This window comes from Antechinus flavipes, chromosome 5 (assembly GCF_016432865.1).
Source record: "Antechinus flavipes isolate AdamAnt ecotype Samford, QLD, Australia chromosome 5, AdamAnt_v2, whole genome shotgun sequence".
NCBI classification, from domain to species: domain Eukaryota; kingdom Metazoa; phylum Chordata; class Mammalia; order Dasyuromorphia; family Dasyuridae; genus Antechinus; species Antechinus flavipes.
This window is the reverse complement of record NC_067402.1, coordinates 192,816,710-192,888,798: the sequence shown is the minus strand read 5'-3', so window position 1 is coordinate 192,888,798 and position 72,089 is coordinate 192,816,710. Positions and strand designations below refer to the sequence as shown.

Genomic DNA, 72,089 nt, shown 5'->3' with positions numbered 1-72,089 from the left:
TATGTGTGTTTATGTGTGTGTTTAATAGAAATAATATAGTATCATGAAAAAAAGCTAACCTTGGAAAAAGGAACACCTAAAATCCTGTCTCAGACACTGGACTAGTCATGTGATGGTGTGCAAATCACTTAACCTTTCTAAGCCTTAATTTCCTCATCTGTAAAATGGAGGAAACAAAAGAACTAATTTACAGGGTATTGTGAGAATCAAATCAGATTATATAAATATATGTGTACATGCGCACACACACAATATACATATATGTACATACACATGTACACATAATATACATGTGTGTACATACATACACACATGCATAAAGTGCTTTGCGAAATTTAAGGCATTGTAAAATTGTGAGCTATTTTACCCTTAGTCGAATAATGTGCCAGAGTTCAGAAGTTATATAGTGCTCAAACACTTATTTAGAAGAGAGATAGTTAAAAATATAAGGAAAGACAATGAGATCCATTAAAAGAGATGGTCGTAGGATCATAGCATTAGAACTGGAAGATATCTTTGAGATCATGTGATCATGTGTATATTATTTGATTGAGAACCATATTATTTAGTTAAGAAAAAAGTGGTAACTCCTACAAGAATGCAAAATACTTAAGGACATTTTACAGTTGAAATTTAAATGCAGAGGTCACAATGGTAGTAAACTACAGAGCCAAAATCTGAACCCATGTTTGATTGTAAAATCAATTCATGTTCCACTATACAACACTGGTGGCTGTCTTCTCTATTTATGCATCCAAAAAATATCTATGATTCCTCTGTGATTGCCTAATCACTCTACCCAACCTAAAATCAGCTTTGAAGATATCTTATTATTAAGGGGAAATGAAGTCTACTTACCAGGGAGAGAAATATTGGGAACCATCAGAGATTCATACTAGGGAGCAACTTGCTTCACACTCAGCTTGGCTTTAGTGGGGTCCCTATTGATGAGACCCAGAATAGATGAAAATGGAAGAAATCACTAGGTAACTAAAGATGTAAAAAATAGTTCTTCCTTTCTTCTGTTAATCCAGTTTCAGCCCATGTCATAGATGCAAGGTTAAGGGGAAAGGTAGAAAGGTATACACTATAAGAGAGCATTCTCAAGGTCTCTCTTAAGAACTTTAGAAAAGGGGCAGCTCGGTGGCGCAGTGGATAGAGCACCAGCTCGGAAGTCAGGAGGACCTGAGTTCAAATCTGGTCTCAGACACTTAACATTTCCTAGCTGTGTGACTCTGGGCAAGTCACTTAACCCCAATTGCCTCAGCAAAAAGAAAAAAGAAAAAAAAAACCTTCAGAATTGATTGCATGACAATGACACTGGCATAGGATGACCCAGCATGGTGTTCCCTCATCAGAGAAGGTGCTGTGCTCTATGAGCAAACCAGAATTGAATTAGCCCCCCCCAAAAAAAAATGCAAAATGCACAAAATTAGAGAAACCGCCCCAAATGTTCATAGGGACAATTTGTGTCCAACTCTATATTGGTCTGATTGGCCACAGTCAGACACACTGTAACTCGACTCTCACATAGTACTGTCATTTTGGTCCTTTTTGAAAACAAAGGACAACAACCAACCAACACACAGACACACCCACCACGTATATACCTTATTGTAACTCTAGAGATGGAACCTGTTATTTCATTAGTGAAGGGAACTCCCAGGTGAGAAAACTCCTATGAAAGCAAGTGGGCACTTTCTCCACAATTTATGAAAGTTTTCTGGAATACGAAGAGCTTAACTCTCTGATTCTCATACCACTTTTGTATGTAAGAAGTGAGATTTAGCTCAGTTCTTCCTGGCTAGGAGGCCATATATCCATTCACTACACTATGCTGCCTATATGGATAATATAAGTATATAAAGATACAGGAATAGCCATAAAAGATAGCTGTAGACTAGCTCTTCCTTCCTTCTGTTAATCTAGTAATCAGCAGTTTAGCCCACATCATAGATGCAAAATTAAGAGGAAAGGTATAGGCAGATAATAGGGAAGCAGTCTATCCTGGAGATGGGTGTGGAAATGCTGAGATACAAGAGGCAAGAGACAAGCTTGGGCTCTGGAGCTGCATTCACTTCTGGTCAGCTCTTGGGAAGGTGAGGAGGAGCCCCCAGCCTGGGTCTGCAGGGGATGAATGCTGTTCTCTGACTCTCCTCTCCTGCTGCTTGCCCACAGTTGAATCTGCTGCTTCTCCTGTGTGGCGTCCAATGGCTTTAACACTGCTGTTCCTGTGCCTAGGGATGGCAGCTGGTCTGGTGACACTAGGAATAATGTGTAAGTGTCAATTGGTCCCCATGATTGGGATGAAAAAAAAAGCCCCAATTTATATCTTGTCCTAGGGACCTTAATCTCTATAGAACATCTCATCGTACTTAAGCCCTTTTAGGGAAGCAAGATCTCAAATACCAAAAAAGTGAAAATGTAAGGTTTTTCAGCCCTAATTTACATGTAATAGTGATTTCAGAGATTTTGTGGGGAAAATGCCATTCTTTCTTACTCCCATTTAGCTCTTTGCTATCGTTGTTCAGTCATATCCAACTTTCTGTAACCTCATTTTAGGGTTTTGTTAGGCAAAAACATTGAAGTGTTTTTTCCAATTCATTTTATAAATGAAAAACTGTGGCAAACAGGGTCAGATGACTTATCAAAGCTTACACAGCAAATTAAGTATCTGAGCCCAGATTTGAACTCATGAAGATGAAACTCCCTGATTCCAAGCTCAGTCCTTGACTACATCATCTAGCTGTCCTTTTTGTTTGTTTCTTAGGCTTTTCTTTATTTATTCAATTTTATTTTTTATCAAATTTATTTATTTTATTAAATTATTAAATTTATTCAATTTTCTAGTATCAAAATGAATTAGTTAAATAGCTAGTGAATTACTTATCACTGGAGGCCTTAAAGTGGAAGTTAGATGACTATTAACCAATAGATTTAGATAGAGAAAATTTCTGGAAAAATGAATTGGACTAGATAACCTTTAAGTTGCTTTTTAACTCTGAGATTTCATTGTTTTACTTCCATAAGTCATGTTGCCAAATTTCATGCCTATTGAGTATACACTCATGAGATAGTTGATTGACTTTCTGGAATTATACATGGCATAGAGAAGCAACATTAAGCACCCACTTACGCTGCCTAGTTATTTCATGGAAATAAAATAGCATTTCCTTTAATATGCCATAAACTCTTCTTTGACAGCAACCACAGTTTTACTTTTGAATTTATCCTCGGCAGCTCACACATGCTAGATGGCATATAAAGGTTTGTTGATTGATTTTGTAGAGGTCTTTTGATTCTTCATCTTTTATTTTGGGTTTTTTTTTTTTCATAGAGTCTTAAAAGTGGAAAGAACTTCAAAACATATGTAAATCAGCCATGGGGTTCAGTGGATAGAACACGGGGCCTTGGAAGACCACAGTTCAAATTGATCAAATCATTTAACTTTTGTTTAATTTAGTCTCCTGATTTGCAAACATAAGGATAATAAAAGCACTTACCTCCCAGGTTGTTGTGAGGATCAACTATGATATTTGTAAAGCTCTTTGCAAACTTAGCTATAGTTATTATGGTTGATAATTTCTCTACAAAGTCATCCACCTTTGCTTGACAGTTAGATGGAACCTAATAGCTTGAAAGATGGGCCATTCTACTTTTATGCAAGTCTAACTAATAAGAGATGTATCTGTATAGTGCAATGGATAGAACAATGAATCTAGAGTTAGAAAGACCAATCTTTCTGGGTTCAAATGTGGCCTCAGACACTAACTGTGTTGACCTGGGCAAATCACTTGACCTTCTTAGCTTCAGTTCCCTTCCCTATGAAATGAGCTGGAGAAGGGAATGGCAAACTAACCCCCAAATGACATCATGAAGAGATGGACCTGATTAAAATGACTGAACAACAACAATTAACAAGAAATTTTTCCTTATATTGTGACTAAATTTTCCTCCTTGCAATCTTTATTCATTGTTCTTAGCTGGAGTAAGCACAGCAAGCTAATCCCTTTCACTTACTTGAAAGGCAGTGTCACAAGCCCCTTCTTCATCATGACTTTCTCAATTGGACATCAAAACTTATCAAGGTTCTTTTTAATATGTGGTATCCAGAACTGAACAAAATATTCCAAATGTGTTCTGGTCAGGGCAGGGAAAAGTGGAATTATCAGATATTATGTTATTACTTGTTAGCTTGATTATCTGATCATTTAAGGAACCACTATATGTTCCAGATTTACTCTATCCCTTGATTCCCCTACAGAACTCCCTACCCTATATGTCATAAATTATTTGAGAGATCAACAACCATTGAATTCATAGAAAGTCCTTTGGGTACCTGGTATCACTTGTTATAAACTAACATTATTGAATTTCTTCCACACACACCCTTCAGCCCCTGGAGTCTTCATACAACAAGATAACTTTCACATGAAAATTGGAAACCTCTCAGAGATTCTCCAGAAAGTAGCAAGAAACTTCTGTAAAGAGTTGATTCAAAAGTCTGTGGGTAAGTGTGTACAGGGACTCATTGCCCTCTCCTTAGTCCATTCCCTCCCTCTCTACTAGGAGCTTTTTTGAAGTCTTGAGATCTGAGAAGAGAGACTCCAATACTGAGAGAATTGGAAACCATAGTTAGACTGAATACCAGGTACCTTTGCTCTGGCTTTTATTATAGGTCACAAATGTAATCCCTGTGACATCAACTGGAGATATCATGGAGACAAGTGTTATGGTTTCTTCAGGCACAATCTGACGTGGACAGAGAGTAAACAATACTGTGCTAAAAGGAATGCCACTCTTCCCAACATACTCAGCAAGGATGTTTTGGTAAGGATATTGAATTCTCATCCCACTTCAGAGAGATATTGAGTACAGAAAGTACATGTGAATCTAACATGCTGATTCCTCTCGATTCCTCAAAATATGACCTGCCTGAAAAGTACAGTGATTTTGAACCTGGTAAACAATATTCTCTGACTTTGCCTGGAACTGCTGAAGCCTTTATGGGAAGGTCTTCCTTGTCTTCTAGGGCTTGCTCTTTCCAGTCAGGCAACACAGAAAATGCTTTGAAATTCCCCAATCTTACAGGGAAACAGAGTGGGCAATTATCACCTGTATTTCTATAAACTCTGAGTTTCTTTTAAAAACCTTCAAAGCCAAAGTTAGGGAAGAGATATCTACCTGAAAAAAACATATACATATGGATTCAAAGAATTATTCCCAATAACTGACAGCTATAGGGAAGAACATTTCAACCAAATATGAGTAGGGAAGATCCTATGACAAAGCAATTTGAAAATGAAATGAGGCCATTTTGGTAAAGAAATCGGTATACAAAGAGAGGGGGAAAAATGAGCACTTAATGCAGCTGACTCAGATGGATTTACACTTCAGTTAAGGGTTGTCAATAATGAATGTCTGATGTTTCTTCTACTTCTAGGATGGATTCTATGACAATAAAGACATTAAAAGTAGATTAAGGGAGGGGCAGCTAGGTGGTGCAGTGGATAGAGCATCATCCCTGAAGTGAGGAGGACCTGAATTCAAATCTGATCTCAGACACTTAACAATTCCTAGCTGTGTGACCTTGGGCAAGTCAATTAGCCCCAATTGCCTCAGGAATGAAAAAAGGATAGATTAAGGGAAGCCAGATGGCAAAGTGGATGAAACACTAATCCTGGAGTTAGGAAAGCTGGATTTCAAAATTGGCCTCAGGTATTTGTGATTCTGGGCAAGTCACTTAAACCTACCTAATTGCCTCCAAAAAAAAAAAAAAAAAAGTGGATTAAGTAGTTGTATAATGAATATGAGCTAGAGTTATATTTTGTGTGTGGGGGGGGGGTTGTTTTGTTTTGTTTTGGAAAGAGAAAGACTTTTGTGTCAGGAAAAAATGATGCCCAACACATTGTGGAAGGCAGCCCACTGTCATTTACATCTTGATTCTACTAAGTGACTATGAATGGTAGAATAGTAACCTCAGATATCAGTTACATGACAAAAAAAAACCTATTTCATTACAATGAGATTTTTTTTTGCTCTTCTGTCCCTTTCTATCCCCCCAGTCACCTCCCTAGTTTAGCTGCTCATCACTTCCTGATTGGATTATTGCAATTATAGGCAATAATCTCCCTAATTCAAATATCTCTCCATTCCCATCCATTCTGTACTTAGTGGACAAAGTAATTTTCCTACAGTCAGGTAAAACTATTGTATCCTACCACCTAATTCAAAAAGTATTCAAGTCTCAACCATAAACCATGCCTTTACTTTCACTCTATGTTGCATCTATTGTACTAATTTAATTTCATTCTATTCTTGAACTTTACTTTTGATTCATAAATTGTGAGATTTTCTTACCAGCAGACTCTGAAATAGTAATAATATAAGCATTTATTGGGGATGACAGATATAATTTATGCTTTATTTTAGTGTTGTTCCCAAAGTTATAATAATAAAACTGTTATTGGGAGTTCTCAGGTCATGGAATCTTTCTCATTCTAAAACCACAAATGTTGGAGTCTTTATAGCTTTTCATAGTCAATCAATTAGCCAGCATATTTTCTTATCTTTGATATAACGGAATCTTGTCTAATTGTCACCACCATGAGTAACTCTGACAAGTAGGGCTCCATATGTTCCCTTCAGGATTTCATCACATCAAGAATTTCTTCTTCTCGATGGATTGGACTGTCCCGAAACTCTAATGGGATCTGGGTTTGGGAAGATGGTTCACCTCTCTCTAAAGATGTGTAAGTCACTAGACACCTATAATTAAGATGAAAACTAGGATGTTTTACTCCTTTGGCATTCTTCAAGAATTACACTCCTATTCTCTCATTTTTTGCTGTTTTTCCTCTGCTTCCAGTTACCTTATTCCATCTCTGAAGTAGAAAAAAACTGGCAATGTAGTTACAGCACTAGAAAGCTATTTCTGATAGAAATATCTCATAATTAGATCTTGTGGTCTAAAACATTGATTAATATTCAAGATCCTTAACAAGCTAGCCTCAATCTATATTATATTCCCTTGCTCCCCAATATAAACTTTTTGTTTTGACTTGTCAAACCATTCTTTCTCATTTACTTTTAGTAGACTATCATCTATGCCAAGAAATCAGTCAATAAGCCTTATTTAATGCTTACTATGTGCCAGACACTGTACTAAGCATTGGGGATACAAAAAGAGGCAAAATACACCCCCTGTTCTCAAAGAGCTCATAATCTAAAGGGAGACACAACAAGCAAATATATACAAACTATATACAGAATAAATAGGAAATAATTGAGAGAGAAGGCACTAGAATTAAGAAGGACTGAGAAAAGGCTTCTTTGTAGAACAACATGGGATTTTTGTTGAGACTTAAAGGGACTTAAAGAGACTTGTCAGGGAAAGCAGTGTGTGGGGTTGAGGAGAGAGAGTATTCCAAGCATGGGGGACAGTCAGAGAAAATGCCTGGAGATGAGAGAAGGAATGTCTGATTCATGAAATAAGAAGGAGAGCAGTGTCATTTGATCAAGAGTATGTATGGAGAGTAAAGTGTAAGAAGACTGGAAAGATAGAGAATTATGTTATGCAAGGTTCTGAATGCTAAATAGAAGATTTTATATTTGATCCTGGAGACAATAGGGAGCCACAGGAATTTATTGGATAGAAGAAGTCCCATGTAACCATGTCTGACAACATGCATTTTGAGAAAATCATTTAAGTGATTGATTGAAGAATGGATTGGAATGAAAGAAAATTGAAGCACACAGATCCATTAGGAAGGTTATTTTGAAAGTCCAAATATAAGGTTCTATACTAGATTAGTAGCAGTGGCAGAGAAGATAAAGGAGTATTTTAAAGAAATGCTTCAAAGGTGAAATACCCATACCTTGACAATAGATTGGATATAGAGAGTAGGAGATATAGTCCAGGATGACTGTTAGGTTGTAAGCCTAATGGATTGGAAGGATGGTATTGCCATCTAGGTGATAAGGAAAATAAGAGGGAGGGAGAGGTTGGGGAAAATATGATGAGCTTTATTTTGGACATGTTGACTTTAAAATGTCTACTAGATATCTAATTTGAGATGTCTAATAGGCAGTTGAGCCTATGAGACAGGAAATCAGCAGACAGTTTGGATAGGAGAAGTAAATTTGAAAATCATCCACATAGGGATGATTATTGAATTCATGGGAGTTGATGTAGAAGAATCAGTGTAGATGGAGAAAAGAAGTGGACCTAGGCCAGAATATATGATATCCTAAGGATCCCTCGTCAGCCCTCTTTTTTTCCTCTCAATATTTACCATCTTACTGATTTCATCAGCTACGATGGGGTAAATTATCATCTTTATTCAGATGATTCCTAATCTCCTTTGAGTTTTAGCCCTCTGTCACCAATTTTGGACAACTGAACTGGATTTCTTGTAGGCATCTCAATTCAATGTGTTTCAAAGAGAATTGATGATCTTTTCCCCCAAGCCTACTCTTTTATCACTTCACTATTACTATCAAAGACAACACTATTCTTTTAGTGCCTCAGGCTTGCAACTTTCTTATTATCCTTGGCTTCTCATTCTCACATTCCCCCTATAACCAATTGTTTACAGATCTGTCATTTCTGTTTCTACATCATCCATTACATCTATCTCCTCTCTACTCACATAGTAGTTTAGCATTTCTTTACTTCTCAATAGGCTTACTAAAATACTCTGTTAATGTTTCCCTGTCTATAATCTTATTTGCCAAAGTGGTTTTCCTAAAGTATAAATCTGACCATGTCATGCCCTAAATGTACACACACCCACACCCACACACACACATACTTTATAGAATCTTCCTTAATTACCCAATTCAGTCCACAGTGCTTGCTCTTTTCCTTGAACTCTTATAACTTATTTGACATTTCCTGATATAGTGCCTTGTATTATTCCTTAAATTTTCATATGTCAGCTTTTTCCTAAATGAGACTAAGCTCTTTGAGGGTAAGATCTGTGTTTTAAATCTAATACATGGTTGATTATCCAGATAATTGGTGATCAATAAATATTTACTCTGCTTTTTAATTGTTACAATTTTTATTAACTTTTTACCTACTTTCCTTCCACAGGTTTGAACTTTTAGGAAATGGAGAAAATCAGAATTGTGCCTATTTTCATAGGGGAAAAATTTATACTTCAGTTTGTGAAGACATACACTATTTAATGTGTGAGCAGAACAAGCCAGTGAGAATAGACCAACTGATTTAAAGTATTGGAAAGACAGAAAATGAATGATTTGTCAAGGGGAAGTAGCTTATAGATGTGGCAAGTAAGAAAATGAAAAAGAAAAGACTTTACTCTCTTGCTTTAACACATGTGTGCGCACACACACACACACACACACACACACACTCTTTTTTATCATCTTCCTGCACCCATACATACCCTAACTTCAGCCTGCTTTCCCAAATTGTTGGCTTTTGTTTTGTTTTGTTTTTGCACATAAGCCCTTTTTTCACTTGTTAACTTTTATTGTGTCAAAATTGAATGTTCCTCATTACTTTCTCAGCCAAAGTCATATGTAAATAAATTAGAGCAGGAATTGCTGGTGTCCTGTGGATTAAGGACTTGACCAGATTCAGAACACTTCCAGAAGAATACCAAAATTATTCCCACAAAGTCTCCTAAGGAAAACAACTTTGGAAGACAACAGAATACTAATCAACTTCAATTGAAACTTCAGAAGAAATCTAATGATGAAGCAGCATGCTGTCTATTGACAGAAAGGGGATAGACTGAAAATAAAGAATGAGATACATATTTTCCCATGTGCTCAATGTGGTGATAGATTTTGTTTCATTGAATTTATTTATTTCAAGAGAGGATGTCAAGGTGGAAAGGAAATAGCGGGACATAAAAGATATTCAAAAAATAATATTAGCTTGTGATAACTGTGTTAGTACCCTGGATACTTTGGAATCAGCCAGAGTCAGGATAAGCAAAAGTCCTTGATCTTTATTCTTTTTGGATGTGAACAGAATGGCAATAAGAAGTGAGAGGAATTGTGATAGGAATCCCCCGGGAGTGACTCTGGATTTCTCACCCCACTCCCTAAATCCTGCCTCAATTTCTCTATAAGCCAAACAGATCAAACCTGCACAGAGAGTGGGCAGGGCCATTCTTTCTCCAAGCATATGCTAATAGAATATTGTCCAATTGGTAATTAGCCTTAAGTGCTCAGGCCTCCCCTTTCTTTTGTTTTAGAACACAGGTGGTCACACCATCTCTGACCTCTCAGGGAGGTGAGAGATCCTAAGGAGAGGTGATCACACCCTCCCTGATTTCTCAGGAAGGGAGGTGAAAAGCACCAAAGGGAAGTGGGGTTGCTAGAGGGTCTCTGGGCTGAAGGGTCTTATTAGAAACAGGTATGCACAAACCCATCAGCATGGGAGGTATTACACAAGCACATAGCAATAATGCAGAGGCTATTAGTGATGACCCTCCCCACAGTCAGTGCAGGCTCGATGTGGTGTAACAAACGTGAATTGTACATGCAAGTAGTGATATAATAAACAATATGAATCAGCATGGTATTGTGAAAGATTTCCAGAAGTCCTAGAAGGAGGGTATGTAAACAACAGTCACACATATGCCTTCTTCAGCAGCCAAGACATAGTTCAAAACCAATCTATTGTCCATTGCTTCATGAGTCAGGGAATCCAAAGATTCCTGCAAGTTTTTAAAAGTCCTGCAACAGTCTTTTTATGTGTTAGAGAATCCAATGATTCCTGAGGGCTTTCAAGTCCTGCAACAATCTTATCATGTCTCAGAGAATCCAATGATTTCTGAGGGTTTTAAAGTCCAACAATTTTTGATGTCCATGATTCAAACTCCATAACTGCCACACTCTTTCAGTGGGCACAGTCAACAGTGGAACCACCCGATGTTTCTTGGGTCTTCTCCTTTGTTTCAAGGGTCTGCTCCATCTCCCTCTGATGGACAAGGTGAATATGGCTCATCGGCACCCATCTGATTCCTGCTCCACCTGTAGAGATACAAGCAAACCCTCTCCTCCAAGCAGTTAGCCTATCTGGTCCCTTCCATTCACTACTTTCTGGTCTCTCCACATCACCTGGTGATTATCTAAAGATAGTGGAGCTGCTTGTACTGGACACTGCCCTTCCGGTGGGTTATAAAACCTGTCTGCTGAAGCCAGTGCATCTTTGCCAAAAATCAAGAAGTTAATAGTATAAAGGGCTAGATTTAGAAGTTCTCTAGGGTTACCTGTGGCTCCCCCTTTCTTTTGTCTTTGGAAGAGCATCTTAATGTCTCTGTTTCTCCTCTCTACTATTGCCTGTCCTTGAGGATTAAAGGGTATGCCAGTGGTGTGTAAAATCTGATACTGTGCACAAAAATGTGCAAAATGTTTAGAAGTATATGCAGGTTCATTATCTGTTTTTATTGCTTGTGGCACACCCATAATTGCAAATGCTTGCAGCCCATTACATTAGCCTAACACCCACAATGATTTTATAGGCCTTTTTCCTTTTTTGATCTGAAATCTCTGATATGGGACATGGTTATTTGAGAGAAAAAAATGGGGGGACTAAAATTAATATTATTTCTTAAGTTTGAATACAGGTATGGATGAGGATCAGTAAGTGAGAAAACCTGCCATCCCAGAGAAATGCTACAGGATTTCAGAAGGTGGAAGTTTATTTATCTGGGTAAAAAGGAGTTTGAAGGATGACCCTTTGAGCTCTACTTGTGATCAGACCGTTGTAAATTGATTTCCCAATCAATGATTCCCATATATTCCTGAGTCTGGAAAAGCGGTGGAATTCATTTGTAGTTTTCATACCTGAAGTCAAATAGCTAAGGATGCTTTTTCCTGCCCCTGATTTTTCTCTCTTACAACAAATTTTTATATTCAGAGCAAGTAGTCAGCTTAAAAACCATGAGCAAAAAGTCAATGGGAAATAAAATGTTTGTCCTGTTTGCCCTGTGGATCAAACATTTGTATTATAAAGAACTTGTTTAATATGAAAAGCTGCTGGCCAATCCATGCTGGCCTCTCTCAGTCTATCCTACAACAGACCATGACAAAGAGATAATATATTCTACTCCCTCTGGGTGGTTTTAAACATTTATCCTCAGGCCAATTTCTTATCCCTGCCAGTGGAAACTTTTCTTTGGTCTATTCCAAGTTACAAAGAATGTCCTTTAGTTTCTTGTGGACAAGCTAGGAGAAGCTATTAGGCAGGATACTTGTTGCTTGTCTAGAAAAGATTGGCAGAAAGATTTTACACATATACCTCATAGGGATTTGGGCTTAATATTTCTATCTTAAAAATCCTGCCTTTTAACAGGGGATCATTCTCAGATCCCTGTTAAGGAGAAATTGGATATCTCAATTAGTCTAGTGGGATTCTCTTTTCTGAAAATTGTTTTTTGAAATATAACTTCTGCTTCCTAGAGCAATCTTCTTTATGAGGATCTTGTCTACAGTCTTTGCTTGGCAGACCATTTCTAATCAATATCCCAGCCTTAAATGGGTCTTTGTTCATAAGTAGGCTTTTGTTAAAGGGACACTTAATAAAGATCTCTGGAAACTGAAACCTCCAGAGAACTCCACCTTCTCCCCCTCCTTTTAATTGTTATTTCTAGGTTTTCTTTATCAGCTGATTGCAGATACTGTTGTCTGTACTAAACGACATCATGAGCTGTCCAACTTCTTATAAAGAAAATAACCTTCACATCACAAATAACCCAAACTGTAGCAAAGGAACTTAAAATGAATTATTATCTCCACTCTATCAGACATCCTCAGCCTTCAGGAAAGGTAGAAAAAATTGATCATGCTTTTTCCAGGTGAATCATTTTGCCCACACTTCTTAAGCTTTTTTTTTTTTTTTTTTTTCTCCTTTTACTATATAAACATATAGGACAACGCCTGATTTCAAGCACCATCCATGCCTCTAAAGGATATCCTCTCTAACCAATGCCTAAATCCTTTTGAACATTCTGGCACATATATCCTTGGTTACCCAAGCGATCTCTCTACTGTTTGCAATTATACTGTCCTTAACCTCTGTTTGTTAGATTTGTTTTCTTCTTCAAGGATCTAACCTAGAATTTACTAGATAATTCATTTCAATAACCTCCTAGCTCACCGCCTCCAAATCTACATCCATTACCAGCAGAAGTAGTTTCAGGAAATGAGATTAAAGGACTTTGGGCCCCATTTGTTTGGAAAAGAACTGATTGTTGGGGTGAATGGACCCAAGCAAAATATTACTTGGTGTTTAATGGGCCTCCGGTAAAATGCAAACTGACTTTGTGCCAATTTCTGCTATTGTGCCCTAGTTACCCAACTATGTACCCTCGTGATATCATCAAAGTTTGATTTCAATTCATCTCTGTATCACTTCAACCCCAGAGACCACAAAATTTTACTCCTAGTTTCTGGACACTACTTAACAAGTGTCCTAGAATTTAGCCTCTAAAAATTTCAATCTGAAAGACCCCCTTCTGTTTAGAGATCCCCAAGCCATTTTTAAAAAGATTTCTTTGAAAAATTAAAAGAGTGGGGAAAGTATGAGATCCTGAATAGTGGGTGTGTTGGCAGAGAGAAACTTAAAAATTGATTTCCTGGAGCAGGCAGGAAGAAGGTTCTGATAATTGAGATCAGTTTAGTTCCATAGTACCACCCTCTTGAGGTAATTCAGTAAGTAATCCAAGTTATGTCAAGTCCCTCTGGCTAAATTTTCTGTATAAAACAACTTATGGCCCACTGCCATACTCACTACTGCTCTCCTTTGGGTCAATACATCATGGCACTCTGCCCTGTGGTATCTTTCCTCCTTATCCTTCCACCATGCCATGTAGTATCTCTTCTAATCCCAATTCTCTTCCTTATAACTCCCTAACTCTTTTAGGATGCTAAGTCCCTTTTAGGATTTAGCCTGCCAGGTAAGGGCATTCCCCAACCTCATAGTGTGTTTCCTTTCTCCTGGTAAATGGTAAGTTCCACTAGGGAACTTAATTTTTCCATTATTAATAATTCAAATCCCTTTCTATGCTCTCCCAACACTATTTCATATTTACCATTCCTGGTGTCTGTTGTATTCCATTATTTTGCCTGTAACTGCTTCCGCTAAATAAATCCTTTTTTTCCCACCAATACAAACAAGAAAAAAAAAAAAAACCAAACATCAGAAAAATGAAAAAAATACACAGACAAAATCAAAACAAAAAGTTCAGAAAGGGAAATACGACAATTTTGTAACTACCTGATTAAATATAATATATACATAGCTATATAATGATAATACACATAGCTGGTGAGGTGGCAGCCAAGTGATACAGTGGACAGTGCAATGGGCCTGAAGTAAAAAAGATTCATTTTTGTGAGTTCAAACCTGACCTCAGACACTTACTAGCTATGTGATCCTAGACAAGTCACCTAACACTATTTGCCTTAGTTCCCCATCTATTAAAAAATGAGAAGGGCAAAATTATTTCAGTATCTTTGCCAAGAAAACCCCAAATGTAGTCACAAAGAGTCTATATGTAATAGAAGTTCATAAGATTCACGTACAATCTTCTTTATTGTTCTTCTTGTATAATGGAATATTTCTGTTTATCGTTGATTTTTAAGTGCTTAATAAATAGATGCTACTCCTGTGAAGTACCACCTTTGCTGGAAAAGTTTTTAAAGTCTTTGAAAATACCATCTAGCATTTAAATGATTTTTAAGCCTTTGCTGAAAAACACTATCCCTGAAGATGTGAGAAGTCTGAAATGTGTAGAACTAGAGGATGATGAGAAAAACAAAAACAGAAATAAAAGCATATAGCACCACTCTGATGGAGTGAAAAAATATGGAAGTGAATAGCTAATAGAAATCCCAGGCTTTGCCTTTTTCCTTTTGAAAAGATCAAGACTCATATCTTAACAATTTGGTCTATAGGAAGGTCATGCCAACTGTTTGTACTTTATGTTAGATCTCCCAATGTATAACAGTAAACATGAAAAGAAGGAGCACCAGGGAAAAAAAGTATAACCATTCTGAATGACACTTCAGACAGAGTTACTGATCTTACCATAGATATGACACATCTGTAGCAAGGTAGTTGAGAGGTCACTACATTCTTGCATTCACTTTATCTTAGTGCCAAGGTCCATCAATACTGAAACTTCCCTGTATGATGCTCTTGGTGTTCCTGAGACTGTGAGCCAACATCTTGCTTCCCCATAAGCCCATCAAACCAGATGTCAAATCTTTGCCTCCTTAGAAGCCTCTGCTGTGGAATTATTCCCTTTTTCTGAGGAGGCTAAGCAGAGAGCTTCCTTTCCACCTTTTCATTAGAAAACAGCACTGTAATAATTTTAAGCACATTTTAGTCTTTTCAGCCCTTCCTGGGAAGGAATTGTGCGTTGGCAACTAAGTTCTCTAGCAGTAATTATATAGAAAAGCCTTATCAGTTTCAGATTATAATGAGCAAAAGGCAGTGTTGGACTTGCCTGTGTGTGTTCCCATGACAATGCCCCTGTAGACTCTATGTTGCTTCACAGTATTGAAGTTTATGTTTCTGTTCATTTTGCCAGTGACCACAATACTGCTTCTCTATACTGGGGGCGAACACTCTTGCAGGGTCTAACAATGACCCTCCTCCAGCTAAAGCCTGAGCACTCATCCTCTGTGCTAGTCCCTGAGGGCCGCCAGACAGCTTTTCTGCCATGCTGAGGCAAAGCACTCAGATTCACAGGAATGTATGTCAGAATTGGTCTTTATTCACTTGGGATCAGAAGATATACAAAACAGACTCATAGCTATCATGTACAAAACGGCACCATCTTAGCTAGAGTAGCAAAGGATCATCAAGGATCCCTACCAAGACCCATCCCACAGGAATGTCTTCTCTGGTTTTTAAAATGCCAGTGAGAAAAAGAATTATTATAGTTCACTGTTCTGGAGAGAAGGTGAAAGCTGTAGCTGTCTCTCTTTTCAAATAAACTCAGCAAATAAACTGGGAAGGCATTTGGCACATTTATTATCCAAGTCTTCAATTTTCTAAAGATCTTTAGGGTTTGGTGAAGACCCAAGCACTGTCTTTTTAAGTGTCTGTCTAATGCCTGAAGTCAAAGAGCATTCATGGTTTCCTAAACACTAAATATAGTGTCCCTAACAATTTACTTAGACAATTCTTATATTTAAAATCTATATCCGGATGGCACAGTGGCAAGAGTCAGGAAGATCTGAGTTCAAAATTCTTGCCTCCCATCCCCCCCAAAAAAGCCTTTAGGGAATGTCAGGCCTCCCATAACTGGTGGGCCTGGAGGTCACTATCCCACAACAAATACAAAAATTTGAACATTCAAAAACCAAAAGTTTACATGCATCCTTTTAGGCACAAAAACTCATTCATATCTGTCTTTAGTTGTTGCGTACATGGTTTACTTTTGAATCTCCCCAAATCAGTGAAGACTGACTAGTTATTATACAATCAAACATTACCAGGCCCTTGGTGGTCAAAGGAGGCAAGATTCTTATATTATAGCAGCTGATCACTTGGAATCTAGTCTTGGATCACTAGTCTTCTTCTGCATAGTCTTTCCCCTTTAATCATTCTGATCTAATTCTGGTAACTATTTTAGGTTTGTTCTGACTCAATCTACTTTAGTAATTCAGGTTTAAAATTGAAATAAAATAAGCATGTCCAAATCATTTATCAGCTTATAAAAAGAGAATTACTAACCATAACATGAAAAGGATCTTCAATAAGAATACAGGTGCCAGGGCAGACTTTAGTCCTTGGGGTACCAAGAAAATACATTAGCAATATAGGCTATCAGTGTTTTTGTCTGAATGGGATAGATAGTGCTTACAAAACACCAGTGCTTAGCACAGTGCTTGGTACATGGTAAATAGATAATAAATGTTAGCTGATTGATTGATTTTTTACTGTAATGTTTATTAGTATGTGTAGTTTATAATTTGGGGGGGAAAGAGAAGCTAAAGTTAGATTGTGAAAGACTTTAAATAATAAGTAGAAGAGATCATATAATTGATCTTAAAGACGATGAGGAAGCTTACATGGTCAAGCTTACATGCTTTGAAAAAATTGATAGCCATGTGTATATGCAAACAGAAAACCAGAGCTAGCCTTTGACCTCAAGGAACTCAGCTTCTAAAAGGCAATAGAGATAAGTAATTTCAGCTATAAGTCAGGTGGAAAGATTCCATGATATTTATGAAAATGGGCACCAAGTAATATGAAATAGATTAAAGAGAATGATAGATTATAGGAGGATATTATATAAAGATAACATAATGGAGATTCAGTTTATAACATAAAGAAATCATGTCATAGGCATCCATCACAAGCTACAAAGTTTTGCTATTTATAATGTAAATAGCACACAGGAGTTAGAAAGGAAAGAAGTTTTTTTTTAACAATTAACAAGGAGAAAGAAAAGTTCCCTAGTGGAACCCACAATTAACCAGGAGGAAAAAGTCATTGAAGGGAAGAATATTTCCTAGCAAACTTAGTCCTGAAAAGGAATTAGCAAACATCTTCATCATGAACACATCTTTTATAGGAGAAATATAACCTCAAGGGTTTGACATCATAATTTGGAAAGTCTCAGGGAAGAGGGGGAAATAAAAGCAAGAATGTATATTGAGATGTTAAGGCTGCCTTAGAAAAAATAGTTTTAGGAAACTTTAATCCCTATGGTGGTTATTTTAAAGATCCTAATAAGGCAATCTGGCACATTATGGCTGCTTTAACTATGATAATAAGCGAGTCTGGAAAACTAAATTCCCTTAAGGTTATACTAACTAGACAATCCTTGTGAAACTGACCTAATCAGAGTTGACAAAGGAGAAAGATGAGATTCATATGATATCTCCACAAAGGTATCTCCACAAAGGTAATCCTCTACATTACTACTTGTCTTACTGAGTCACTCAGTTGGATTTAGGACAGGACTGAATTTTGTGCTTCTGTTTCTTTACATTGAAAAAAGGAATGGTCAAAGGGACCAAAGGTGAAAAGAAAAAAGGTTCAGTTTGTTTTGCATGTTTATACATATTTGAAATAGTTTTGTTTATCTTGCCTTCTCTATGAGTGGAGAGAGGAGAGGAAGAGAATTTAAAACAGAAGACAAGAAAATTTAATTTAGAACAGAAAAGATATGAAAAGAAAAGAAAAGTCAGGTTCCCAATATTCTTGAATATAGTCATTATCATCTTGTACTCATTATACTAGGTGATAAATAGCATTAATTTTGTTTACTGTCAATATTAGAAGTAGCCTTCAGTCAGGAAGATTCATCTTTCTGAATTTAAATCCAGTCTCAGACACTTAATAACTGTGTGATGTTGGGCAAGGTACTTAATCCTGTTTGCCTCAGTTCCTCTTCTACAAAATGTGCTGATATCTTTGCCAAGAAAAATCCCAAATTAGGTAAAAAAAAAAAAATCAGACATAACTGAAATGACTGAATAACAAAAGTAAGGCACTCAATATACTTGATGCTGTTCCAAATACTTTATGAAATCTATTGAAGAGATAAAATTCTTATTCTCTAGAAGCATACAATTTAAAATACACAATACTGAAATGCATCTATGACCTCATCAAACTGTCTGTACCTATTTATTTATGGACTCTTGTCTAGTTCTTCCCATTACTGAGGATCCACCCATGTTGGAGGTCTTCCTCACTTCCTCACATTACACAAGTACCAGTGGCACAATCTGGGGATCCAACTGTCATTTTTGATTCTTACTACATGATCAACTTTTCTTCATAGCAAAAATATCCTGGTGATGCTAATTGTGGTTGACTCACAGGACTCTATCCTGGACCTTCTTCTCTTCTTCCTCTATTCTATTTCATTGGCAATCTCATCATCTCCATTGGATTCAATTGTCAGTTCCATACAGATGATTCTCAATTCTGTTTATGTAGAATCTCTTCTCATAGATCCAATTGCCTGTTTGACACTTCAAACTAAATGTCCTACAGATATCTTAAACTGCACATCTCCCAAACTGATCTCAACCAACTAACTCAACTACAATCCTGTTAAACTTCTCTATCACTGATAAGGGTATTTCCATGCTCCCAATTGCCTAGGTTCCCAACTAAGGTGAAATTCTTGACTTCTTTTTCTTTCCCTCTCAGCACCCCATGTCTAATGTCACTAAGTTCCATAAATTCTACTTTAGAACATCTTTGATATGTACTCTCTTCTCTCATTTTTTCTCCTGATCTTGAGTACTTTTTATCAGGTAAACTTTCAAGTGACTAGTCTCCCACTACCTTAAGACCAACTATGATACATTTCACCCCACTCCCAAAGTTCTCTACTATTTGGGGATGGAGTTTTCTAGTCTCTCTGCCATTAGCTCAAACCATCATCAATTGTGTTCCCTTCCAATTTTAGCAGTCCCCTGTACTCTAGTTCCATATAACCATTAAACAATAGGATTAGTTTCTACTAAAGATAATTTACCTTAAAGATTTAGCTACAACAACTTTGCAAACACTTTCCCCAGCACATGGGGACATAATCCATACCCTCCCCATTCCACCCCAGTCTCTGAGGAGGGGAGAGGGATTAAGTTCACAGTTTGACTCAGTTCTTACAGAGATGGCTGAACCAACTCTCAAGTCCCAAGTTCTCCCTGAACTTTTGTTCTGGCCCCCAAAATTGTCAGAGATTACCCAGTGGTCTGGCAGTAATATCCAGCTTGGAACCTTGTCTCTAAGGTCACCATGACTCAAGGTGATCTGAGTCTAGGAATTCCTTCACACATACCTGAAAAAAGCACAAATTAAACAAGAAAACCCTAAGCCTGATGCTAAAAGCCACCTAGTCTAAAAAGGACAGGGCGATGATAGTTTTCCCCCACATCCAGGTCAATGCATGACACTTGTATATTCTTCCTCCACAATCCTCTGGACATCACCGAGAAGAGAGTAAGGCAGTCTCAGCCTGATAGTTTTAAAGATACAGTCTGATACAATTCTGTAGTCAATAGAAAGAGGTGCTACCTATTCATGTGGTAAGGAAACTCAAAGTATCTTCTCCCAAAAACAGGTCCCAAGGAATCTTCCATGAGGGTATCTCATTTTGGAATATATCCATTTCTGATTATATGTTAAAACCCCATTACATAGGAACAGAAGTTTCTGCTGGTCAGTAGGGGAAAATAGACGCCACTAGAAAAGGAAGGAAAGTAGTACATTAAAATGGATTCACATGAATTAACTAAGGCATAGTTGTGAATCCATTCTTTTTTGCTAGATAAAATAAATCCTATTTTGTATTTGACGTATTGTTATTCCTAAGGGCTTTCATAGGAACTGAAAAGTTCTTTTATTCTGAGGTTCCAGGGAAAGCCTTGGATGGGAAACAAATCAAAGAGAGTGATTTATGAGATCAGATTCAATTTATATAAACACAAGGTTCTAAAATTTAATCTTTTTTGTTCTTTGAGAGATCTGACTTGTTAATGCTGTTGGGAGTTGGGAGAATCACTCCTCAAGACTATGAATTTTACAAGCTTTATAGAGTTACTAGATATTTAGGGATCAGGGTTTATATCAGATTATGCTGTCAGTATTCTCCTAAGGAGGAACAACTTATGGGACTGAGCTCAGCAGTGAACTAAAGCCAGCATCTGAGATTCTACTTTCTATATTATTTTCATTGGACATCAATGTCTTGAACTGGTGGGTGAATGTTTTGTCTTAAACATTTTAAGTTTGAACTCACTCTCCCCAGGATTATTGGAGAAGTTTTGTTTGTAGTTCATTTATGTTAGAAAAATAAGAAAATGTCCCTTTGTGAAAGATAATTAAGTTAATTGGTTAAATGATAATGAGTAATAATCTTTGAAGAAAGGAGCAAGATGAAATTCACATCACTTAGGATGACTCAATAAGACAAGTAGTAATGTATCATGTGGGGATATGTCATTGGATTTAAGATAGGACTGACTGAACTTTGTGCTTCTGTTTCTTTACATTGAAAAAGGAGATGGTCAAAGGGACCAAAGGTGAATTTTATATTGATAATATAAAGGAGATAATAATTAATGAGGATAGTATACCAGAATGGAGACTTGAGTTAATAGCATTTTTAAAAATACCTTCAATGTCCTAGGAGTATCCCTAGATCCTAAAGAGGAGACTATAGTTAGACTTTTGGTGGCCCATTGTGAATGAATATCTATAGTTCACCCAGAGTTTATTTTTTTCAATATTTAAAATTTATTTTATTTTAAATTTATGAAATAAAACAAGCATTTCCACAACATAATAATAAAAAGATGATTGTACAGGAAACTGCAAATCTATTATGTTTAATATGTTTAGAATTCTAAATTCTCTCCTGTCCTCTTTCTCCTCTTCTCTTCCTGAGATGGTAAGCAATTTGATATGTTATACACGTGCAATCATGTAAAACATTTCCATATTAGTAACGTTGTGAAAGAAAACACAGACTCCTCCCCAAAAAAAAAAAACCTACACACATATACACTAAAGAAAATGAAAAATATTATGTTTCACTCTACATTCTGACTCCATCAGTTGAAATTCAATGAAGTTATATGATTTCCCTACTATCTTACAAGTAGCATATGTCTACCTCTAAACTTAAAGGCATAAACCATTTTTCAAATGAAGCTCATAGACCAAGTTTAAACCCAAGGAATTCTTTCTAATGATAATCTGTATGGTCTAGGCTTGTTCCCATGCAGTTACATTTAGTCCCTAGGAATGTCCAATTTAACTCATTTTTAGTCCTCCCCCTTTCTTTTTCTATTTCTCAGGAACTCAGCAAGCTTCAGATAAGCATTTGAACAGAAAGAAACATTTTTACTAGGCATGTAAAGAACAGAAAGGGAATTTGTCCTTGCTCCCTCCCCCAAGGGGTTGGACTCCTTACCTAGGGAAATAGCATTGTCAGTGGCATTGGAGATCTCATTTTAAGTCAATGCCCATCTTTTGATGTTCAGCTACTTTCTCTGGAGCTCAGCTTCTTAAATTGTGGGTTGTAACCCCATATTGAGTCTCATCACTGAATGTGGGGGTTATAAAATGTTTGGCTTATATCTCTATTTTATACACCTATATACTTGCGATCATATAAAAATTTCTCAGGTAAAAAGGGGTCATGAATGGGAAAAGTTTAAGAATCCTAAAGAACCATTGTTCTTTAAAAAAGGGATGTGGCCTTTGGGAGAGACTCATGGTATAACTCCAAGTCAATCATAGAATGATCCAAGGAATGTGGATCTTGGATAGGAAGATGGGTTCTCTCCCCCAAGAACAAGTGGAACATATCTCCAAGTACATCCCAATCCCTTAACATTCCCTCAACACACTCCCACTCTTCCCTCTAAGCATCCAACTTCTTCACTTTCCAGTCAAATGTTGACCCCTCATGACACTTAACTTAAAGCTTAACTTCCATCAAGGCTCCCATAGCAACAACTGTGTGAATGCCTTTGAGTGAATTCTATCTGCCCAGAGAATCAGTCCTTCAACAAGCTAACTCTGTAATACAAGGCAGTGATAGGTGAGTAAAAGCCTCACCTTCCACCTTTCTATTTTAACTTAGACCGAATGAACTGCTCAGTATGAGTAAGAATGGATGGATTGGAATCTGTATTACAGACTTAATTACATTCCTTCCCCTACACCAAACCCTTTTTTCCCCCTAAACTTCCCTATTACTCTTGAGGACATCACCAGTCTTATAATCATTCAGGTTCAAAATCTTAGTATTATTTCCAAATCCTCACTCACTCTAATCCCCAACATCCAATCAATTGCCAAATCTTGTCATTTCTTCTACTACATCTCTTGCATGTTTTCTCTTTTTTCCTTTTTAGCCTCATCCTCATTTAGGACTGAAATATTGGAAAAACTTTTTATTTAGAGTCTTTTTACTTTCCTTTCCCATACAACTATCAAAGTTTAGAGAAGAACTTATATCACATAATGGGGAACACAAATTGAAATCTATATAAATGAGGAAATACGGTTCTAATGGGAACTTCTTGGATGTCACTCTGAACTGATACAGAATACTGTTAGTGGGATCAGAATATTTTATGTTATAAAGACTTTCACACTAAAACTCTCTGCTCTTTTTCTCATATTGTATGACACAGAACACCATGAGAAGGAATCTGTCAAATTACAGAACCATAAAGTTACAGAATTAATCTCATGATTAAAAAGGATTTGAATTCTTATAGTTCAATACTTATCTGAATAACAATTTACAATATTTTAAACAAGTGCTCATCAATCCATGGCACACTGGAAGTAATCCATCTCATTTTCAGATATTGTTAGGAAATCTTCATTTTATGTAAGCCTAAATTTGGTTCTTTAAAATTCCCACCTATTTTTCCTAGTTCTACCCTATAAAATCAAGCAGAACAATGTAATCCCTCTTTCAATAATAATCCTTCAAAAAACTGAAAACACTATCATATTCCTCTCATTCTCTTTAGAAAACTGACCCCTTCTCTCCTCCTCAGAACTGTTTCACTTTGTCTTTTCTGAGAGCTCTCTCTCCTTCCTAACCTGACTGCCCTAGAGTACACTCATATATAGACCATGGACTATGAATGATGACTCTAATACAGGACCAATCAATTCAAGAGGTGGAAAAAGAATCAAGAAGATAGTGGTGTCATGAAACTTCAGAAAAGAGAAGATATTCCAAAGAATAAGATGGTCAACAGCATCAATAGTGTAGAAAAGTAAAGAATGACATGGATTGAAAAAAGGCCACTGAATTCAACAACCAAGATTATCAGTGAGTTTAAACAGTGGAATTTCAGTTACATAGTGGGATCTAAAGACAAACTGCAAAGCATTAAGAAGTGAAAAGGAGATTTTTTTTTCTGCACCTTTGAAATCTGTTCTCGATTCTAGGGCACATGTCTGACTATGCTGGTTTTTTCTTTCTTCCATATCAAATTCTAAGTTGAATTAGTCCCTCTTTACAAAGGTTCCTATCATTTCTGACCCAGATACCAGCTCTTTCTACCATGCTGATATGAACAAGATCTAGAAAAAAAGTTTCATTTGTTCAATTCATTTTGCATCAGCTGTTCTGTCTAGTTTCAACTCCGTGGAACAAAATGTTCCTCCCAAGATAAGCTCATCATGTCTAAAGTCAACACTATGTGACTGGCTCAAACTTTGATTAATTCAACTTCCCTAAGTTTCCTCTCACCTTTGACTATAGGGCTGGAGAGCAGAGTACCAGACTCCTCTAAATGCCTTCCTTTACAGAGATCAGAAATTGGATTCAGCTCATTCTACTTTGCATTTGCTGCCTTACCTGTGTTTCACCTCCATGGAACAATATGTTTCTGTTCTCTTCAGTTAGCTTTCCTGAGCAGAGTACCCCAATGTCTCATTTTATGTGTTCTCTCCCCTTTTTTAGGAGTTTAGCTTTTTTAGGTTGAAAGCTCTTTGAGGACAGGAATTGTCTTTCTTTTATTACTTATATCCCCAGTGCTTAGCACAATGCCTGTCACTTAGTAGATACTTAATAAATGTTTATTGTAATTTGGAACTTGTTAATTCAGCCACCATTTCAAGAATGAAATCATCATTAAATCAAGTCCAAAAATGATTAGTTTTGCTTGGGCCAACCTAGTGCTGCCTCTTATCACCTCAAGCCTGATGATTATAATCTCCTTGTCTGCACTACCTGCCTTAAGAGTCTATCTGCTTCAGTCCATCTTCTGTTCAAATGTCAAAAGGAACTTCCTTGACTATATATCTGACCATGTCATTCCCCTTCTCAATAAACTCTAGTGCTTCCTAATTATCTATAGGTTCAAATACAAAATTATATTTTGGCTTTCAAAGTCCTCATAACCCAGGCCCTTCCTACCTTTTCAATCTTCTTATATATTAGTCACCTCCTGGTCCTCTCCAATCCAGTAACACTGACCTTCTTACTATTCTTCACACATGACATCCCATTTCCCAACTCTGTACCTTTTCTCCAGCTATTCTCCATGACTGGACTGTTCTACCTTCTCATCTCTACCTCCTGGCTTGGGTGACTTCCTTCAAGATTCATCTCAATCCCCCTTTTGTAGAAGATCTTTCCCATTCTCTTCTACTGCTAATGCCTTCCCTCAGAATTTACCTCCAATTTATCCTGTATAGATCTTGTATGGACATAGATAGTGCCTTCCCTCAGAGTTTACCTCCAATTTATCCTATATAGATCTTGTATGGACATAGATAGTGCCTTCTCTCAGAGTTTACCTCCATTTTATCTTGTATAGATCTTGTAATGACATAATTGTTTGCATGCTGTCTTCCCTATTAGAATGTGAACACCTTGAGGTCAGGGGACAGATTTTTGCTTTTCTTTGTCTTCACAGGTAGCTAGAGGTAATTAATGTTATTGACTAAGGAAGAGCTCTAGTAATACAAAGGATCCCAGAAGTCTCCTATCAATAAACTGATATTTTCTGAAAAATGCTTTTGAACTCTTCATCTAGTTCCTCTTTTTGATTATATGATCTATGGTGAACTCCTGTGACAATATCATTTCAACTTGTGCTTCTATGGAGCCTTCTCTGATACCTTTTTGTTCACTCTCCTCTCAATTACCTTATATTTACTTATTCATGGAAATGTTGCATTCTCTTATTAGAAAGTAAATATCTTGAAGACAAGGACTGTCTTACTTTTGTCTTTCTGTCCTTAGGCCCTCAAACAGTGTTTGGTGTATAAATAATAACACTGAACTTATAGTTGATAGTATAAAGCACTTAAATGAATCTACAAGTCTATTGCTGAAAAATAGTCTGAGAGCAAGCTGTTTTTTTTTTTAATTTTTAAATACAGTCTTTGATCTTGAGTGAGACGGAGAGGAGTTATTTTCAAAGGTTACCTCTTTTCTTAATGCTAGGGTCTGGGAAGGGATAATACAGAATGTTATAAAGAAGGGGCTTTTTTGATGGTTCCCCTGAGCTCCATTGTCCTGGATAGAGTAGGGATAATAGCCATGCTTGGCAGATAGTAATAGAAAGAAGAGTCCAGAGGTCTTCAAAGGCTCTCACAAACTGAGGCTAAGTATAGTTCCAAAACAGGAAACTCTCATAACTCTTCTTAGCCACAGTACAATGAGCAAGGGATAATAATATCCTCTTGCAGATGTCTTCCTCCCTTCTGGTTGATACAGTGCTGGAAGAATGAGAGGTTTGTTTTCTGGTCCAGATGAACTTATCTCCTGGGAGTTTCATTATTATCAATTACTTACTGTGCAGGTGCACTCTTCCTTGAAGTTACATCTGGGTCAAGATTCCTGGACCTTATGATAAGTGATTAAGAAATGAGAAAGAACTTTGGAAGTCATGTCATCCAATCCTCTTCTTTACTCCTCTTCCCCCTCCCACTTTACAGAAGAAGAAATGAATTCCCAAGAAGAAAAGGTGGTTTGCCCATGGTCACAGAGGTAGTAAAGGGCAGAGCCAAGGTTCCAAACTAGTTGCTCTTACTTAAAATTCAGGACTCTTTCCAACTACAACATGCTATCTACTTTGTGAGGTTTTAGAAATCAAACTTTGTCATTTGCATTCAGAAAATAGTGTTCAGAAGTTCCTTCACTAACATTTAGAAACATCTTTGGTGATTTGTTTCTTTGTTTTTTGCCTCTTTACTAGCTTGATGTCCATGAAATATAAAAAGGACATATCCTGGGGCAGCTAGGTGGTGCAATGGATAAATAGAGCACCAGCCCTGAAGTCAGGAGGACCTGAGTTGAAATCTGGCCTCAGACACTTAACACTGCCTGTCTGTGGGACTCTGGGCAAGTCACTTAACCCTAATTGCCTCAGGGGGGAGGGGAGAACATATATATATATATATATGTGTGTGTGTGTGTGTGTGTGTGTGTGTGTGTGTATACACATACACACACCTTACCCTCTTTCAAAACTATAGGAAGATCTTATTTGCTAACACAAAGTACTCTCAGCTCATTTAAGATAAACGTGGCGTGCTCCTCTATGTCCTCTCTCCTAACTAGAAACTCACATTTGAAGTTTAAGATCATAGAAGAGTACCTGGCTTTTATTTCCAAGTTTCTAGGGGTATGACTAGGTATCTAGTCATTTTACTTAAAAATCTCCAACCCCTTATTTTGGGGGCAATATAGGACAGAAAAAATAGCCTAAGTTCCAGAGTCAGTGTCCTTATCTATAAGATTAGGAAGCTGGATTTAATGGCATCTAAGGTCTCTTCCAATCCTAAATCTATATTCTTATGGACAGTCAATTGACTCAATTAACTTTGAGAAAATATTTGATTTCATAGCCAGCATTCTTTTCTGATATTGGGGTCACACCTCCAAAATTACCTCTCTCTTTTAATGATTGTCTTTCCCTGGCTAGATGTCTGTTATTGGTTCTCTAATGACATGGTTAATATTGCTGTTCAGTCATTTCAATTGCATCATCCTCTTAATGATCCCATATTTCATGGACATCAACCTAGTTTGCCCATTTCCTTCTCCAGTTTATTTTACAGATGAAGAAACTGAAGCAAAGGGTTAATGACTTGCTTAGCATCACATGGCTAAGTGTCTGAGGCCAGATTTAATTCAGATCTTCCTACTCCAGCCTATGTGCGCTGTCCACTGTGCCATCTAGCTATGGTTAACATTGGGGGTGAGGTAAAAGTAGAGAGAGAGGAGAGAGAGAAAGGAGAGAAGAGGGGAGAGGAAGAAAAGTATTCTTTTCCCTCCAAGATTGATCCCTTCCCAAGGATCTTCCTCTCCTGAACTTGAAATCTTTTGCCATTTGATTGGAGTCATCATTTCAGTGGCTCACTGCTGAAATTCCTCCAGCTACTTACAATTCCCCTCTATGCTGGTTGGATTCTTTCCTGAGCCAACGACCCTTTCCCTTCTTGATCTAATTAAAAAGCTGACAGTTTACAGAGATCACAGGTCACTATTCATATTATTTATACGTTTAAAACTTCTCACAGTGATGCTACATGTAGGTAAGAGATAGGGAACTCACTCAAGGTAATCAACATAACTGTATAAAGTTTTAAATATATAAACATGTATATATATATATATATATGTATGTATGTACCCACATCCAAACAGTCATATCAGTAGTCATAATATGTGTTAAAAAGTGACTCTTAGCAATTTCTCCCAATAGGTCTTTCTCTAAGGAATCACAGTATACTGAATATTGGAAATACTATTTTATTTCTATGTACATTAAACACTTGGGTGTATGAGGTTTATGGAGGACTGGTACCTCGGCGTAAGAACTAGCTGAGCCCTTTTCAGGGCTACTCATCTACCTTTGGTGTCCACTTGCTACCCAACTCTCATCTGTGGATCCATCCAAGAAGCTGTAGCATGTGTAGGTATTGTCTCAGTAGACAGTCTAAACCAGGCTGAGAGTAACTAACAGGCCTTAAACCTGTTGGTGAATTAAGAGAATGTTTATCCGAGAAATATGAAGACTTTCCCTGGTAGAAAAGGATGAGAACAATTCTTCCCAACAGCATTAAGGCAGCTGAAACAGGCACTATGGAGCATTTGGACCTATGTAAGACATTGAAGACACTTCATCCCGGGTCACAGCCCATCATCTTGACATTTCTCTTGCTGCTGGACTTTGAGGAGTCTGGAAGAAAGAATGAGACTGACAACTTTGTGCAACTCTCATTTAAATCCAATTCATGAACAATTCAAGATATCACCCTGTGATGTCATTGGTCCTCCTCAAAAACAAAGGACAAACAGCAAAATGAAACACTAATGTTAAGAATATAAAAAATCTTTTATGAGTGCTTTTGGCCAATCTTCTTAGATGACGCTAAAATCTCCTTGGTCAATTCCTTTTTTGACTAGACTGCTGCCTAAATGCCCACCCATTTTTTTTCTGAATCAATTTGTATCTGAGGTCAAAACCCCAGAGCACATTTCCTGCTATTGCCATGTTTACCTCCTGTATCCTGCTGATAAAACCTAACTACTGGTTCTGTGTTCTGAAAAAAAGAAAGAGCTAATTACATCACTCAGTCTATCAGAAGAAAGCCTGCTCCGACAGTTCCTTCAGTTATCTTTGCTAATGATGACAAGATCTCTGAGAGGCAGAGTTTTTAAAACTAATTTCAGTCAGTTGTTTCTTATTTGTTTTTTCTACGGAGGATTATTCTTGCTTACCCTTTATAACCAGAGCCACTTTTCCCCTAGTCTTATTAGAATTTATTTGAAAAAATGATTTGATTCTTTTCTTCCTCACCTATCCTCGGGATATAGACTAATAATATTGTAAGTTCTCTTATGAAATATCCAAGGTCACAGAAAATGTCAGGAAGAAATCTCATATCTCTGTTCTGTAACTCATTATATGAACTCTCCTGGTTTTCTTAAATTGACTCTCCATATTTTCTTCAGGTAGGTTTAAGTTTATTTTTTTCACAGTTACATTTCTCTTTGGATAATCACATCTAATTCACATTTGCAGAATGCTAATATTTGCATGTATCAAACCTTTCAACACATATAGTGAGAACTTTCACTGATCTTTATATAAAAAATCTTAGGTACTTCATAAACTGTCCATGTGTCTACAGATCTTTAGGGAAAGACTTTCCCCACATATCCATAGTTCCCTACTTCTATTAATGTCCCAGGAGATCCTATGGGGACTAAAAGATATGCTATTACATTTCCCTTAGAATTTTAATTTGTGGCTCCAATATAGGCCTGGATATTTAGTAAAATAGTACTGACAATACAAATTGTTCTGTGTTTTTCATTCTAGATTCATTCCCCACCAATTCCATAATCAGCAATCACTAGGTCAGCTGGCAGACAACTTTTAGGAAACCTTTCAACACAAAGAAGTTGTTGATTGAGTTCTAAGTAATCTATGGAAGTTTTACCACCATCTAACACCTTCACTAAAAATTGACTTGAAATGTAAATGGCTTTATTGGAACCATGCTGAGGTTCCTTTGGCCAGATGCATGTAACTTTCTGTGCTGAATGGCAGTTTCTTCATGTAAGAGCTTGGCCTTCCATCTCAAGGGTTCTTTCCTGTTAGCTTGGGAAAAAGTCATTTACCCTCTTTAGGACTAAGTTAATTCACTTATAACCTGTTCTTGATACTCTGTCTTGAGATCCCTTCCCTCACACACAGTGGTCATCACATCAGGCACTGAATGCAACTGGAAATCCAACTCATGGTTAGTCTATACACACATATTTATTCTTGTACAAGTACCTGAAAAGACTGATGGTAATTATCTTGTGGGAAAATGAGCTTAAAAGTCACCAATCCTTTGTAAGGAGAGACATCTGGAGTTTTACTTTTCTCTAGACTCCCAAGTTCACTAAAGGAGGAAATGAGTCTTATTCCTTCCCATAATGATCTAAAATAGATATCCTTGGTTGCTGTGGGTCTCAGATAAACTTTCTTCCCTGGAGATTGCTGGGGTGAAAGAAAAATTCTTGAAATCCATTAAGAGTTTTGAGTATTTCAGGGGTTAAATGATTCTCAAAGGAGGAAAATCATTCAAGTATGATAAATTGCAGGAGGTATACCATAACCAAAACCAAAACCAAACAAACCAAAAAAGAATCGGGGGGGGGGGGGACTATTCTTTGGAGCCCAGAGACTTCTGTTACTTGTATAACTTTTGTCCAAGAATTTCTCATTTTCCTTTCAAAAGTAGTAGGAATGGTAGTAGAGGGATATGAACAACAATGGGGAAAATTAGGGTTTTGAGAATAATAAACAAGTCCAAGTTATAGAGGATGTGAGTCTAGAGCAAGGTGAATTATGAAAATTGGATTTTTCTGTGACTGAAAAGTTTGTACTTAAATCCAGGCATATGGGTCTGATTTTCCTTGGTAGAATCCTTGAAAAAGATCACCCTCCCCTTTTTTTTTTACTGGCCAGAGAGACCTGCTCTTCTATTCCGAATGAACCCCAGTGATTCAGAGAGCTCTTGCCACTTCTCCTGCTTGGCTTGCATCATTTCTGGTTGTGCAGAAATGGTTAGGAGGTCCATTTATCTCCATCCATTCTTTCAGAAGACTATTCCAGCAATTCTGGCATCACCATTGCTGCTGTTCTTTGACATGCACAGCGCCTTAGCTCCTTACAGTCCTTTGCAAAAGCCCTTCCATTCAATATTGTCACACAGTCCCAGCTCTTTAAGCTGCTGAAGTCGATGACAATATCAAACCTGAAAAAAAGAATCAATCTTGGATCACTCCCCATCATCAAAAAGTAGTGAAGATCATAAAGAAAAAACAGTCTCTGTTCCAAACAATCTTACTCCCATGATGGGGTCATTTTACTTACCCAAATCTCTCTTTACATCTTAGCAAAAGAGAATAGAATTAGCTATTGTACTCAAGAGACAAAGGTATTAGCCAACAGTCTCTTATATGTTGACCTATAACATTCAACTAATTTTCTGTGGTTTAGTTTTCCCATCTATAAAATGGGAGTAATTGAACTTTTACCCTTTTTATCTCCTGGAAGCATATGAATGTCATAGTTCAGTATATAATTTTCTCTGGGCTTCTTTAAAGAGAAGTATGATATCAAGATGAGACATTGCTTAAAATGGTAAGAATTTAATAGAGATGACATCTGAAATCTTTACTCACTTGAGTTAGGTGGTTATTGATGCATGCTACAGAGGCAGTTATAACTTCTGGTTGGCTGAGAGAATGCTGAACCACAATGGGTGAGTAAAGAATGGAGATTTAAAATGGTTGCTAGAGATGCAAGCTTGGTTGTTTAAAAGACAGATAGACCCCCTAGAGCCTCAGATATGTATGAAGATAGGACCCAACATGTCCCCTGGCTTCTGACTTTTGCAGCTCTGGAGATTTCTAAGAACAGATTCCACTTAGTTTAGATCATTTTTTTTCTCTTTGCTGTTAGTCAGTTGTTTCAATCATATCTGACTCTTCATTACGTCATTTGGGTTTTCTTAGTACAGTTCTGAAATGGTTTGCCATTTCTTTCTCCAACTCATTTGATAGATAAGGAAACTGAGGCATACAGGATAAACTGATTTTCTCAGTCACACAGCTAGTAAGATCAGATTTAAATCCAGGTTTTCCTGATTCCAGGCCCAGTATTCTATCCCCTGAGCCACCTAACTTCTCTTTGGCAAGTTGAGTTCTTATCTTTCTTACAGCTGCAAAGATTCCTTACTTTTGTATGTTTTTAATAAATTAACTGTCCCCAATTTCAATTTACTACTTACTGTGATAAAGAGTTTAGAAGCACTAAACTTCAGAGAAGACAACCCAAACTCAGGATCACCATGAAAATAATTCCACTTTTTTTCATGAAAAGGAAAAGAAAATTTCTCATAAAAGAAATCACCAGCAATCACTAGTGTAAAAATATTCCTGCAGACTCAACCATGTAGGAAATATATGGTTGGCTAATGTAACAGAAAGATGACTAGACTTCTGCATGGCATGGATAGCTATTAGAACTGAGATCTGACCCACACATCTCCTAGGAAGATTGTTATTTCTGCTTTTGTGAAAAGCATGAGGAGTACTGTGGCTGAGCTTTTTGTCCTTCTTTCGCTTATTTTCCAGAAAGAAATGGGGCTAGAATTATAGTTACCATTCCTTAAATAGTGGTATTCAAAAGATGCAATACTTTGAGTAGCCCAAGATCATTTTTCTTGATTGCACAAAGTGACATTTCAAATCAATGATACACTTTTTTTATCAAAGTAAATAGAAAACAGGAAAGTTATATAGATTAGAATAGATTAAATAATACTCAAGAATATAAGAGCTCTTCAGCTGGAAGTAAATTAAGATATTGGCACACAAAAGAAATAGATCATCACCAAAGACAATTTGCTTTTAACAATATCTAAAATGTAAGCCCTAGAAATCAAGGGATATATTGGATCTTACTTCCCTTACTGAACTGAAGCTCCAGAGGAATCTTTTTGCTATTTGAAAGTTTGAATTTCCCTCATGATCACTAAACAAAATCTTCAGATTCTCAGTCTCCAACCCATCATTACCCAACGATCTCTCAACCAACAAGGAGTTATGTCTGTCTTTATCATACGCAGGAAAAATTATCCATCCGAAGTGTGCAAAGATATTATAAAAGTATTTCAAAACTTCACCTTCTTTGTTTTATAACCATCTTCTCTAAAATGAGATGTCCTTGTCCCTTCCCCCTTCCCCATGTTTCTGAGGAGCTGGAGTCTTACAAGTCAGAGGAATGAAGAGATCCATCCAACCACAGCCATGGATTGCCACTGCCATTGCGGGTCAGTCCTGTCCAATAGGAGTAGAAAAACTGAGAGTAGCTCTGAGGCATCACAAATTCCTAAAAGGGAGACAAAGAAAGTGTGAATTGTTTTGTTTTTGTTTTTTTAATCTTTTCCTTCTGCTCAGGGCAGACCAATGAAGCAAGAAAGACAGCATATTAATGGGAAAATTCTCTAATAAAGTCACTTGAGCCACTGCAATTGGACTAAAAGTAATCAAAAAGTACTTTTAAAGCATGTACTACATGTCAAACACTGTGCCAGGCAATTAGCACACAAGTACAAAAAATGGGGGAAAAAATCCCAACATTCAAGGAGATCACATACTCATGTGAGTGGAGGAACACATACAACATAAATATAAAGCTGATAGACACAGATATATATATATATGAAGTGGCTAAATAGAAGGTAGGTTGTGTGTGGGGGGGGAAGAATTACTAATTCAGGAACAAGAAAAGACTTCATGTGGAAAATTATGCTTTAGCAGCATCTTTAAGGAAGAATGTGACTCTATAAAAAGGAGGCAAGAAGGACATGTATTCCAGCCCAGTGGGATGACTAGTGCAAAAGCAAAGAGTTGCCACAGTCCCCAATTTTCTATGTGAATAAGTAGGAATGTAATGAAAGAAAGCAAAGACAGGAAGAACAACTGTATTAAATCAAGTATATGTGTGTGTGTTTTTAAATATAGATAAATAGATAGATAGATAGATAGACATTTATCTATATATCTATACCATGTTATCACCAACCCTATTTTGAGACCTTTGTGAAAACTATTCTCACATTTTTCTGAGAGGATACCAACTTATTTGGGGGAGAGGGAAGCAAAATATTATTTTTAATAAACTTTTATTAATAATTCATATTTCTTAAATCACCATAATTATTTCAAATGTCCTTCCCTCTCCCCTTCCTACTTCTCATATGACAAGTATTAATATTTAGAAAGAAAAAAAAATCAATACATTAGAAAAATCAAAAAATATGTACAATGTATAACACCTGTGGACCCTCGACTTCCTCTTCTGTATCTTCAGCAAAAAAATCCCAAATGGAGTTATAAAGAGTTGAACACAATTTTATTTTTTTAAGTTTTAAATTGATTTTTGTTGAAGCTTTTTATTTTTAAAACATATGCATGCATAATTTTTCAACATTAAGCCTTGCAAAATCTTGCGTTCCAATTTCCCCCTTTCCCTCCCACCCCCTCTTCTGGATGCCAAGTAATCCAATACATGTTTAAAATGGTAAAAAATATATATTAAATCCAATATAGGCATATATCTTTATACAATTATTTTGCTGCACAAGAAAAATCAAATCAAAAAGGGGGAAAATGAGAAAGAAAATAAAATGTAAGCAAACAGTAACAAAAAGAGTGAAAATGCTATGTTGTGATCTACACTCAATTCCTACAGTCCTCTCTCTGGGTATAGGTGGCTCTCTTCATCACAAGATCATTTGAAGTGGCCTGAATCATCTCATTGTTGAAAAGAGCCACTTATCAGAACTGATCATCATATAATCTTATTGTTGCCATATATAATGAATTTCTGGTTCTGCTCATTTCACTTAGCATCAGTTGAATACAACTTTAATGACTAAACAACATTTAGAAAATGATAATAGTTATCTAGTATGAAATAAACCCAAAGATAAAAGCTTTGTAGGTAAAAACTCATTGTTTGGCAAAAATTGTTGGGAAAACTGGAACATCTCCTAACATGTAACAAAATCAGGTCAAAATGAGTAAGGAATGTAAATGTAAAGGGTAAAATCATGATCAAATTGAGGGAATCCAGAAAAATTTACTGGTCATACCTATAGATAAGGGAAGAGTTTATGACCAAATAAAAGCTATAAAGCATTAGAAGACATAAAATGGCTAATTTTTATTACATGAAATTAAAAGGGCTTTTCAGAAATTAGATCAATACATTCAAAATTAGAAGGAAAATGAAAGTGGGGGAGAATTTACAAGTTTTTCTGATAAAGACCTCATTTATATATATATATATGTATATATATATATATATGGAACTGGCCCATATTTATAAAAATAAGAGCCACTCCCCAGTTGATAAATGGTCAAAGGATAGGAACCAGAAGTTTTCAAATAAAAGAAATCAAAGTTATCAATAGTTACATGAAAAATAGGTACACTAATGATTAGAGAAATGAAAACTAAAGCAACTCTGAGGTATTACCTTATCAGATTGGCCAACATGACAGAAAACAAAAAAATAAATAAATAAATACTGGGTGGGATGTGGAAAATAAGAACATTAATGCATTAATATCAAAACAATGCTTATTAATGGATTTATGAGCTGGTCCAGTCATTCTGGAAAACAATTCCAAAGGGCTATAAAAATGTGCATACCCAGAAATATTACTACTAGGTCTGTTTCCCAAAAAGACCAAAGAAAAGGAAAAAGGACCTATTTCTACAAAAATACTTATAGCATTTCTTTTTTATGCTGGCAAAGAATTAGAAAATGAAGGGATGCCCCATGAATAGGAAAATAATTGAACAAGTTTTATATGATTGTGATAGAATTCTATTGTGCTATAAGATATTGTGAATAGAATCATTTCAGAAAAAAAACTGGGAAGGCATAAAAATAAGAAAAAAGAAATAAAGGTTTTTGTTGTTGTTGTTGTTTGTAACCAGGAAATTTATGTTTTCCACACTGGGATACTGAGTTCAACTTTTTTCTGATTCTTCTGATTCTGATTCTTGTCATATCTAGTGTACTGATTTATCTCTCAATTCTTTAACCAATATGAGGTGATTTTCATGATATGGTTTGAGATCTGCTTTCTTTTTCCCAACTTCTTTCCTTTTCATCCCAACTTCTTTACATTATTTCCCTTGATATTGTAGATAGTTTATTTTTCTAAATGAATTTTTAATTGTTTTATTAAGTTCTATAAGCTGTCTTCTTGTTAATCTGATTGGTATAACATTAAAAGTGCTATTTTGGGGAGTAATATTATAATTTATTTACATTGACATGAGATTTATCATGGATATTTTATAATTTAATCTACATAAGTCCCCGATTTTTTTGTATTTTGTAATTATTAGAAATGGAATATCTCTTTCTATTAGTGCTTCTTGCATTTTATTACTATTGTATAAAAAGACAATTTTTGATGGTATATTTTGTAACTTGCAACTTTGCTGAAGCTATTAATTGTCTCAATTTGTATCTTTATTGATTCCCTCTGACATTCCAAGTAAATCATCCTATTAACAGCAAATAGGGAAAATAATATTTTAATTCAATTCAATAATCATTGATTAGATGCTAAAATAGCATGCTTGACATAAAACATAACAAGCATCTGAAGGAAATATCCCTGCTATCAAGAAGCTTATATGATACTAGTTGAAAAAATGTAAATATATAAATATAAAAATGTGCAAAATAAATACAAAGTAATCTGACGTGGCAACACCAACAACCAGAATCAGAAAAGCTCTTTTACCAAAGATGACATTCGAGCTAAAACTTGGCATTCCAAGATTAGAGATGCTAATAGGTGAGAAAGGAAGAGTATATTAAACATGGGGGAAAGGGAGGGAAACTGTGCAAGGACAAAGAGATGGGAGGGAGAAATGTTATGTATGGGTAATATCAAGTAAAAAAAGTTTGACTGGAATTTAGAATATATGAAGGAGATTAATAGCATGAGTCTTCAAATATGGGCTGAAGTAATACTGAGAAAGGCTTTTGTATTTTATTCTAAAAGCAATAGAGAATTAACAAAGCTTCTTGATTCTGGAAGCATCATGGTGATACCAATCTTATCAATTTAGCAGTTTTATGGAGAATGCATGGAAGAGAGAAGAGGCTGATTGTAGAGTGATGAATTAGTAGTAGAGTACTTCAATAATTCAGTTGAATGATGAGAAAGGTCTGAAGTAGAGTGATGGCTGCTTGAATGAAGGGAAGAGGATGAAGATGTGGAACCAGAATGGACAAGTCTTGCAAGTGATTACATAAACTGTAGGAGAGTATGGAGTTGGAAATGACTCAGGCTATGAAACTGGGTGACTAGAATAGTGGTGTTGTCCGTAGGAAAAGGAAAATTATCAGGAAAGATGGATTTGGAAGGAAAGTTAAAGATATGTTGAGTTTGGGATGCCTATAGGACTATAGATATAGATTTCTAGCAGGCAACTAGATATATGAACCATAATATAAGAGAGATATGAGGACTTAACATATAATTATAGAAGTTGCCTTAAAAGATATGATATTTATTTACAAATGTGAATGAAGACTATCTTTACATGTAATTGAAAAAATATATTATTAAGTGGGGAGGAAAGAGATGATATTTAAACTCCTGGGAGCTAATGAGATGGCCAAGAGAGAGATTGTAGAGAATAAAAAGAAGGCCCAGATTAGTGCCTTTGGCATACTGATATAACATATAAGGTTCAAGGCATAGATAATCTTGCAAGGACACTGAGGAGGGAACAAACAAGCAAAAGGAATATCAGGAGAGAACAATGTCACAAAAATCCAGAGCCAAAAATAGTCAAATATATAGAGTATAAGATGCTGCCCAATGTTGAGTCAAGTGGTGAGCTATAAAGCTAGGTGGTAAGGCATGGAGAAGTGACTAAGAGATATGAAACTCAAAAGTCATTAACTTTTTCTAACACTTTTCTACTTGAAAAATGTGATTGTGAAAATAGCAATGGTTACCAATCTGTGTATCTATTTTCCCAACTCTACAAAATCTTTATGAGAATATACTGCCCAAATATCCTGAGTATCCTTAATGAGAATGGAATAGATAAATTTTCATAATATCTTATAGAAACTGACTTTTTAAATTACACAATGACTGCAAAATGCAGAAACTATAAAATCTCTCAGTGATGATTAATTTTTTTGTTTATAAAGCTTTTATTTTGGCATTACAAAATGTCACTTTAAAAGCTCTCTGTTGAACACATGAATGCATGTAAAAATTATATAAGGTTTCTTGGAAAATGAAACAGTAGAAATAATTTTGCTCAATGACTTTTTGATTATTAAAATCAAATGAGACAAAAAATGTATGCTCACCAAAGGTGTTTGTCACTGTCATGTAGATGGGTGAAGAGACCAAGTAGATGAGAAATTCCCTATAGATGATGAGATCCTCCAGATGATCCATTTTTGTGGATAACATCGGACTTGTATCAAACCTCAAAACATTGCAGAGCCTCCTAAATGAAATCCATAGTCACTCAAAAGAGTTTAACCTAACTATTCACCCAGGAAAACTTAAGTAGATGAAGAATGTCTGTAGTCAGACTACCAATTGAATGGTCAGTCCATAGATTTTAGTTATCAGTGCATATACTTAAAGGGAACAGCCTACAGATTTTATCCATAGTGGTATATAAATACCTTGAACAGATACTACAGATGGACAATGAACTGCACTGAGAATTGAACAGGAGGAAAACAAAGGATTAGATTCCATTTGGGGAACTGCATTGTTCTTTTAATGACCCCAAGTTTCTCCCTGAAACAAACAGAAAAACTTTGTAGCACCAATATTCAACTAATATTCTGTAATCATTAGTAATTTAAAAATAAAGCACCATCCTAGAAGAATCGAAATAAGAGGTATCCAAAGGCAATGAAGAGATGAATGGTAAATGTGAGTAAGTTCAAGAATTATGCACAAGAATAGGCCAAAAATATATTATCAAAGAGATTTGTGACTGGAAAAGAAGAAGAATCCATTGTTTAGCAAAAGCAAGAGATTGCTATCCATGTAATACCAAAAAGATTAAAAGAAACCATGTTAAATGGATCTCCTGTGAAGGATTTCTTTCATAGTAAGACTGTCTTAAATTCTAATATAGTAAATAACAATAGGAATAACCTACATAAATAAATAATTTTTGGGGGTCCTCAATAAATTTTAAGAGTATAAAGAGATCCCAAAACTAAAAAGTTTGAGAACTGCTGTACTAGAGTATTCAAAAAGTAAAGTCCACAAGTAGACATAAGTGGTCACAAATAGCAGCAAATATGACAGATTTTGTTCCATTTTGACTTTTTTGTCTCAGTTTTAAGAAGGTAGTAGAACTTGAGTTATGACTTGAAGGGATTATAGGCCTTGAACATGGGGAGGAAGCAAGGGAAGAGGAAGAACATTAGCAAAAGCAACAATAGACATGTAGTATGAGACTCTAAAAAATATTTAGTTTTCAGTATGCCTTTATGTCAGTGTACAAGATTGCTGTCATGTTCCTGGAGAACAAAACCATTCTTCCAGTTATTTTAGAATGATATTCCATATCTGTAAAGGGCTGAAACTCTTGAGTTCATGCACTGAGGTTCAGACAAGCAAGCACTTAAGGCTAATTACCAATTGGATAATACTCTATTAGCATTTGCTTGGAAAATGACCTGTCCCACCATTCTGTGCTGGCTTGATTGGTTGGTGTATAGGGAGGAGGGAAAAAAAAGGATGGAGGACAAGTGAGGTGACTCCCTGCAGTAAAAAAAAGAGGAGATTCCTTGTCCACGCTCTCTCCTCTCCCTTCGACAAAGAATAAAGATTAAGGACTTTTGCTTATCCTGACTCTGGCTGATTTTAAAGAATCCAGGGAACACGGTCATCACACATATCATTCAAAATATTGCCCACTCTCATTTCCTATACAGTTCTTAGTGTTAATAATAGCCCTTTAATGTAGGAATTTTGATGATAACATTGTTCACAGTGATGGTCTATATTTTTAAGTCAATAATTTGTATATTCGAGAGGAAGATAACTGTGGATATTTAGAGAACAACCAACAATCCTGCTCTTGTTCATTTTACTCTATACTATGATTCTCTTTCTTTATCAAAAAAACTACTAGACATTTGAAACTCAGACATTCTTCCAGTTTTCTGATCTGGGGTTGAAACAGAGATCTTACTAGGCTTCTTCAGTCCTCATGGGAACTATCTTATTTGTGCCATGTTGAGATGCTGGGCTAGAAAATATTCTTTTTAGATCCCCCCACCCAATGAAAGCTGTCAAAAGGAACCTGAGGCATTGTTTCTCTTCCTGTCTCAAGAATTTAGGGACAAAAAGCCCCAATTAAGCATGCCTTACCAGAATATCTTGTGTCTCTATTTTCAAAAGGGTGGAATTCTCAGCAGTGCAGAAATGTTCGCAGCCCTGCCACGTATTGCTCTCCTTAGAGAAACAGAAGCAATTATCCTTGTGCCATTTCCATTTCTTTGGGCAGGGGCTACATCGGTGTTCTAGGAAAGAAACCAGACATTGGATTGATTTAATTTATTTAGCTATACTGTTTTCCCCACTTTTTTTTTTTTACAACGGAATTTTCTAGGGAGGAGGGAGTAAAAAGAGTGGTTAGGAAGAAATAGTGATGTAAGGGGGAAAAGCAATAATAAATTTTTTTTAAAGGAAAGAAGTTAGAATTAATAAGTTCCTCCTCCATCAAGTTATTGTTAATTCCTTCTTATAGTTAAATACTATCTCACTCAGATAACCAATCTATCAATAAGCCTTTATTGAATATTTACTATGTGAATAATCACTGGGATATAAAGCTAAACGAGAAATAGTACCTGCCCTCAAGGAGCCTACATTTGAAGTGGTTCTATATAATACCCTCTCATTAATTCCTCACATCACTTCATATCTATTTGCTTTTCTAGACTTTCTGATATTAAAAAACTTATCATTCTGCAAACTGCAGGACTTCATCCCATCTGGAGCCAGTTAACTTTCTTCACCCTTTCCCTATTTTCCCTTTTTCCTTTCCCCTTTTTTTAGGATTTTAAAAAAGTGATTTGAAGGACATTTGAAAGACATGGGCTGTCATTCTTCCTTTGTGTTCCCAGTCCTTAGCACAGTGCCTGACACATAGTGTGTATTTAATGTGTTTATAGACGCTGGTTTTTATTTTTAATTAGTTGTTTCTACTTGACAGGTATTTTTGGTGGAATGTCCCAGGAATATTTCTTTATACTACTAAACCATTTTTATCAATGGTGTAGACAAATATATGATTATAACTTTACAGCTGGAAGAAATCCAAAAGAATGTTGTTAACATTCTGGGTAACAAAATTAGAATCCAAAAAGTTTCTCATTAGATTAGAATGATGGGTTAAATCAAATTAATTTTTTTTATTGAAACCTATGAAATTTCCTGAATTCATATTAAAATGAATCAACTGTACAAGTATAAGATGGAGGAATAATTATATCATTATATAATTATAATAATGAAAAAAAATCTCTGGATTTTAGTGAACTGCAAGTAAACTGAGTTAATAATTGAATAATCCACAAAACAAAGATACTCTTAGGTTTCATTAAGAAAAAAACTCCATTGTATTCTTCCTTCTGACTAGAAGACTTCAAGAGAAAGTGGAATAACCAATTAATCAATAAGCATTTATTAAGTGCCTTCTATTTGCCAGTCACTGCACTAAGCATTGAGACACTGTTTAACAGTAGGGACAGCCAGGTGGCCTAATAAATAGAATGCTGAGATTTGGAGTTAGGAAGATCTGAGTTCAAATTTTATCTTGTACTTAGCACAATATCTGGAATACTATAAGGGCTATGTAAATATTAGCTATTACTAGTTTGAATTTATATTCAGATACAATTAGATTGGAAGGTCTTTTCCAGCTTTAAGATTCAGGGACTTTAATAGAAAAAAAAATTTCCAAACAAAAAAATTATCAAAGAAAAATTCTGAATGCTGAAACCCCAGTCCCAAAGCTCATTGGTATGGGATTCTTTCCATATCGGGGGAAATGAAGGCCCTGGACTATTTCAGGGGCAAGGAGGAGCTAGTGAAAAGCAAGAGAGCTCAGCCTTCACCAATCCCATTTAGGATTCTATGAGAATCTGAGGTGAGTTCCTCCTTTGGGATTATGATGGACCAGTTCCCTTTGAGACTAGTCAAGGTTTAATCCTTCTTTAAGGTTAAATTATTTCAGGTGTTCCTGACTTTTAGCTTGGTGAGAAAAGGTAGAAAAAGCCAACCTCACTTCAACTTGCTGAAGATAAAGACTTTGGGAATTCATGAGTAGAGCCCACTAGACACCTTAGGGAATTTCCCTTTGGGTAAGATCCAGGACTCTCTTTTGGTTAAACTGAGTTGTCTTGTTCCTAACGAGAGAATACCTTCATTTTGTATTGTCTGGTATACTCCTATATATACCTTCTCTGGTTTCTGTTTTTCTATGAAAAGGATAAATGCAATTTTTCCCCTACTCCCATTCATTGTTTGTTCACTGTGGAACTCATATTAGGTAGGAAAGGGATAAACTTTGGATACATGTCCCCTTGTCCCCCAAAATGCTGAAGCAATCTAGAAGTTAGATGAAACCCAATCATATCCCCTAAAGGAACAATATTTAAGGGAGCAGATAGATATAATCCTAGCTCACATCCCCCTCTCTCTGAGAAGTCTCTCTGGCCCCAAATTCCTGCTTCCCCTTTAGGTAGGAACAAAAGTATCCCTTGGAGAATGGTGAGGAGGGAAAAAGTTTCAAGATGTCTATTCTTCATCTCAAGGTGAAGCCTTTACAATATGTGGATCTCTCTACACATGTGGGGCTCACCACTTTCTTTTATTGTAGTGCTAACCTCACAATCAAATGCAGAAAAGCAGAAATAGTAAATGTTTCCTTTTCAGACCACGATGCAATAAAAATTACATTCAATAAAAGCCAGGGAAAATAGACTAAAAATCAATTGGAAATTAAATAATCTAATTCTAAAGAATGAGTGGGTCAAATAACAAATTATAGAGCAATCAATAATTTTGTCCAAGAGAATAACAATAATGGAACAACATCATAGTGCTAACAAAAGCCCTATTAGACAAACAAATACAGGGAACTTACCTCCTGTTTTGTTATAGAGTTCTCGACAGAGCTTTTTAGCCAGGTGCTGCAGAGTATCTGTGAGCTTCCTGTTCTGGGCTTGTAGAGAATGTAACTGTCTAGAAAAGTTTCCCAGCTTTTCTTCCTTTTGATTGAGAATATGCCTTTGGGTGATTGAGAGTTGATTGATCTGAAAAACTGATTCACTGACATGATCAAAATGTATAGTGAAAATGTCCTTATCATTTTATAATACTGTATATAGGCTTCTTTGCTCCACTTTCTGTATGCAGTGTCTACCCACCAGCATAACTTAGGCTCTCACTAAATGTTTATGTAATGTAGATTGCTCCCCTCCCCCATGCTCTAGAATGGACTAAGAACAGGAATATATTGATAAATATTTAATATCAGAATTTCTGTAATAGTCCAGTTCCTGAGTGATGAAGACCAGCAATAGAGTGGTTGTGGTATCAGAAGAAAAAAAAAAGAAGAAGAAAGAAAAGAAAGAGAAAAGTAAAAAAAAGCAGGAAGTGCACCACATTTAAGCAATTGTGCGAAGGAGAAATTGATAGATCTCCTCAACAGATGATTGGATATTGGAGGTAAAAGATAGTGAGGAATCCAGGATGATTCTTAGGTCATGAGCCTGAGGGACTAGGACGTGGCTCTGCGGCAAACTTTCTTAAACTGTGGGTCGTGACTGTAATTGAATGTGGGGATCATAAAAAATTTTGCAACAGTAAAAGGTTTCTGAAAGCTCTGTCTCCTGCAGTATCAAATATTCTGTCCAGATTTAATTCTTTATGTAAAAATAAACAAGCACATCCATCTCATCAGTATGCAAATCTGCTTTTGTCTTTAATAAATGGTAAAAAATTATATGTATAATAAAGAATTGTTTTAAAATAAGTGTCTTTATAATTTATTATCAGTAAATGCTTTCTATTTTATATACATATATACCTGGGATCCCATAAAAGTTTCTCAGGCAAAAAGGGTTGAGAGTAAAAAAGTTTAAGAAGCTCTGTTCTATAGTAATAGAAAAAATAGGAGGAAGATTTAAGGGGAAAGAATGAGTTTTGAGTATATTAATTTTAAGATGGTTACTGGAATTCCATTTGAGATAGTCTATAAAATTAATAAGGCAATGAAGTTTGCTGATTTCTCAGGTATAAATGTTCACATTAAAAATTTAACAGCTGGCTATTTTGAACCCCTTAGATTGTAGTGATGATAAAGCTAAAAAAAAATTTTTCTTCTCATTCTCATCAGAGGCAAATCCTTGAACTCCAGTAAAATTCTGAGTTTGAATATGTACTTACATTCAAGCCCTAAGACTCCCAGTCCAATTAGCAACAACAGACACAAAGTCAACAGAGTTAGAGCAACTGGACGCCAATATGGAGAAATAGCTAAGTATCCTAGAAAAACAAGAAGAATTAATGATCTAGAGAGCTGGTCTTTCTTTTTCCCCTGAAACTAATTCAGCAATAATCAAATTCAATCAAACAACAAACATTTATTAAATGCCTATTATGTGCCAGGTACAGTAAAGTTTGAGAATATAAAAGCACCAATGGAAATAGTCTTGGTGCTCAAGGATAGTGATAGTGATATAGCTTGGTCACTAGATTGTTTAGCTTCAATAGTTGGTGAAGTTAAAAGACATGAATTTCATTCCTGCCTAAAGCAAAACCCTCTCCTAAATCTTTCTTTTTTTTAATGTTTTCTTTATTTTTCTGATTATATATGTACATTATTTTTTAAATATACATTTCTTTATGAATCATATTGGGTAGTAAATCTTTCAATGGCACTAATTAATCTGACATTATATACTTAATCACAGCTCCATGATCATAGACTCAAGAACAAGAACTATATTTTTAGAGATTATCTAGTTAATCAGTCAATAAGCATTTATTAAGTACCTACTACATTCCAAACATTAAATCAGACACAGGAAATACAAATAGAAAATGAGCTAGTTCCTAACTTCTAGGAGTTTATATTCTACTTGAAGGATATTATAAAGTCACAGATAAGTTAATATAGGCTGGGGAAAAGTACAATGGTGCAAGAGAACTGGAAATTTACAAGTGGTAGGAATAAGGTATCTTGAAAGAGAAAGAACTTGAGCAGAAACTTTACAAGGGAGTTTTGAAGTCAGGAGAGAGAATATTTCAAGTCTGCTGGACTTCTTGTGGAAAATAATAGAAGAAATAGAATATTGTGTATAAGGAATAGCAAATGGGGTGATTTTATTGGGGGGGGGGAGAATAGAGTATATAAAATATAGTAATGTGAATTCAGCCTGAAAAAATAGGCCATGATCAAATTATAAATAACAAAAAAGTTTATATTTTAGTGCAAAGGCAATTGGGAACCATTAAAGCTTTCTGAGCAGAATCGAACCTGCACTTTTGAAATATAAGTTTGTCAGCTTGCTGTAGGGCAAACAGGTTGTAGAGGAAAGGGAGATTATATATTTCCAGAAAAATTCTTAGATCATTATGGTAGTACAGAAAAGGGGTAATGAGGGCTTAGACTAGGATAGTTCTAAGTGTGAAATGTTCTTGTTTGTCCTCCTTTCTTTCTTTTTTTTTTCTTTTTCAGATATTTTTTAATTATAGCTTTTTATTTACAAGTTATATTCATGGGTAATTTTACAGCATTGACAATTGCCAAACCTTTTGTTCCAATTTTTCCCCTCCTTCCCCCCACTGCCTCCCCTAGATGGCAGGTTGACCAACACATGTTAAATATGTTAAAATATAGATTAAATACAATATAAGTATACATGTCTAGTTATTTTGCTGTACAAAAAGAATCGTTGTCCTTCAGAGGACCGTGACATCAGGGAGGTGATGCCATAAGATGTGAGTTGGATTTAAATGAGGGAGGCTGGGCAAGGTCACCTGCTCACTTTCCCCTCCAGAGCCCTCTGGGTCCAGTGGCCAGAGATGGATCAGATGGACTGCAGATGGCCCTGGATGTATGAGCAGAGATAAAGGGATGCATGTGTAGTGGAATTGACAACAGTTAGGTTTGAGTATGAACCTTACTATTAAGATGAAGGAATAGAATCCTAAAGAAGTAATTTGTTCAAAGATACCACAAAGAAAATAGGAGCACTGACACCAAATTCTCCATCTCCATCTCATTGTGCTGGCGTGCTTTTCCTGGGATGGAGACAATGAAGGACAAAATAAATAGAAGTCATTATCCTAGTCTTTGAGAATTTGGAATGTAACTGGCCAAAAACAACATAAACTAACTGCATTAACTGGGGGGTGGGGAATCTAATTTTTCAGGTGTCTTAGTCATACTTTCTCTTTCTCTGTACTGTCTCCTTCCTCCTGCCATCTTTTCTGGAATTTTCCACATCTGGAGTTTTCTATACTCTTAACTTCCAAACTAGAAAAGTCTACCTTTTTAGTTAAATAGCTGTGACAACAGAGGCAAAGGGAACAATGAAGAACACCATTCTTCCCCTGTCCAAACACTTATGTTATCTGGATCCCTGAAATGATCTCATGAATATGATCGGGGTCTCAGAAGCTTAGAAAGATCCTAGGGTGACAATGGGAAAAGTCTCTAGAAAGAAAACTGTGCTTATTAAGGGTATCTGGCACATAGTAGGCACTTATAAATGCTAACTCATCAACCAATTGAAACAATTGGTTCATCCTCATGCCATGACCTGAAGGCCATTCTGCCCATTCTGCTCCCTATGAAAATCCCTGGGTGAATACTGATCTTTTGTTCCCCCTCCCACTTGAGAAATATCATTCTTGGGCTCAGTGAGAAAAAAAGTTGTTTAGCTGTTATAGTTGTAGATGTGCCAGCCGCTGCCCTCAGGGGATGATCCCTAGTTACCTTTCTTGTTGCCCCCTCTTCCTGTACCATGTTCCTTTGTATATCTGCACTTAAAGCACATGATATTCCCCCTAACAACTAGAAAAGAATGTTAATAAAACATTTTTTAAAATGTAAATGAAATTAAAGGTCTATTACTTTTAATTGATTAGCCCAGTTATTATGTCAAGCTCCTTGAGTTCCAATCATGAAATTTTTATAGTATTATCTTTGCAAATGTTAAGGGACACAACTGTTGGAATCTTTACAAAGTGATAAGTCTGTTGCCTAATTTAGCATGGTACTTAGCAAATTCTCTCACTAATGTATTTAAGTACTCATTGGCGTTCACAAGTAATGTGTTTAAGTACTCATTGGAATTCACAAGTAATGTATTTAAGTACTCATTAGAGTTCACAAGTATGGGAGTTAACTAAACTTGTGAACTGTATTTAAGTACTCATTGGGATTCACAAGTAATGTATTTAAGTACTCATTGGAGTTCACAAGTAATGTATTTAAGTACTCATTGAAGTTCACAAGTTTAGTTAACTCCCATACTTGTGAACTCCAATGAGTACTTAAATACATTAGTGAGAGAATTTGCTAAGTACCATGCTAAATTAGGCAACTGACTTATCACTTTGTAAAGATTCCAAGACACAACAATATTGGAATTATTTAAATGCAAGGGGAATCATTCTTACACAAGTTTTTTAGTCAGTGTCACTGGAGGAACATTTCTTATGGGCTGCATAGCACTCATGTTAAGGTCTAGGAATTCAAAGAAAAGCTGAAATAGAATTCACCTCCTCATGGGAGAGATAATGTGGTATATATCTCATGTACCTATGTCATAGGCACATGGAGATATCTAGATAACTAAATTCAAACTATAACATACATGGGAGATAATCTTGGAGAGAAGGATCTATTAAGAGTGGGGATAAGACCAAAGAAATGCTAAAGAAGGGAAAGGGACCTGTATGTGCCAAAATGTTTGTAGCAGCCCTATTTGTAGTGGCTAGAAACTGGAAAATGAATGGATGCCCATCAATTGGAGAATGGCTGGGTAAATTGTGGTATATGAATGTTATGGAATATTATTATTCTGTAAGAAATGACCAGCAGGATGAATACAGAGAGGACTGGCGTGACTTACATGAACTGATGCTAAGTGAAATGAGCAGAACCAGGAGATCATTAAACACTTCGACAATGATATTGTATGAGGACATATTTTGATGGAAGTGGATTTCTTTGACAAAGAGACCTGAGTTTCAATTGATAAATGATGGACAAAAGCAGCTACACCCAAAGAAAGAACACTGGGAAACGAATGTGAACTATCTGCATTTTTGTTTTTCTTCCCGGGTTATTTATACCTTCTGAATCTAATTCTCCCTATGCAACAAGACAACTGTTCGGTTCTGCAAACATATATTGTATCTAGGATATACTGCAACATATCCAACATATAAAGGACTGCTTGCCATCTAGGGGAGGGGGTGGAGGGAGGGAGGGGAAAAAAATCGGAACAGAAATGAGTGCAAGGGATAATGTTGTAAAAAAAAAAAAAAATTACCCTGGCATGGAATCTGTCAATATAAAGTAATTATTAAATAAAAATTAAAAAAAAAAAAGAGTGGGGATAAGAGAAGCAGAGACTGGAAAATGACTTTTGCAAAACTGGTGGGCTTTGACCTAATATTATGGGAGCCATCTGCTAATGGCTGCTGGGGATCTAATTTCTGATCAGCAGAATAGATCCCTTCATATGAGAGGATGAAAATGATGCAAAGAGACTCCAGGCAGTTGCATTTTCTGACCTCCCTCCTCTTTCTTCTTGCCTCCAATTTATTTCATTCCCAATTCACAAGCAACATCTGTGTCAGTAAGGGATGATTTGCAATTCCTTCAAGTGTGTTATGGTTCACAGCTGTGGAGGAACCCACTGCCCTTTAATGGCGCAGTCCCCCTTTAACCCTTTAAAGGCTTTCTGGGTTTCACACTTAGGGGTGGTCCTTAACAATCTAAGTTTTGAAGGAAACCAGGGAATCCATGAAACCAGAAGTGAAGAGAGAGAACATTCCATCCAAGGAGAATAAATAATGCAAACACATAAACAGGAGATGGAGTTTAGTATATGAGGAACAATACTTAGCTTAATGTAACTGAATTGTAGCACATTGGGAGGAGAGTAAAAGTTGAGAAAACTGGAAAGATAGAATTCTTCCAGGTTGTGAAGGGTTTTACAAATGGAGAAATTGTAAGAAAAAAAAAATGATCTTGGAAGAAATGGGAAGTCAGTGGTAGTTTATTGAGTTGATGGGGAGATTCACATTGTAATAGTTGGATTTCAGGAAATATCAGCTTGGCAACAGAGTAAAGAATAATTTAAAGCTGGCAGGGTGACTAATCATTTGAAGACTAATCCAGCCAGATATGTATCTTAGTTTAAGAACCAAGCAAAATGATTTGTATAATTCAGTTGTGATCAATGTCATGGAATTTTGCCCTAATTTGCCCATAGAATTATATTAATATTCTACTTTGCAATGGAGCCCTAGTTCTTGGGATCTATCATTTATGTCCCATGATAGTAATAATGATTCCCTTTTCTAGGGTTCCCTGTGGGATAGTAAAAAGAAATTCAGCATGTCTCATAATTATAGTCTTATAAAGTTTTCCAGAATCTTTCTCTGATTTGGAATCTATTCTACTCTAATATTTTTCTCCCCTCTTTATCCAGAACTTACTCCTTTTTGTAGTTGAAATATTTCACCAGTAGTACCCTTTGAAGCTTTCAAAGTAGACTTAATTCCTGGTTCTACTTGAGCTTTTTGTCTTCGGAAAGTGTCAGAATTTCTGACTTTCCCCCATTCCAATGCTTTTTCTCTCTCTCTGTTTTCTCTTTAGGCTGACTTTAATGTTCTTCAGGATTGTTTCAAATGTTCTACACTTTAATGACATTTCTCTCAAGGGGCTTCATCCCAGAACAAAGCGGCTTTTCATGTGCTGAAACTGCCTGGGAGGTGCCTCTGTTTGGCTTGGTTTTAAGTGGATTTTATTTTTTAGAAGGAAACTCCCATACTGCTTAGTGAAGTATGTTTGGCAAAGAGGTATGGACAAGTTGAAAAATGATATAAACATCCCAAAGAATAATAACATATGTATATAAATAGTCCTTTCCTGTATCTCATTACTTTAAAAAAAAAAGAAGTCTATCATGTATCTGAAACTAGAAATATTTCCACTTTGTATAGGGCTTGCCAAATATTGTCCTCTCCTGGAATAGGATTTTCAAGATCACTTCCACAGAGCAATGAGAATCAAAGTGAGTGGGACATTCGTGAAAGACCATGAGGAAATCATCCCTATCTGTCTATATAGTATAATTTCCTCAAACTTTAAATAATGAATAGCACTTGAATTCTAGAATTGTACTTATTTTGTATTTATTATAAGAATGTGCGAGGTTGCCCCACTTCAGGCCAGCTTCACATGCCCATAATGGAAAATCTAAGAGGTTCTTTCATCAGAAGATCCAGAATGCTAGAATCCTATGCAGACAGATGCTTGTATGCAAAGATTCCATCAGGAACTGAAAAGTTGAATAAGATGATGGAAGAAAATAAGGAGCCATATGGAAAGGGGAATTTATGGTGCTCTTGAACTATTGAAAGAAAACCACAATAATAGAGTGCTCTAATGTTAAAGGACAGAGTCCATTGTACAGAAGATATTGTCATCACAATTGCACTTAGTCATTCAAGTTCCAAAGACTTCAAACCACAAGGATCCATGAGTTCCACTCTGCATGAAAAAAGCTGGCAGTCCAAAATTGAATTCAAAGTTAGTTAAAGGCTTGCAATAAACGGCAGAGACCATCACTAAGAGGAAACTAGGAAATGATAAATAGTTCTCTCATCCCATTTACCTATACATTTGAGAGCTAGTTTTTTTATCCCTTATAAATTTTCCCCAGAAAGATTTTTCCTCCTCTATCTACTACCTCAGGAAATAGAGTTTAACTTATTTGCATATGGAAAGTACAGGAGAGGGAGTTGATAGAATATGTGAATCTCCCTCTCTATTTATAAATCTATTAAATGTTTTTGCTATTGGATTTATGATTCTTACAAGGTCTGAAAATAAAGAATATTGCACAGGTAGAGGCCTGAATCTTAATTTACATAAATTTACACCCTCCAAAAATAATTCAACTGGAAAAATAAAGGGATCCAGAGTTATAATTCTTTAAATTTTCAATGGTCCTACTGTTAGATATGGAAGATATATTATTGATAGATTTCTGATAAATGAGTAGTTAATCCTCATTAGACTTCACCCATTAACCAGGACCTACATGGCAGCTGGCAGACATGCTCATGGTCTCCCTCACAGTTCTCCATCAAAGTCCCATTCAGTCTGAAATTCACCTTAATGTAGATGAGACCTTGAGAAGACCATTTAAGTAAAACACAATTTCCTACAAATTTCATACTAATTGGAAATGCTTCTGTTACAGACCCGAAAACAGACCATATGTCTAGAATCCAAATACTAGCTTAGTTAAGATGCTAAGAGAAATTTTATACTAGGTTGCCACAGATGATTTTTCCCATCTCACATCATCTCATGATCTGGTTTTTAAGGCACAATAGGGTTGTGATGTGCATCTGTGGGACATGCACAATGATGATGAAATCAAAACTCTTTTGAATTTTTAAAGTATCTTCATTGCCTCTTTGTAATGCAAGAGGGATGTCTGATATATTAGAAATAGAGAACATACAGAGATACCATACTCCAAATCAACAGCGGATTAGTTGATCAAAACTAATTTTTCAAGCATCCTGTCTTGTGTTGTTTCTACAATAGAGTGAATACTTATCTTCAAAGGGAAGTGAGGATTGCACTCTCTGTACTGCCAATAATTTCAGAAAGGTAGAGTGAGACTGCTAAAGGGCTATGGCCATTAGTTTTCTCTTGTGTGTGTGTGTGTGTGTGTTGGCTCTCATTTATGTATTCTTTCTGACCCCTAGTCTGCCTATTGAATGTAGTTTTGTTTTTCATCCAAAATAAATGTTTTTCCTTTGGCAGAGCTTCTCCGATTATATTTATTTTTTCTTTAAACTGCATGTGAAATATAGTGAACACACCCTATGCCTCACTGAGCTGTTCACAATAGACTGATCAAAGTTTGGGTCCGAATCATTATTCCTCCCATCTGCTTTCAAATAAAGGATAAACTTCTATCTCAAATGGTTGTATTATCCACAGAAGAATTCCTACATGACTTATGAGATAAGAAAAAGGAAAAAGTCAAAAACTGGGATTATTGTATAATTATTGTATAAGAGATATAAGAAGTTATATCATTCTTGTTGGCTCAAGAGGGCAGAAATAGGAAAAATGAGAGTTCCAGAGCAGTAGTTTTAGAACTATTTTTTAAAAAATGGAATGGGCTGATTTAGGCAGTAATGGGTTCTCCTTTTCTAGAAATCTTCAACAGAAGGTTAGATGCTCTCTCCTTACCTAGGCTTAATCAATGATTGGGCATTGTAAGTCAAACTGAGACCTATTAAAGACCTTAACTTAAAAAGCCCAAGATTGAGGCAACTAGATGGCACACCTACAGCACCTGCCCTGGAGGCAGGAGGGCTCTGAGTTCAAATCTGACCTCAGACATTTAACACATATTAACCATGTGACTCTGGGTAAGTCACTTAATTCCAATTGCTCCCCCCCCCCAAAAAAAAAAAAACATTAAAAATAAAAAGGCAAAAATCTCCTACTACATCCAGGGCTATCTCCAGTTTTCCTGATTTATATCTGGCTACTGGACCCAGATGATTCCAAAGAAGAAAATGAGGCAGGTGACCTTGCACAGTTCTCCCTCACTTAAATCCAATTCACTTTCATGTCATAGCATCATCTCCCAGAGGTCATGATTCTCTTTGAGAACTAAGAACAAACTAAGATGACCATTTATTTGAGATGTTGTAGACGAAATTCCTGTCCAGACAAGGAATGGACTAGAGAACCTCTGCTCTCATCCCCAGCTCAGCTTCTGTGATCTGGAAGAACATAACTTTTTCATGCCATGTTTCATCTCAGAATCAACTTTACATTTCATTCATTCAAAAAACACTTACTTTGGAAAATATGCCAATTTGAGATTCCATTCAAGGGGTTCTAGTTACTGAAATATAGTAACAAAATTACTTTCAAAAGTATCAAAGCTATCGCTCATTGAAGTGATTTTATCCAATGGCATGCTGGAACCAGTTCATAGCATTTATACCTTAAGTTTAAAAAAAATGCTAATAAAGCAGAGTTTGGTTTATTGCTTTATTAATTATCTAAAAAATGATAGAGAAAATATTAATAATGTGGGTTAAACTCTTAAATGTGTCATGTGTACACTTTTTCCTGGAGATAAGCAGATAAGAAAATTGAGCTATCTTCTATTAAACCAGATATTTAAAAATTTTGTGAAAGTGTTTGAAACAATGGCACCTTTCTTTTTAGTAAGGAGTATCTAAATCTGGATTTGAACTCAGTTCCTTCTAACTCCAGGGCTAGTGCACCATCTAGTTGTCCCACCTCCTTATGAATTAATAAATATTTTAAAACTTAATTTTAATGTTTAATGTAATAAATCAATCGGCATGATCCATATAAGCAAAAAAAATCTCTGGGGTCCTCAATAATTTTTAAACATATAATGGTATCCTGAACAAAAAGTTGAGAATTACTGCTTTATCGAAACTCATGTATTTTAGATAAAGGAATGGAATACTCTGTCCCTACGTCCTTCATATGGAACAAAAGTGCATTGATTAAGAGAATTTCTCAGCTGTGTAACAAATAAGAGAAGGGGAGAAGCAACAGAATTGGCAAGTGTGTTTCTTTTTACATGTATGCCCATTTTATTGAAACCTGTGTTATCACTACAACCTTTAAATAATTTTATTGGGAAGGCACATATTTATTATTGGGAAGTAACATATTTAACTGAGTAAGGGCTCAGAGTTAAATATAGACAGAAGATTTCATATTTTAATATTTTGAGCAATATTTTGTTTTGCCTTCTAGATCAAATTGAGTCCCAGCCAATGAGAAATTAATAAAAACTGGCAAAGTAATATGGATTTGTTGGTAGTAGTGAATATCTGCCTAGGTGTTTATGGGCCAAGAACTCTTGTGGCCAATGGAAATGCTGCAAAGTCTTAGGAAATTGTTATTTTTCAAGATAACTAATAAGGCCAGAAATGGTACTTTAAGTAGATCATCATCACATAGGCAACATAGACATTTAAATTAGCTGCCTGAATTCCATTGATGTATATAGCATCTCATGGGTTTAAGAAAGGCTATGCTCCAATCATATAAATAAAAGTTATGTGTCAATATCATACAGGCAAAAAGAGACAGACAGACAGACAGAGACAGAGAGAAAGGAGAGAAAGAGAGTGGGACAAAGAGAGAGGGAAGGAGGGAGGGAGGAAGGAATGAAGAGGAGGAGATAAGGGAGGGAAGGAGAGAGAAACAGAGAGAGACATTCAAATCCAGATTTCGTAGAAGTAGTTATTTCTTACTAATCTATAAGTTGAGGAGTGTGAACTTTGTATAGTAGAAATCATTGTAAATTTCTGAAAGTGGTTTTAAGAAAATTCAGCTGGTAGAAGTGTAAAGGATATATTAGAATGGGGAAAGACTACAATTATAGGAAGACTTTAGCTAAGAAGCTATAGTCATGTTTGAAATATGAGATCATAAGTGCCTGAACTTGGGTAAAGACAGTGAAAATGGACAAGAACAAATAGATAAAAGAGTTATTTTGAGAAAAGAACAATATGATTTGGCAGCATGTAAGAAGTAAAGAAAGGATGAAGATGGAGCAATCAAAAGTAACAAGGGAATTTAGCCTGGAAGATTAAAAAAAAAAATTAATCACTGATAGAAAAAGGAATTTGGGTTGGGAGCTGATTTGGAGCAAAAGTTGAGAAATTTAATTTTGGAAAAGTTAGTTGAATTTGAGGTAATGGGGGAAGCATCAAATTTTCATACAAATTCATACAACATACATACATATGTATAGCCCTGAATTTTGATGAAGATGCTACAAATGTTTCAGAACTAAGATTTCTGGGAAGGCCTGTGTTTCTAGAGTATCTTATTTTTCACAACACTATATAGAGCTATATAGGACATCAGATTAGAACTATATGTGAAAATACATAGCTTTGGGAGTTTTCAGTACTAGAAGTGAATATGAAGCAAGAAGAGATGGATTTGGAAACAAGAAGACCACAGTTCAGGTTTTGTTTTATATATACTTACTGGGCTATATAACCCTTTAAAAGAATGAAAATAGCTAATTTAAATGTCTAAGTTGCTCATATGGTATTGGTCTACTTAACTACCATTCCTGGCCTTATCTCAGTCTGCCTGTTTCCTCATTTGTAAAATGGGGATAATTATAACAATTCCAGCACAGGAATGTTTCAAAGACGAAATAAGATAAAACATGTAAAGTATTTTGCAAGGCTTAAAGTGCTAATTATTATTATTAAATAGGGAAAGGAAAAAAGTACCTTCTTCCTATTACTATTGTATTTTTAAAAAAGATAATCTACAGGGCAGCTAGGTGGTGCAGTAGATAGAGCACCAGCCCTGAAGTTGGGAGGACCTGAATTCAAATCTAACCTCAGACACTCAACACTTCCTAGCTGTATGACTTTGGACAAGTCACTTAACCCCAATTGACTCAGCAAAAAGAAATAAATAACCTACAATAATAAACCCAGGGATGTGCAGGGACAGCTTCTATTATAAATTCTATTACATACATGCACATATGTATGTGTACATATGTGTAGTAAATAAATTACTAAGTTACCCACAGACATCCCCAAAACTTAATTTTGTATTGATTTTTTAAATTATTTATTTGCTTATTTTAAAATTATTAAAAATCCTTTCTAGATTCTTTTTAGATGTTTTCTTTTTTAAAATTAAAAAAAAATCATATCCTCTCAATAGTACTAATATTGTCTGAGCTTAGAAACATAATTATTAGTTATAGGCAAAGAGGGTGAGATTTTTAATGTCCAGATGTTTGTCTTCAAGATATGTTCTCAGCCTCCACTCCCTGAATCATTAACCTTTCCCTTCAAATGGGAGAGGAAACTGGGCCTGGTTTCCTACACTGCTCCTCCTACCTTTTTGCTCCTGCCATCCCAGCCACAGAAATTTGAACACTGTGTTCCCTGATAATCTTAATGTCTCCTTTGAATAACAGAAGCTTCCAGATCTTTTCAGTGCTACATTTGAAAGCAGGAAAACCTGAGTTTATATTACTCTGACACTATACAACTATAAACAAGTTGCTTAAGTTTTGAGCCTCAGTTTTCTCAGGTATAAAATGGGATAGTTGTAATTTCTTCCTTTCAGGGTCATTGACGGCTAAAATAGATAACCTTATTTGCTTTTTAACATGCTTTTAAAAGCATTTTAAAATGTTTTTTAAACATTAAAGTATGCTATAAATGTCATTTATTGTTCATAGGAAGACTAGACATGTGATTTTAGCAGCATAGAAAACAAACTTTTTGATTTTGATTGGTAGTAGAGATGAAATAGACTGTATTCAAAAGGCATTAACTGGCCAAAAAGAATTCTTTTCTTCTTTCCTATATGACTACTATTAGAATAAGTAGGTGGGCCTCCAAGACACAAGTAAAGAAGAAAGAGAAGTCCCTGTGACTAGGGAATACACTCTAGTTCTGGCTTCACAAGCTAATTTAAAAAGCTCCTTTTCATCATAGAGCTAGGAGACAACAACCAGTTAACAAGCTATGCATTTTCCAAAATCCACATGAATACTGCATCAGTTAATCTTGCTGCACATGCTCATAAGAATTGTACTAACTGGCCAATCTCACTCTCCTATTTTAGTAGCAGTAGTAGTGATTGTGGTAATTGTAGTAGTAGTAGTAGTAGTAGTAGTAGTAGTAGCAGCAGCAGCAGTAGTAATAGCAGCAGCAGCAGCAGTCATACAGATCTAATTCTGTATAAGATTAGGAAAAAAAGAATTCCACTCTACTTCTCATATCCTATGGCTACAGAAACTGTCACTAACTAAGTCCCCACCTAGGCCGGAATCTGGAAGGACTGGAAATCCCCAGGAGTCATTTCCAGAAAATGGTTCTTTTTGGGAAGGAAATTGTAATTAAGATTGAAGTAGAGCTTGTAAAGGGATTTTATACAAATATGACACCAGGAATAATATTAAAGCATATTAAAATATGAATAATTCAGTGGAGGGAAAGAAACAAGAATTTTCAACTAGGTGCTGAAAAGAGCTAATGTTCCCAAAGTACCATTATGATTAAAGGATAAAGATGGATATTTCAAGGCTAGAAAGAGAATTAAAAGAACACGTTAAATGAAAAGAGACGAGGTTGGAAGTTATATAAAATTTGGGAGAGAAAGAAAAGTGGGAGTTTTGGCAAACTGTAGTGTAATGGAAACAATATAAATTACATGATGGAGGGAAGTTTTATCTCGAGGCACAGAAATATTTGAAATGAACTAAAAATTAGAGAAAGATAATTTCATGTCACAGGCCAACCATAAATTGGTAGAGAATAAAACTTCCCTGCCTCTATTTTTCCTTTATAAAACTGAAAATAAAATAAAATCTTTGATTTCAGAAAAATAAAAAAGAACAATGACAAGATGAAAAGGACTAATCCAACACGATAAAGGAAAGATAGTCATGAATAAATGTTCCTATACTGATAGCATTAATGGGTTTAGTAAATCTGGTATGTTTATATATTGATTGGACAGAAACAGATTTAGAATACACTACTTTTATCTTCAAAACCAAAGATAGTTTTGAACCAGTAAGTCAAATGAATTAAAAATCAAGCAGGAGGTAGCTTTCATAATATTACAATTTGCAAGTTATTCACATCCAAGGCATCAGATGTTTGTTTTTCATGTTAGATAAAAAAAGTTTCTACTAATTCAGACCATTGGGGTATATGAACATCCTCGTCTCTTTCAGACACACCCATACATACATATACATACATGCAAATATACATAAATCATGGTATTGAATAAGAGAAAAAACATTCAGTGAAACATATAAATGACCCAATAAGGCTTTCCAGATCTATATATTTGATCATACAATCCTTTGACAACACATGTACATGAATACATGTACATCAAAATGCCACCGGTTTGCATGTGATACATATGTAGCAATAAACATGTAACAAGTATACTCAAAGGAATTCATAGCAACATGATGGCTCACAAAAGCTTTGTTGTTTCTTCTCCCCAAACTGTACACACTAAGGCTCCCTTCTATTCCTATTTTGCATTGACCAATTGTTGCATTGTATCAGCACCTTTGGTCTCTTCAGCCAAGTAACACCTCGACTACAAGGGCTGACAATACCTGTGTTCTTGCTCTCTGGTCTTGGAGTGATGGTTAGGGCTTGGGAACGTAGGCTTAGGGTGGTCTCCCCATCATCATCCAGCATATCCAATGTACTGTTGTACTTTGCCTGCATCTGAATCCTTAGAGATGAGAAACAGCTACAGTGTTTATTCTCCAGCTGCCCAGGGTGTTATAAGGCAGATCAATGCTGCATGAGAAGGGAAAAACATTCCTAATCCTCTGTGCTGCTGGCTTTAGTTTCTGAGGAAGTCACCGACCCCTGTTCCTGAATGGAGAGACCCAGCCCTTCTCCTGTGTACTTGGAGCAATCAGAGGGAATGCCAAAGAGTCAAGCTGAGGGGAAATCTTTTTTTTTTTTTCTGTTTGGTCCATCCCTTATCAAGCACTCAGTGAGGGGGCTGACCATCTTGGATTGTTTTTATTTTTCAGTCTTTCCTCTTGCTAGTAAAAGCATTGTGAAATGTAATTCTTTTGCCATAATAGATTGGCCATAGCACAGCTGTGGGGTGGAGAGGAAGGACCTACATTGTTGGTATTCACGGGGAGTCTTTGAAGCAAAAAGCCAAATAAGTCTCAAGAGACCTTGACAGTAAGTCAGTCATCATGCATTTATTAGGGTCTTCCTTCTTGCCAGGTGCCAGGGACACAGGGTAAAGACAAAAACAGTATCACTGTCCTTAAGGAGCTCACATTACAATGCGGAAGAAAACAAGCAAAAAATTATGCATACAAGATATATAATATCTGGAGAAAAGCAAAGTCAATCAATAAACATTTATTAAATACTTACTATGTGCCAGGAACTATAAGTGCTAGAGATACAAAAAAAAAAAAAAAAAAGACAAATCTCAAAGATTTCAGTCTAATGGAATAAATAACATGAAAACAACAATATACAAATTATATCCAGGATAAATTGGAGATGATCAAATAGAATGAATCTGAAGGGGAGGAGGGAAGAACTACCAAGAAAGTACCAGGAGGTAAAGATAAGAAGAGTATTCCCCAATTAGAGAAATCAGTGGAAACACATGAAATCAAGAAATGAAGTTTTGTTTGTGGGAGGAATAGCCAGCCAGACCAGACAAACAGTTCATGAAAGGGAGTGAAGCATAAAAAAATCAGAGATCCTAGAAGCTTCAGGTGCCCGAGAACTATCTATTTGATCCTGAGGCAATGAGGAGCCATTGGAATTTATATTGGCAAAGAATGCACTGGAGCAGGAAGAAACTTCATTTCAGAGACTTCCCAGGGAGTCTCATCTCCCTTCCCCACCACATCCCTGTGGCCCCTGTTCTTAAGACCCAAGGTCTCTCCAGTGAGCCAGATGTTTTTTTCAAGTTCCACCCAAGCAGTTCTTAGGCATTCCCCCAGACCCTGCTTTGATCTGCTCTGGCTTTCTGTGAGTTCACTGTCCTGCACTGCAAAAGATTTTATATCCCCACAGCCAAAAGGTTGGACTTTGAGGAAGGATCTCAAAAAGGTTAATTCCACACTTCCCACAGCAAACCATCTGAAACCTCTAATACTCTCCTCAATGGTTCACATATTCTTGCCTTGTTATGCTGTTCCCACCACAGCAAATCAAAGTTCAAGGCTATAAAAAACAAAAAACAAAAATTCTATTCCACATTCCCCTTGGCCTATTCCATTACTCTCATCGCCCTTAATTAGAGGTCTCAAAACGCTCTACACCAGAACTACCCACCCCTTCCACTGTAGCTTCTGAATACCTGCTTTATATTGTACTTTACAATGGAATCTCTTTGCCTTCTTACCATATCCTGCTTTTGCCAAGCCCTAAGCATGTATCATCTTCATTTCTATTCACATGCTGCTGAACAGAACTGGAAAAAATTATAAAACTGCTAATTGGGTATACTATGGTTTTATGTTATTTATTCTCACTACAGCAAGGTAATCCTTTATAACTACGTGATTCATTTATCCCACTCAAAAAAATGACTCCAAACCTTCTCCTCTCTCCACAGTCTTCCCATATCCTTCCTCTGAAGATTTTGTTTTATGCTTCACTGAAAGAAATTGAAATCATTTGCCAAGAATTTTTCTCCATTCTTCCACATCTAATATTATTAAAATATTTTCTCCTATTATTTTGTCTTGTGATGACCACATTAGCAGCCTGGATACTTTAGAATCAGCCTGAGTCAGGATCAGCAAAAGTCCTTGATGTTTATTCTTTGTGGACGTGAACCGAATGCCCACATGAAGTGAGAGAGATGGTGACGTGAATCCGGCCAGAACTGACTCTGACTTTCTCATGCCACCCTTTTTTTCCTTCCCCAAATCTCACTATAGGCCAACAAATCCATTCAATGTGGGGGCTGGCCATTTTCCAAGCAAATGCTAATAGAGTATTGTCCAATTGGTCATTAGCCTTAAGTGCTTGGATTTCAGTGCATCTGCTCAGTTTCAGCCCATTACATCTCCCACTTTCTTTTGTTTTAGAACACAGGTGGTCACGCCATCCCTGACAGCTCAGGGATCTGAGAGCCCCCAAGGGGAGATGATCATGCCCTCCCTGACATCTCAGGAAGGGAGATGAAAAGCACCAAAGGGAAGTGGGGATTGCTAGCGGGTTTCTGGGCTGAAGGGTCTTATCAGAAACAGGTATGCACAAACCCATCAGCATGGGAGGTATTACACAAGCACATAGCAATAACGCACAGGCTATTAGCGATGACTCTCCCCACAGTCAGTGGAGGTTCGATGTGGTGTAACAAACATGAATTGTACATGCAAGTAGTGATATAACAAACAATATGAAGCAACATGGTGATGTGAAAGATTTCCAGAAGTCCTAGAGAGAGGGTATGTAAACAACTGTCACAAATATGCCTTCTTCAGCAGCCAAGAGATACTCCAAAACCAATCTATTGTCCATTGCTTCACGCATCAGGGAATCCAATGATCTCCACAAGTATTTGAAGTCCTGCAACAGTCTTTTTATGTGTTAGAGAATCCAATGATCCCCGCAAGTCTTTGAAGTCTTGCAACAGTCTTATCATTTTTCAGAAAATCCAATGATTCCTGAGGGCTTTCAAGTCTTACAACAGTGTTATCATGTCTCAGAGAATCCAATAATTTCGGAGAATTTTCAAGTCCTACAACAGTCTTATATCTCAGAGAATCCAATGATTCCTGAAGGTTTTCAAGTCCTACAACAATCTTAGCATGTCTCAGAGAATCCAATGATTCCTGAGGGTTTTGAAGTCCAACAATTTTTGATGTCCATGATTTAAACGCCATAACTGCCACACTCTTTCAGTGGTGGGCACAGTCAACAATGGAACCACCGTATGTTTCTTGGGTCTTCTCCTTTGTTTCAAGGGTCTGCTCCATCTCTCTCTGATGGACAAGGTGAATACGGCTCGTTGGCATCCATCTGATCCCTTCTCCACCTGTAGAGATACAAGCAAACCCTCTCCCCTAAGCAGTTAAATTATCTGGCCCCTTCCATTCATCACTTTCTGGGTCTCTTCACATCACCTGGTGATTATCTAAAGATAATGAAGCTGCTCACACTGGACACTGCCTTCTGGTGGGTTATAAAACCTTTCTGCTGGAGCCATGCATCTTTGTCAAAAATCAAGAAGTTAATAGTATAAAGGGCTAGATTTAGAAGTTCTCTGGGATTACCTGTGGCTCCCCCTTTCTTTTATTTTTGGAGGAGCATCTTAATGTCTCTGTTTTTCCTCTTTACGAATGCCATTCTTGAGGATTAAAGGGTATGCCAGTAGTATGTAAAATCTTATACTATGCAGAAAAGTGTGCAAAATGTTTAGAAGTAAATGCAGGACCATTGTCTGTTTTTATTGCTTGTGGCACACCCATAATTGCAAATGCTTGTATAAGAAATTCAATGACCACTTGGGCTGTCTCTTTTGCTGCTGGTATACCAAAATTGGAATTCAAAAGTGAATGCTGAAAAGGTGTCTAACCACAATACAGATAAAAGAAAGGCGACCAAAAGATTTATAATGGGTCACATCCATTTGCCAGATTTCATTGAGTCTCAAACCACGAGGGTTCTTCCCTGGAGGCAGGGTAGGAGTGTGGAAAGACAAGCAGACTGGACAGGCTTTTACTATGCTCCTAGATTCCTCTCTTGTTATTCCAAATTGTAAATGTAAAGCTCGAGCAGCATGATGATATTTTAAATGAGATTCCTGGGCTTCTTGAAATAAAGGAGTATTGACCAACATAGTTAGAAGGCTATCTGCCTTTGAATTACCGCCAAAAAATAGGACCTGGAAGTCCATTATGAGACATGCAAGATATAAATCTTACCTGGATGCTTTCTCACTTGCTCTTAAAGTTTCTTAAAGAACTGAGGTATATTAGAGGCTACAAATTTTATTTAGGCTGTGGCAATTCTTTGTACTACACCTACTGAATAGGCTGAATAAGATGTTATATTTATATCTCCTGGATAATAAGTAAGAGCTAGAATGATTGCATACAATTCATTCTGCTGAGTGAACTGAAAAGGAGTTCTGACTACTCTCTTTATAGTAAAGTCATGAGAGTATGCAGTGCAAATATTATGTTTGGTTGCATCTGTAAAGATAGTTGATCCTTTAAGAGGAACTTTAGAAACTTTTCTTCAAGAATCCATTGCCAATTATGTAATAGTCTGGTGATCTTTAATGGAGACCCATGTGTAAAATTTGGACCCATAGCTAATAAAATTTGCCACTCTGGGATGGTTTTACAGCACATATTAATTTGTGTATTAGTATAAAAGGTGTATATCTTGTCAGGTCTTATTCCAGATAATTGTACTGCTTCCTTAATGGCCTTTAATAAAATTCTAGCCACAAGCACTGGGTAAGGAGTAAAGCTTTGTTCTGGTTGTGTTGGGGTTCACCCACTCTATCACACTGTCTCCTTGATGAAGGACTGCTGTGGCTGCCTCTTGTGTAGCAAAAACTGATATTTCAAGGGTTTTTGAGTGACTCTTTCAACCACATTGGATAAAGTCAGTTCAACTTCTCTCAAAGCCTCTTGAGCTTCTTTTGTAAGCTGATGTGGTGAATTTAAAGCACTGTCTCCCCTAAAAATGTCATATAATAGTTGCAAATGATAGATAGTCAAGCCTAACACTGGTCGCATCCATTGGATATCTCCTATCAATTTCTGAAAGTCATTTAAGGTGTTTTTAGCTTCTCTGTTCTTAAGGACAGTTTTTGTACTGTAAGTACCTTAGGTCATACTTCATATCCTAAATATTGAAAAGGAGCATGTCTTTGAATTTTTTCTGGAGCTATGTGTAATTTGTAGTTCCTTAGTATTTCTATGGTCATTTGTAGACATGCTTCTAACATTTGTTTCTCAGATGCACATCCCAATATATCATCCATGTAATATAATAACATTACTTTTGGAAATGTTTTTCTTACTGGAGTAAGAGCAGCAGCAATGTACATTTGACACATAGGAGGGCTGTTTTTCATTCCCTGTGGCAAAATTGTCCATTTATATCTTTTATAAGGCTCAGCTAACTTAATGGGCACTGAAAAGGCAAATCTTTTCATATCCTCCTTTTCTAGAGGGATAGAATAGAAACAATCCTTAATGTCTATAGCCCAAAAAGGCTACTCTCTAGGCAATTGAGTAGGAGATGGAAGTCCAGGCTGAAGAGTTCCCATAGTTTCCATCTGTTCATTCACTTTTCTTAAATCAGTCAACATCCTCCATTTTCCAGATTTCTTTCTTACAACAAATACTGGGGAATTCCAAGGACTTAGAGAAGGTTGTAAGTGTCCTTGGTCAAGTTGCTCCTGTGCTATATCTAATAAAGCCTGGATTTTATCACTATCTAAGGGCCACTGTTCTATCCTCACTGGTGTATCAGTTTTCCATTGGATAGGAACAGGTGAAAGTGTTGGCAGGTCTTCAACAGTAGCCCTGCCTAAAAAACCTGAGGTACTCAGTTTTAACCCTAATTGTTGTAAAACGAATGTTCCCCACAGGTTGATGGCGATTTTTTCAACTATAAAAGGAGTAAAAACTCCTGTTTCATCTTCAAAAGTCCATCTCATAGGGGCAGCACTAACTTCAGCTGCTATTGATCCTCCTGCACCAGGCATGTAGATATCTGCCTTAATCTTTGGCCGGTGATTGGGCCAATTGGCACCTCTAATGATTATATGATCTGCACTAGTTGTCTACCAATCCTTCTAATGGTAGCTATTTATATAGATAGTGATCATAGGTATGTCAGCTGTTACAGCTGCTGTCCAATATATTCCTGGATTTTGTTGCTTCGAGTCAGAATCTGGGTGACTATCACCAGGTTGCTTATTAGGATTCTGTATGAGTAAACCTGATGCTACTACTTCTCCTGGGTGATAAGTCACAAATTGTCTACCTGTATTAGTGACTGGGATATTATCTACACATTCCCCCATTTCCCACATCAGTGTGTGGATGGACACTGTTTTATACATACTCTCAGGAGATGAAATGGTCAAGCCTATTGTACCTGGAGGCAAGGGATCCATAGGCTGGAAAGGAACAGATTTCACCTCTCCAGAGGGCATCTCAGTTGTCCTGCATACAATTCTATTCTCCCCAATTGTAATCCCTTTCTCCCATCATATGGCTTCCTGGCTGATTGGTCATGTCTGGGTACTGGACTTCTAGGCACTCTCTAGGTGTGGCATCAACTGCCATCATGCCCCAAGTGTTTTTTGCCTTGGGCCCTGGAGCTGGGCCTCTCATCCTGTTTCTCTGAATCAGTCTATATTGTGAGGCTCAGTGCAAGCCTCTGTTGCATTTTGAACATGGGGTATTGGGTCTTGTTCTCCCACCCTGTTTTCTCATTCTGTCTCTGTACCAACATTGAGCTTTTAGATACCCTACTTTACCACACTGAAAGCATCTACGAGTCTCTCTGGAAGTTCCTTGCCAAAAGGGACCCTGTCTTCCCACGTTGGGATCTTGGGAAGTCTGCATCATAGCCAGGCTATAAAAGGCATTTGTGCCCACTATGGCACAGCATCTTATGAGTTCCTCTAAAGGAGCATCCTTGCATAGTTCTAGTATAATTCTTCTACAAATCTCATTAGCATTTTCTTTAGCAAATTGCCTTATCAAGTCTGTTACTGCATTTTCACCATTAGTTCATACAACAGCAGTTTGCAGATGTCCCACAAAATCAGCAAAGGGTTCATTTGTCCCCTGTGTTATTTTTGTGAAGGCTTCACCCTTGTCATTTTTATTGTGGAGGGAAGCCCAGGCTTTGATAGCAGCACCAGCAATTTGCTCATATGCTGGTATGGAGTAATTAATCTGTACTGAGATGTCTGCACAAGAACCTACACCTGTTAGTTGGTCCTAGGTGACTGCAGTATGAACTCCACTTTGACTATTTTGTTGGGCTTGTATCCTATAGAGCTCACTATATTCAGAAAGCCACAACAAGTTTTGTCCTTGCTATAGATTTCCAGTCCCTAGGGGTTAAGACTTCATAAGCCGAATTCTGTAATAACATCTTAACATAAGCTGATGTAGCCCCATAAAGAGTGCAAGCCTTTTTCAGATCTTTGACAATTTCTATATCAAAAGGAGCATATCTTCTACTTTCTTGACCTGAAGAGTTAAACTGTTGAATCACCAGATACATACCCAGTTTCTGATCACCTATATCCCTCTCTTCCTCAGTGGCTTTAAGTACTGCTTTTTGCAATTTACTCATAGGAGGGGGTGAATGTGGTGGGGAGGTGCTGGTGGCATCACTGCCCCTCCCACTACTCCTCTTCCCTCAATCCCAGAAGCTGAAGTTGATGGAGGAGGGTCAATTATCTACTCCATAGGCAGGGTTGAAACTTCCTGGTGGGATGGAAAGTCACCACAACCTTGAACCTCACTTAAATCTCCATGCCCTGTGGGGATATGGTCATTAAACTGTTCTTTGTCTTTGTTCTCTTTGTCCTCATCTGGCTGTTCTGAAAACTTTTCTTTTTTCTATAACTTGCAGGATTCTTTAAGGCCAATTGTATTATGTTGTGTGTGTATATATATATATATATATATATATATATATATATATATATATAGTGTTTCTTTGGAAATTGACTCCAAACCATTATCATATAATATTCACATAGTTGATTTACAAGTTTCCAATTGTCTAAACCTATCTCTTCTTCATTGAAGAAGGGGATGTATGTTCTAATGTATCCAGGAATCCATCAATCTGCAACCAAATCATAAATAAGCCCTGTCTCTTTATCAGTCTGAGTATGCTTCCTGCAGATTTCCTTTGGGGTGGGGTTGGGGGTGGGGGTGGAGCTGGTGCTGGGGGAGAATCTTTTCCTAACATCTGCCCCATTTCAGCTAAATGGTTACGAGTTTAGCCCTTAGTTTTAGTTCCCTATTTGTCTATTAAAATATTCACCCTATTTCCTGGTCACCGGGGACTTCTTTAGTGAATGTAGGGTCCTTGGTCCCACATTCGGGCGCCAAATGTGATGACCGCGTTAGCACCCTGGATACTTTAGAATCAGCAGGAGTCAGGATCAGCAAAAGTCCTTTTTATTCTTTGTGGATGTGAACCAAATACCCACATGAAGTGAGAGAAAAGGTGACACGAATCCGGCCAGGAATGACTCTGACTTTCTCACTCCACCCTCTTTTTCCTTCCCCAAATCTCTCTATAGGCCAACAGACCCAGCCAGCACCGAATGGTGGGGCTGGCCATTTTCCAACCAAATGCTAATAGAGTATTGTCCAATTGGTCATTAGCCTTAAGTGCTTGGACCTCAGTGCATCTGCTCAGTTTCAGCCCATTACACTGTCTACCCTTATTTCATATGAAAAGGTGACCCTCATTGTCAAAGTAAATATTCACTCTTGAGATCATTCCATTCCTTGTGCCCCAGTATATTACCTTCTCTATCATTATCCTTTCTCATTAATTTTTAATGTCTTTCTCTCCCCTTATCTACTAGCCCCTTGCCTGCTGCCTACAAGACATGGCCATGTCTATTCTATCTTTAAAAAACCCTCACTTGATCTGAACATTCTCATTAATTATCTTCCTATGTCTCTCTTCTCTTTTAGGCTTAATTCCTTAAGCAAGGCATACAGGTAGTACTTTCACTGCCCCCCCTTTCTCTCTCTTCTAAACTTAATGCAATCTGGCTTCTGCAATTATCATTCCAGTAAAACAGCTCTCCAAAGTTAAACCAAGGAACTCTTTAATTGCCAGATCTAATAACCTTTTCTTAATTCTCATCCTTTTAGTCTACACTGCAGCCTTAAACCTATCAGACACTCCCTTTCATACAATCTCTCCTTTTTAGGTTTTCTTGGACCTATTCCTTTCTGGCTCTCCTCTAGTCTAGTTGCTTCTTCATTTTCATTTATTGGATTTTGCTCCAGGTCAGGGCTACCACCTATGAATGTTCTCCGGCTCTATTCTTGGCTCTCTTATCTTCTCTCCTAACACTCTTTATTGGTAAACTCATCAATTATTATGGGTTTAATTATCATCTCTATTCAGATGATACTAAAATTTATTTATCTAGCCTCAATCTCTCCTGATTTCCAATTTTTTATCTTGAAGTGGGTGCCCAGTACACATCTCAAACTTAAACTGTACAAAATATAATTCATTATCTTTTCCCCAAACCTCCCCCTTTTCCCACCTTCCTTATTACTTTCAGAAATACCAGCCTCCCAGTCACCCAGTGTCATTCTTAATATCCTAATAGAATTCCCTCTCTTCATCTAATATGTTGAATTCTAGATGTTTCTACATTTACATCTCTTCTATATGTCTCCATGTTTCCACTAAGACAGCCATATCCTTAAGGCTCTTATTCTATCATACTGGTCTCTTGTAATAACTTTCTGTCTGAGCTTTCTGCCTTAAATCTTTTTTTACTCCAATCCATCTCCAAGATGGTATACTGGAACTTAAAATTAAAGACTTATTTTTCTGACCTTTGAATGGAAAATTTGATATTTCTTCAAAAGGAAAATTATATATTAACCAAGATATGGGATCAGATTCCTATTTTCCTCTGCCTTTCCTCATTGGCAAATAGTTCTCAAGATATAGGAGAATGGAGCAATTCTGGGAGGGTGTAAAATAGACTGACTCAGCCCAAATCTACCCAGCTCATATATCAGTAAAAGGCATGTCTTTGTTTAAATTTGAATCTATGTGTTGCTTCCCATTCGCTGTAGTTTTCGCACTTAGAATGTAAGGTCTCATTTTCAGTCAATGAAAATCAGCCAGTTGTGGGGGAAGGGAGGAAGGGGAAGTGGGAAGAGGGAGAAGTGGGGCTAATGTTTTGTCAGGGAAAATATATATTGCCCCTACAACCCATGCTCAGTGTCTTACTTTGATCATCACTCCCCCATATGGTGAGAGTGACTGCTAGCTTCTCATGAGAAACAAATAAACAATAAACTTTCTTCTTACACCTTGAGAGATCTCTGAGATTTATTGGGTGGATTGCATACCATATACAAAAAATTTGGAGATCTAATGAGTGAGACTAGTTCCTTCCTACCTCATTTATAGGTTGTAATGGATCTAAGATAAATTATGGAGATCTAAGTTCAAATGCAGTTCTCAGATACTTACTAGGTATGTGATCCTGAGCAAGTCACTTGCTCAGTCTCAGTTTCCTCAACTGTAAAATGGGGAACACAGCAGCATGAACCTTGTGGGGTTGCTATGAAGATAAAATGAGATAATACTTAGAAACCTTAAAATACTACTTATGTGCAAACTTATTATTATTAATATGATTTTAAATTATAATAGGAGAAGACTAGCATCCTGAAGGAAGGAAATGAACTCTGGTTTTTTGTTTTAACCATATCAGACTGAATCTAGAATTTTGGTGTTCAGTTCTGTGCCATATTTTAGGAAGGACATTAACAAACTGGATTGTCCAAAGGAAGGAAAATCAGACTGATCAAGGATCTCACCACTGGAATATAAATAGAAAGAACTGGCATTAATTAGACTACAAAAGAGATAAATTAATGGGGATATTTTAGCTTCTTGAAATATTTGAAAATTAGATCCATTGAAATTAGAACAATGTTATTTGGTTCTAAGGGCAGAAATTTGGTGCAATGAGTGTTTGTTACAGATATATATATATATATATAAAACATATTATATTAGGTCCATGTAAAGAAAAATTTCCTAGTAATCAGAGCTATAACATATTATATATTAGCTCCATATAAAGAAAAATTCCTTAGTAATCAGAGCTATCCAGATGTGGAATGGGCTCTCCTGGGAGATTGTCCCTTGGAAAAGGTTTTCCGATGAAGACTGGATACCCATTTCTTATTGTAAAATTTTGTGGATTGGAATTTTGCCCAGATATAGGTTGGGGTAGATGGTCTCTATGATCCCTTCAGTTTTGAAAGGACTTACTCACTGAAGAGACACTATCTGATTTGGAGTCAAAGTAATCTTGGTTTTACTACTTGCTATGCATTTGACCTCAGAGATTCCACTTAACCCCATTGGGCCCCAGTTTCTTCATCTATAAAACAAAGATAGTAATACTTGAATTCAGGCATTATTATCTTTAAAAGGGAGAAGATATTATTAATTTGCAAGGTTGTTGTAGTTGGAAAAAAACATTTGACTAACCATAAAATTAAGTATAACTGGGAACTTTTATTAAATACTATTATTATTATTTTGTTTTCTCATCTGCAAAATAGGAATAATATTGCCTCTATCTCAAAGGGATATGGCAAAAATAAAATGACATCACTGACACTGAGACACTTTGAGATTAAAATTGTCATATATATCCATGAGGTGTCCTGGTTTCTAACATTTATCCAACACTTTTCAAATGACTTTACCAATAATTCTCCAACCTACTTCACCAAACTCTAACCCTACCCTCCATACAAAGATTTAAACAATTCTCTATATCCTAACCGCTACATAATTTCTGTTGATAGATATTCTCTCCTATTTTTCATTTTCCTTGTCCCATTCCTCCTCCTCCCATTCTTCATTCTCTCCTCTTCCCCATCCCTTCAAGCCCCCAATCAGTGGATTTACTAATTTGCTTACTTTCTTCCACTTCTGTTCCATTCCCCTTTGCCATTTGATTGCCATCACCTCTCTGCCCTTTGGCTCACTAACAGAGCAGAACAGAATAGGTGCCTTTAATGGCTTGTTTGCCATTCTCCCTTGTAAAACCACGGCTGCTCTTAATACTTTCCCCTCCCCTTTCTCCATTCCTGGAATGTTGTAAATCAGTGACTCCAGATTTCCAAAGCTATTTAAAAGTAAGTGATTGAGCTTTGAAACAATTTTGACCCCAGAACTCTGGTTCTCTCATACCTTTACTGCTTGGTGAGTCAGAGTAGGCAAGATTAGACAAGGTGGAGACATAATCAGGGAATGGTAAGGAAAGGCAAAAAGTAACTCAGAGGGTCTCGTTATAGACCTTCATAAAATTGTTGCAACACTATTAGTCTGGTGAATCATTAACCTCCACACCAGACATTAAGGACACAGAGTGGAACCAATGGAGTGATCATGCAAAAAGACACACGTGGGTACACACACATACACACATACAGGGTCACTGAATTGTTGTCCAGTAGTTATAATGGGTGGAGTTTAAAGTGAGTATTTATTTTGGAATACTTTGATAATTCTTCCAGTAGCTTAGGTCATGTGAATCACCACTGTCCCTTCCCCTACACTTGATCTCCTCCAAGGCCTTGGTAAAATAGGGACCACGGCCTTGGTCTGGTGAAACAGTTCAGTACATTTGCAGAAAGATGAAATAACTAGATATAATTCATGAAAAAAAATACATGTTTTGGAGCAATAATCAAAGCCTTGCTTCAGCGATTGGGATGATCTTACTCTAGTGATAACAGCTTCTTTTGTTTTGTTTTGTTTTGTTTTGTTTTTTGGCTAGGAGTCAAAAGAAGAACTCATTGAGAGTATATAAGCTTACAAAATAAGAGGAGGTATTTGAGTTATATCTAAAAAAAACTTTCCTGGGTAAAGGGATTAAATTATCCACTTGAATAGGTGTCTTAAGTGATCACAGAAACGACTTTCTTTACAATTCTTTAAAATAGGAAAGGGACCCATTGACCTACTATTGACTTCTATCAAGGGACATTGATAAGAAAATTTGTAGCCAGACTGGTCACAATGAAGACTTTGTTTTTCTACGTGAATTCACTTGTCACATGGAACATGGAACTTGTCCCAGTTCTAAAATGCTGCTGTTTAATAGAGGTCTATAAGCAAGCAGGGGCAGCTTGTGGTACAGTGGATAGAGTAATTTTTCTAGAGTCAGGAAGTCCTGACTTCAAATCCAACCTCACCTATTAACTGTGTGACCCCGGTAAGTTACTTAAGCTCCTTTTCCCCCAGTTTCATCACTTGCAAAAAGGGAGTAATAACAGCACCTGCTTTCCAGCATTGTTAATACAATGCCTAA

At 36.5% G+C, this 72,089-nt stretch overlaps 2 protein-coding genes across 4 annotated transcripts in view; one reads left to right on the top strand and one right to left on the bottom strand.

The window, feature by feature from the left end:
• LOC127564703 (C-type lectin domain family 1 member B-like) overlaps positions 1-9,788 on the top strand; it is a 10,477-nt gene extending 689 nt beyond the window's left edge. Inside the window, exons 2-6 of one of the 2 annotated variants that reach the window (XM_052001438.1) lie at positions 2,179-2,277; positions 4,397-4,510; positions 4,679-4,830; positions 6,649-6,752; positions 9,098-9,788. In XM_052001438.1, coding sequence (XP_051857398.1) covers positions 2,179-2,277; positions 4,397-4,510; positions 4,679-4,830; positions 6,649-6,752; positions 9,098-9,236 — 608 coding nt within the window. In that variant the 3' untranslated portion in view covers positions 9,237-9,788. The remainder of the gene's footprint in view (positions 1-2,178; positions 2,278-4,396; positions 4,511-4,678; positions 4,831-6,648; positions 6,753-9,097) is intronic. The other variant, XM_052001439.1, reaches the window with a different exon arrangement.
• Positions 9,789-28,249: 18,461 nt separating this feature from the next.
• Positions 28,250-59,856, bottom strand: LOC127564550 (C-type lectin domain family 1 member A-like). 2 transcript variants are annotated; one of them, XM_052001152.1, is made up of 7 exons: positions 58,597-59,855; positions 44,573-44,671; positions 43,269-43,445; positions 40,487-40,638; positions 33,293-33,411; positions 30,304-31,270; positions 28,250-28,695 (listed from the first exon to the last, which is right to left on the bottom strand). In XM_052001152.1, the coding sequence occupies exons 1-6, from the start codon at positions 58,709-58,711 to the stop codon at positions 31,120-31,122; spliced, it is 813 nt and encodes a 270-aa protein (XP_051857112.1). In that variant the 5' UTR covers positions 58,712-59,855; the 3' UTR covers positions 28,250-28,695; positions 30,304-31,119. The 2 variants fall into 2 exon arrangements, with proteins under 2 accessions (XP_051857112.1, XP_051857113.1); XM_052001153.1 differs by lacking the exon at positions 44,573-44,671 and having other exon boundaries at positions 58,597-59,856.
• Positions 59,857-72,089: the final 12,233 nt, after the last annotated feature.

Coding starts and splice junctions, on each gene's coding strand:
- LOC127564550 (XM_052001152.1), bottom strand. CDS start 58,711: ATGCAGGCAAAGTACAACAGTACATTGGATATGCTGGATGATGATGGG. Junction 43,446..44,572: donor GGGAGTCTTAGGGCTTGAAT/GTAAGTACATAT, acceptor TCAGTGAATCAG/TTTTTCAGATCAATCAACTC. Junction 33,412..40,486: donor TAGAGACACAAGATATTCTG/GTAAGGCATGCT, acceptor TCTCCCTTTTAG/GAATTTGTGATGCCTCAGAG.